The 60948-nt window shown below is 42.5% G+C and overlaps 2 protein-coding genes across 3 annotated transcripts; both read left to right on the forward strand.

Annotated features, from left to right (window-relative positions):
* Positions 1 to 10108: 10108 nt before the first annotated feature.
* On the forward strand, positions 10109 to 20974 carry LOC123492888 (zinc finger protein OZF-like). Its single transcript, XM_045226516.1, has 2 exons — positions 10109 to 10386; positions 19070 to 20974. Exons 1-2 carry the CDS (start codon positions 10221 to 10223, stop codon positions 20365 to 20367), a joined length of 1464 nt encoding a protein of 487 aa, XP_045082451.1. The 5' UTR covers positions 10109 to 10220; the 3' UTR covers positions 20368 to 20974.
* A 5894-nt stretch (positions 20975 to 26868) lies between these two features.
* LOC123492887 (translation initiation factor IF-2, mitochondrial-like) lies at positions 26869 to 47445 on the forward strand. Of its 2 annotated transcripts, none has more exons than XM_045226514.1 (14): positions 26869 to 27086; positions 30387 to 30552; positions 32270 to 32384; positions 32618 to 32789; positions 33127 to 33287; positions 33809 to 33985; positions 37179 to 37318; positions 37802 to 37926; positions 38242 to 38446; positions 40378 to 40630; positions 40890 to 41030; positions 44429 to 44593; positions 45478 to 45618; positions 46787 to 47445. In XM_045226514.1, exons 1-14 carry the CDS (start codon positions 27049 to 27051, stop codon positions 46954 to 46956), a joined length of 2169 nt encoding a protein of 722 aa, XP_045082449.1. In that variant the 5' UTR covers positions 26869 to 27048; the 3' UTR covers positions 46957 to 47445. The 2 variants fall into 2 exon arrangements, with proteins under 2 accessions (XP_045082449.1, XP_045082450.1); XM_045226515.1 differs by lacking the exon at positions 26869 to 27086 and adding an exon at positions 28858 to 28996.
* The last annotated feature ends 13503 nt before the right edge of the window (positions 47446 to 60948 follow it).

Below are 60948 nucleotides of genomic sequence, written 5' to 3' on the forward strand. Positions count from 1 at the left end.
CTCCCCTCTCTCTCCAGATGAAATCTTGCGACTTGTGACGGCCGGCCGCCCAACAACCTGCCCGCTTGACCCTATCCCCTCCTCTCTTCTCCAGACCATTTCCGGAGACCTTCTCCCTTACCTCACCTCGCTCATCAACTCATCAACTCATCCTTGACCGCTGGCTATGTCCCTTCCGTCTTCAAGAGAGCGAGAGTTGCAGCCCTTCTCAAAAAACCTACACTCGATCCCTCCGATGTCAACAACTACAGACCAGTATCCCTTCTTTCTTTTCTCTCCAAAGCTCTTGAGCGTGCCGTCTTTAGCCAACTCTCTTGCTATCTCTTTCAGAATGACCTTCTTGATCCAAACCAGTCAGGTTTCAAGACTGGTCATTCAACTGAGACTGCTCTTCTCTGTGTCACGGAGGCTCTCCGCACTGCTAAAGCTAACTCTCTCTCCTCTGCTCTTGTCCTTCTAGACCTGTATGCTGCCTTTGATACTGTGAACCATCAGATCCTCCTCTCCACCCTCTCCGAGTTGGGCATCTCCGGCGCAGCTCACTCTTGGATTGCGTCCTACCTGACAGGTCGCTCCTACCAAGTGGCGTGGCGAGAAGCTGTCTCCGCACCACGTGCTCTCACCACTGGTGTCCCCCAGGGCTCAGTTCTAGGCCCTCTCCTATTCTCGCTATACACCAAGTTACTTGGCTCTGTCATATCCTCACATGGCCTCTCCTATCATTGCTACGCAGACGACACACAACTAATCTTCTCCTTTCCCCTTCTGATAACCAGGTGGCGAATCGCATCTCTGCATGTTTGGCAGACATATCAGTGTGGATGACGGATCACCACCTCAAGCTGAACCTCGGCAAGACGGAGCTGCTCTTCCTCCCGGGGAAGGACTGCCCGTTCCATGATCTCGCCATCATAGTTGACAACTCCGTTGTGTCCTCCTCCCAGATTGCAAAAAGCCTTGGCGTGACCCTGGACAACATCCTGTCGTTCTCCGCTAACATCAAGGCGGTGACCCGATCCTGTAGGTTCATGCTCTACAACATTCGGAGAGTACGACCCTGCCTTACACAGGAAGCGGCACAGGTCCTAATCCAGGCACTTGTCATCTCCCGTCTGGATTACTGCAACTCGCTGTTGGCTGGGCTCCCTGCCTGTGCCATTAAACCCCTACAACTTATCCAGAATGCCGCAGCCCTACGGAGCTGTGAGGGGAATGGCACCTCCGTACCTTCAGGCTCTGATCAGTCCCTACACCCAAACGAGGGCATTAAGTTCATCCACCTCTGTTCTGCTGGCCCCCCTACCTCTGCGGAAGCACAGTTCCTGCTCAGCCCAGTCAAAACTGTTCGCTGCTCTGGCACACCAATGGTGGAACAAGCTCCCTCACGACGCCAGGACGGCGGAGTCACTCACCACCTTCCGGAGACACTTGAAACCCCACCTCTTTAAGGAATACCTGGGATAGGATGAAGTAATCCTTCTACACCCCCCCCCCTTACCCCATCCCCCCCAAAAAAGAAATAACATATTGTAAAGTGGTTATCCCACTGGCTATAAGGTGAATGCAGCAATTTGTAAGTCGCTCTGGATAAGAGCATCTGCTAAATGACATAAATGTAAATGTAAATGTAAATATTTGAGATTCTTCAAAGTCGCCACCCTTTGCCTTGATGACAGCTTTGCACACTCTTGGCATTCTCTCAGCCAGCTTCACCTGGAATGCTTTTCCAACAGTCTTGAAGGAGTTCCCACATATGCGGAGCACTTGTTGGCTGCTTTTCCTTCACTCTGCTGTCCGACTCATCCCAAACCATCTCAATTTGTTTGAGGTCGGGGGATTGTGGAGGCCAGGTCATCTGATGCAGCACTCCATCACTCTCCTTCTTGGCAAAATAGCCTTTACACAGCCTGGAGGTGTGTTGGGTCATTGTCCTGTTGAAAAACAAATGATAGTCCCACTAAGCCAAAACCAGATGGGATGGGGTATCGCTGCAGAATGCTGTGGTAGCCATGCTGGTTAAGTGTGCCTTGAATTCTAAATAAATCACAGACAGTGTCACCAGCAAAGCACCCCCACACCATAACAACTCTCCTCCATTCTTTACGGTGGGAAATACACATGCGTAGATCATCCATTCACCCACACCGCGTCTCACAAAGACACTGCGGTTAGAACCAAAAATCTCAAATTTGGACTCCAGACCAAAAGACAAATGTCCACCTGTCTAATGTCCATTTTTGCAACTGCACTTAAAGAAACTTTCAAAGTTCTTGAAATGTTCCGTATTGACTGACCTTCATGTCTTAAAGTAATGATGGACCGTGGTTTCTCTTTGCTTATTTGAGCTGTTCTTGCCATAATATGGACTTAGTATTTTACCAAATAGGGCTATCTTCTGTATACCATGTAGATAATAGTAAAAATAAAGAAAAACCCTTGAATGAGTAGGTGTTCTAAAACTTTTGACCGGTAGTGTATGTTGACCTCGCTCCCAGGAAGGATAGAGTTGCTGGCATACTCACTATCAGAAGCATTTGACGCATGTGCATTCTTTGGCTTGATGGTCAGCAAGGTTGCGGGGGAAGCAGCACAGGACCTGTCCGGGCTAGAGAATCCTTCCACTGTAGAAGCCCAACGCGATTGTGTTCGGCACCTCTAACAGCTCTCCTGTCCTTCCCCTCTTCAACTTCACTCTGTACTTTCTCACTCCGTTCCAGATACCATACTTTATAGCTGGCTGTAGAATGGTGCAGTATCTATCAATGACGCGCTCAACATCTTCATCAGCTACCCTTCCCATCCAGAACTTAACCACAAGTTTCTTCTCATCGATGTTCATTGCAGATTCCATGTGCCAGTACTTCCACTTCTCTTCCTGTGACTTGGTTGCATAGACTTCCAGGAAGTGGAGCAAAGGCATCTGTTTTGAAAACAAGTTTGTGTTCATTCCTATTAGGTAAGACTATGAAACTATAGAAGTCACTGGCATTAATCCAATTAGACTAAAATAAAATGTTATCTACTATGTTAGGGGCCTCACTTTCCCCCACATTTCTCAGCAGGGCCCAGAAATGGGAGCCATGATGGTAAGGGTTGGCTGATCACTGTGGGAGATAAGGAAAGTGGACCACAGCTTACTGGCCATGTCCTGACATTGTGTGTTCACTAGTTGAGTTCAAGAGAATGAATTGCCATCCCCAGCCTCTTTGTAGGCTCTGTGGTAACGTACTCCTCAAACATCGTGTAGCACCCACCTGGGTGATGCCGGCTAGGGCGCCAAAGGGTCACTGCACATCAGTTACAAGAAAAGTCGACCTTGGAGTAACCACTCGGGAGATCCGCTCCATTTCAACAAGCTTTTGCCATCTCCAAGCCAATTCTTCTGTTTTTGTTAAAATAAAAACAATAGCTAACTAGCTAGTTAACTAGTTTCTCAGTTGTCTTAGCAAACCAACTGACAAGCCAGTCTATGATATGTTATGATAACCACTGTTTACCTGCATTTAATTAGTTATAGTTTCCTTTTACTACTGATCTGGCTGCTTTGTACATTAGTAAACCCCATCCAACTGGCGGCGCATTTCCGGGTTTGCCAGCCGCTGTTAAACACAAAAGAAGAAGAAAAACACTAAAGTAGAATTAGTTTAGAAGAAGAGAATGGCCAAGGAGAAAAATGTTTTAACTGCCGTTACAAAAAGGTCCTACAGGAATCCTGCAGGGGAAACCTGCAGAATATACAGTGAGGGAAAAAAGTATTTGATCCCTTGCTGATTTTGTACGTTTTCCCACTGAAAAAACGATCAGTCTATAATTTTAATGGTAGGTTTATTTGAACAGTGAGAGATAGAATAACAACAAAAAAATCCAGAAAAACGCATGTCAAAAATGTTAGAAATTGATTTGCATTTTAATGAGGGAAATAAGTATTTGACCCCCTCTCAATCAGAAAGATTTCTGGCTCCCAGGTGTCTTTTATACAGGTTTTTTTGTTTTTTAGTCATTTAGCAGACGCTCTTATCCAGAGCGACTTACAGTTAGTGAATAATTTTTTATTTTTTTTTATACTGGCCCCCGTGGGAATCAAACCCACAACCCTGGCGTTGCAAACGCCATGCTCTATCAACTGAGCTACATCCCTGCCGGCCATTCCCTCCCCTACCCTGGACAACGCTGGGCCAATTGTGCGCCGCCCATGAGTCTCCCGGTCGCGGCCGGCTGCGACAGAGCCTGGATTCGAACCAGGATCTCTAGTGGCACAGTTAGCACTGCGATGCAGTGCCTTAGACCACTGCGCCACTCAGTGCTCCTAATCTCAGCTTGTGCCCTGTATAAAAGACACCTGTCCACAGAAGCAATCAATCAATCAGATTCCAAACTCTCCACCATGGCCAAGACCAAAGAGCTCTCCAAGGATGTCAGGGACAAGATTGTAGACCTACACAAGGCTGGAATGGGCTACAAGACCATCGCCAAGCAGCTTGGTGAGAAGGTGACAACAGTTGGTGCGATTATTCGCAAATGGAAGAAACACAAAAGAACTGTCAATCTCCCTCGGCCTGGGGCTCCATGCAAGATCTCACCTCGTGGAGTTGCAATGATCATGAGAACGGTGAGGAATCAGCCCAGAACTACACGGGAGGATCTTGTCAATGATCTCAAAGCAGCTGGAACCATAGTCACCAAGAAAACAATTGGTAACACACTATGCCGTGAAGGACTGAAATCCTGCAGCGCCTGCAAGGTTCCCCTGCTCAAGAAGGCACATATATATATATATAGTTTGCCAATGAACATCTGAATGATTCAGAGGAGAACTCCTGAGTGGCGCAGTGGTCTAAGGCACTGCATCGCAGTGCTAACTGTGCCACTAGAGATCCTGGTTTGAATCCAGGCTCTGTCGCAGCCGGCCGCGACCGGGAGACTCATGGGCGGCGCACAATTGGTCCAGGGTATGGGAGGGAATGGCCGGCAGGGATGTAGCTCAGTTGATAGAGCATGGCGTTTGCAACGCCAGGATTGTGGGTTCGTTTCCCACGGGGGGCCAGTATAAAAAAAATATGTATTCACTAACTGTAAGTCGCTCTGGATAAGAGCGTCTGCTAAATGACTAAAAATGTAAATGTAAAAACTGGGTGAAAGTGTTGTGGTCAGATGAGACCAAAATGGAGCTCTTTGGCATCAACTCAACTCGCCGTGTTTGGAGGAGGAGGAATGCTGCCTATGACCCCAAGAACACCATCCCCACCGTCAAACATGGAGGTGGAAACATTATGCTTTGGGGGTGTTTTTCTGCTTAGGGGATAGGACAACTTCACCGCATCAAAGGGACGATGGACGGGGCCATGTACCGTCAAATCTTGGGTGAGTACCTCCTTCCCTCAGCCAGGGCATTGAAAATGGGTCGTGGATGGGTATTCCAGTATGACAATGACCCAAAACACACGGCCAAGGCAACAAAGGAGTGTCTCAATAAGAAGCACATTAAGGTCCTGGAATGGCCTAGCCAATCTCCAGACCTTAATCCCATAGAAAATCTGTGGAGGGAGCTGAAGGTTCGAGTTGCCAAACGTCAGGCTCGAAACCTTAATGACTTGGAGAAGATCTGCAAAGAGGAGTGGGACAAAATCCCTCCTGAGATGTGTGCAAACCTGGTGGCCAACTACAAGAAACGTCTGACCTCTGTGATTGCCAACAAGGGTTTTGCCACCAAGTACTAAGTCATGTTTTGCAGAGTGAATGCACCAATTTGTAAGTCGCTCTGGATACAAAATCAGCAGGGGATCAAATACTTTTTTCCCTCACTGTATATCCTGCAGGAATAGGAAGTCTTTTTTTCGGAAGGACTACCTGCAGGAATTGGCCCCAAATTACCATGGGATATCTGGTCCCGAGTGGCGCAGTGGTCTAAGGCACTGCATCGCAGTGCTAGCTGTGCCACTAGAGATCCTGGTTCGAATACAGGCTCTGTCGTAGCCGGCCACGACCGGGAGACCCATGGGGCGGTGCACAATTGGCCCAGGGTAGGGGAGGGAATGGCCAGCAGGGATGTAGCTCAGTTGCAGAGGTGGGTAGAGTAGCCAAAAATTGTACTCAAGTAAAAGTACTGTTACTTCAGAATAATATGACTCAAGTAAAAGTAAAAAGTAGTCATCCAAATAATTACTTGAGTAAGAGTAAAAAAGTACTTGGTGAAAAAACTACTCAAGTACTGAGTAACTGTTGAGTAACGTCTGATTTATTTTTTAACACAAGACAACAATCAGACAGACAAAAATACAAAATAATAATCTTTAATGAATTACAAAATAGCTTAAATTAAAATAATTCAGGTAAATTCAAGTATTAAAAAATAAAATAATAATAAATAAAAAATAAATAAGCACAAGTAACACAAATTTCCAAACCTTTATACTTTTTTTACCAGGCAGAACTAGAACGAGGCAGAACTAGAACGAGGCAGCCCATAAACTCTCATAAACTGTGTGTGTGTCTCCACAGTGACAGAACAACAGAAGGAAACACACAAACATTTCATACCAGGCATGCTGAACAGAAAACTGCACACCAGAAGGAAGCGGTCAACGTAAAATAATCAATAGGTGTTGATTAGGCCTACTCAGTACCTTTGTATTGCATGGCAAGCAACAGCCCTTTTTCTGTGTGCCTAGAAATGAATACTCTGATCTGTGATTAGGCCACACTGCACATCTCACTGAGCAGAGGAAAAGAGCAGCAGTACACATCAACTGAAAAAGAACCAGTCCATGATAGATGGCCAAATAAAAAAATATTGCAGGCCTAGTATCCCAGAACACAAATTAAGCTGAATGCATGTTCTCTAAAAGTCATTAGAGGAGAGTGATGTAGTTGTAGATCGGGCATTATGTTTACTTCCAGTTCCAATATCTAACAAGAAAAGTCAGCAAAAAAAAGTCACACTAACTATATTGCCACCCTGTGGTTTGTCACTGACACACTATAATCCTAAATTACAGTAATATTATACAGAGTTATATAGGTCAATGTCTACTGGTTCACATTTGAATTGATAAACAATTATATTTACCAGCATTTAAGATGTTCTCCTCTGTAGTCCAGGATGTTCTGAATCTTGGTAGGAGTATTGCTGCTGCAATCAGCTCAGGCTCTTTCATGACGTCTCCAAAACGTTTCTGGATCCCTTGCTGCAGGGCGTGAACAAGAGGTGTACACATTTTGCAAGTTGACTCCAACTTCTTCAGCTTGTCCCGCAACTGGTAAAGTGTTGGCAGCAGGAGGCCCATATGCACAGATGATTCCCCTTGGAGGATATTAAGGACCATGGCAACAGGCTTCATCACAGCAGCATACTCGACCAAAAACCCATTTTCAGCTGGATTGAACCTATAAAAGATGTAACGATAAAACAATTACTTATAGCTATTTCTGGTACAATGTCTTTATTATGCATTGTACATGTTAAATACAATATATATATATATATATATATATATATATATATATTTCATTCAAGTCATCCACAATTGTCACACCACCATGCAAAGAAAACTTAGTTACTTGAGACAAGTGGATTCACCCATTAATCAGCAAGGCTTATTTACTTTTATTATTCTTTAAAAACAAAATATACATTTTGTCAACTTACATCTTTATCTTTAATGCTGTGCAGACATTGCGAATTGCTTGTTCTCCTTGCTCTCGGTGAATGCGCACAGTCCTTTCTACAGCGAGGAACAGGGAGCTCCAGCGTGTCTGATTGGGTCGGAGAAACAGCAGCTTGCATTCACGTTCCACTGTTTCATGAGCCATGGTTGACCTGCTGGTTTTATTCCAAAGAGCATGACACTTTGCAAAAGCAGACCGAGACAGCCTCTTGTAGGTTTCGTTTGCAGCTCCTCCTGCAGCAGTGGCATCAACTGTGGATATAAGATTGAGGAGATGGCATGCACACTTTTGGTGCCTTGGAAGTTGGTACTCAAGGCCTGTGTTGTCATCTAGAATTGCAGACATCTTGATACTCCACCTCTGACTCACTCTGATCTTCTGTTGCATCATCAAGGGTGGAGTCACTCTCCTCTTGTACATTGATGGCTTCCTCCTCTTTCTCCTCACCATATAATCGAAAGGAAGTTTGAGCCACTGTCTGTTGTCGTCCTGGTCACTTTTTTCCCTGATGTGGTACTCAGAATGTATTTCCTCTAATGCAGCAGCAAGGACATCAAACGTGTGCGAGCCTTTGACAGGTCTACAAGCCAATGTGGAGTGCCTCTCCAGTGAGGTGTTGTCTATCCAGTGACAGGTGACACCTAAGTAGCTACGTTAGCAACATAGTTCACAGCACTCAGCTTTTTGATGATTATGCTCTTCTTGTGTTTTGCAGCTTCTTGTATTCTTGTGCATAACGTTTTCCTTGTCATTACTGTATGAGGTTGCAAGGTTTCTATCAAAGTATTGAAGGATGGCGTCTCAACCACAGAAAATGGTTGGTTGGCCTCACATACAAAATTTAGCATCAGCTTGTCAAGCGTTGCTTGTGTTACCCGCCCTGGGGCAGCAAAGGCTGTGATTTTTGCATTTTTCACAAGAGTATCACTGGAAGAGGAGGACTTACGCTTTCTGTGGTTCTCTAGTAAGTCTGTGTACTTTGCCAGTTTGTTGGGGTGAATCCTCTGTGGACAAAAAAAAAATCTGTGAGGCTACAGGGAGATCAAGACATTAAAAGAGACTTATTCTCACATCAAATGTGGATATATATATATATATATATATATATATATATATATATATATATAGAAAATGTTTAAAACATATGTAACCTAAAATACAAACATTCGCCTATCCACAGCAAAAATAAACGAATTTAGGAAACTTACCGCTACATGTTTCCTCAAGTTAGATGTTGAGTTCTTGAATGCTGAAATGTCCGTTTGTTTTGGTAGACACAGAAGACACCGCATAATGTAGCTGTTCTTTCGCACTTTTACTAACGTAAACATGCTTTCAATATGAGGCCAGGGGTGCGGGTGTTCCTCCTCGTCTGTGTCTGCATTGCCGACGGCTAATTCTGACATTTTTGTGTTGCTATGACTGTAAAGCCAACCCGTCCCGCCACTGAGATTGTGTATGGTAAAGTGACGAGACTGCACAACTACGTTTGATTGGTGAAACACAGTCACGTGGTAGAGCCTTAGCGGAAGTCTCTCTCTCTATGTCAAAATAAAACATTAAAATAAGGCATATGCGGGGGGATAAAGACAATGACGCGTAGAATATCAAAGAGGTAAAAAGAAAAGTAACGACCTCATTGTAGCCTAATGTAGCGGAGTAAGAGTACAGTTTCTTCTTCACAAATCTACTCAAGTAAAAGTAAAAAGTATAGTGATTTAAAACTACTCCTAGAAGTATAATTTTTTCAAAAACTTACTCAAGTAAATGTAACGGAGTAAATGTAACTCGTTACTACCCACCTCTGCTCAGTTGGTAGAGCATGGCGTTTGCAACGCCAGGTTTGTGGGTTCGTTTCCCCCGGGGGGCCAGTATGAAAAATAAAAAAAGAATGTATGCACTCACTAACTGTAAGTCACTCTGGATAAGAGTGTCTGCTAATTGACTAAAATGTAATATCCTGTAGGTAAGTTTCCTGCAGGTAATTCCACAAGATTTTCAGGGCCATTTTCCTCTAGGACAACCTGCAGGATCCCTCCTCATCCTTCAGAGAGAATTTCCTGTATGATAATCCACTTTCTTTCAAAAGAATGGACAGGAAGCACAAGATATCAGATTGCATGGCAATTTTATTATTCAAAGCAGCAACAGCGGACGTGTTTGATTATCCATTTCACTTGCGCTGCATAAAAGATGAGCTTTTGAATAAATATGGTCTTGTGCAGGTCCCAGAGCCTGAGCAGGGTATTTGAGTTTTCGAATGACTGAAGGAGTGGGAATGTATATATTTTTTGTTAATACTTTTTTTGTAGTTTGTGTGGATTAATCTGAAATGTTCCCTTCCCCTATGGAATTTACTTATATTTTGTAAATGTTTTCACCCCCGTCCAGTTGGTGGCGACAATACACCTTTTGCGTGTAGTTCGCCATGAAACCCAAAGAAGAAGAAAAAGGAAGTAGAATTAGAGACTAGTTTATTTTCGTTATGAACAATCCTTGCGGACTGAAGACCCACTGACTGAACAGAATAGGCCGGCTACCCACCTCAGTCGAAAATGTCTAAACTACAGTCGTTTCGTCTGTTTTTAAATGAGCGTTTAACGGCAGCTGCCCTGGAGATTTTCGCAGCATTTGAGAAAACGGTGGCAGAGTACCAGGAGGAGAATGATCAGCTACGGAGACTGCTGCGGATCACCCCGAAGATAAAACTATGTAGAATTGGTTCGTATGTAGCTAGCTAGTAGAGATCTACTGGGGGAGATAGGGTTACGTAATTATGTAAGGGATAAACGCAGACAATTTTTCCAAGGTAATGTATAGAACTCAGGCCTTTATCCTGCTTATACCACAGTTGCCAAATAAAACAATACTAAAGTACACTTACCGGTTTAAGAAAAACGTTAAATTTTTTAAAAATTAATTAATTAATACTTTCTCATCTTTTAGTTGCTAGACGCGACCCAGTCGTTCGTTCGATATTTATGGACGCTGCCCAATAGGCCCTTTTCACGATGACGTCATCTAACTTCCGCCTTTCCGCGTAGCAGGTTAACTTCACTTCCGTTCGCCCGTAACCTGAGACTTCTCAACGAAAATACAACTGTTGACCACTAACTAGCAAGCTAGCTACTTGAAGAAATTCCAAAAGGTACGTTTAAGTTAAATTAGTAAAGTTAAGAGTAATAATGTTTACGTATATGCAATGGTTTGTAACTTGCTAACGTTATTGTTAATTCATAATTGTTCACTGCCTTAGTTACTTAAAAGTGGGCTAACGTTAGCTAACAACAACTTAGTACCAGATACCGATAACGTTAAAAGGTAGCGTTACATTGCTGCCTGGCTGTAATGTAACAAGTTTACTTAGCTAGCTATCTAACCCTTTGTTAGGCAGTTAGTTTATTCATGAATGTATAGTAACTCACCTATTCAAATACTGTTGTGCATGATAGCTAGATAAATATTGATTCCTGGTCAAAGCTGAATGTTAATTTAGCTGTTTCTTTTCTCTCGGTGTCTGTATCGCAACAGTATCCCATCCAACACCGAAGCATGGCACAATCTTCGAGAAGATGCTATTGCAGTGTACCATTTTGTTCAAACAACAAACAGAAATTCCCGTATCTGAGTTTTCACGATTTCCCTGTTGATGGAGAAATACGTGCCCGTTGGGTGAGGGCGATCAGGAGAGATGAGGGACCAAGTTTTAAGATTCTTCGTGGGAGCACCTTTGTTTGCAGTCAGCACTTTCCCCCTGAGGATAGATACACATCGTATTAAGTTTAATGATACAAAATCAGAGCTCAGACTGAGAAACAAACTGATCCACAGTGGAACTTTGTGGAATCATTCTTATTAAATCTGCAACCGCAGCAAAACACAACAAAAGAAAACTTATCTATCTTAACCTATCTTATCATAATGTTAGAGAACTGTTTATCTGAGAAACCTGAAGCCGATGAGCCTCCTCATTTTTCTTCATGGACCTGTAACATCGCCCTCTCACTGTCACCTCACCGTTAACTACACTTGAGACTGTTTCAATACAGTGATTGGGAGAAAGGGCGCAGCATTAGCCATTAATACATTACTGACTCTTATCTTACGGTCGATACAAACAGCAGTAATATTAAAAAGAGGCTGCAAAACAGAAACTCGTCAGCTCATAACCTTCGCTAGCATAGGGCTAATTTAAGCTAAATAAAGATAAACACGTACCTTCATAATCAAACAGGTAACCTTCAACGAAGAACTTGTAGCCTTTATCAAGCTTCGATCTTGAAGTAAGGGACCACTTGTCAGCAAGTCGTTCTACGTCGTTAAGTCGTATTGGTGGCAGATGTGAAAGGGACTGGGTGAACTCCATAATGATGTGCTACTAGCTAAGCGTTCCTAAGCGACACCGGATGTAAACATAACCTGCATCGCGGCAGAACGGAAGTTGTCTGACGTCACGTGAAAAGGGCCTATTGTTCGTTGTATAGCTATGTTCCATGGTCGCTGGCAACGTTCTTGCCCCTTGCTTGCTTCTAGCTCTGCAGCCAGAATAACAGCAAAGTACCTACATTTGCGTTTGTTTAAGCTGCTTTCTATTGACATTCATTTGGATACATCCATAACTTGCGGATTATGCCCGATTTTGCCTGGCATAGCTAGAAAAGTTTGCTTTGTCAGGGCTGCCAACTTTTGAAAAAAACTTGTAGTGAGATTTGCTATGTGAATTTCATTGCCCCCTGGCACAACCCCTAGGTGGGGGACTGGGGGTCCTCCCCTAGGAATATTTAACTTTTTCAAAGCGAATTTCCTGCAATTATACGTATTCTGACATCGTTTTTTACCAGGACTGCCCAACCTTGTTCCTGGAGAGCTACCGTCCTGTAGGTCTTTGCTCCAACCCTAATAATCTAGCACACCTGATTCTAATAATTAGCAGGTTGATAAGATTAATCAGGTTAGTAACACCTGGGGTTGGAGCGAAAACCTACAGGAGGGTAGCTCTCCAGGAACAGGGCTGGGCAATCCTGGTTTAGGCCTATGACCAGGGTGGGGGAAAAAAAACCACAGGTCAGGTGTATTCAAGATGCTTGGAACATTAAATTAACACTAAAAATTTGACGACTTTGTTACTTGGAGATTTTGGGGGGATGAAATTGACACTTTTAGGTTCACAATCTCTTTGACAAAATGATTTTCATAGTTACAAATCAGGTCACCCTACCAGACTTCCCTGCTAAAACATACTGTAGGTCTGTCTCCTGCTTTTAAGTTGTTACAGCCTAAATGACAATCACCAAACGAGGGGACTAATGTGATTAAATCGACTTTAGTACATGCTGTGAAAAGGCTGCATTCTGCAATAGGGACGAGAGTAACTGCAACCTCATTTTGTTGACAACATTGTACATAGAACAGCGCTACCGTGCTGCTCTTTTTAGTTTAATAAACTCAGCGGAGAACGTTCTCTCTCCATTCAGCTCCACTCTAATCTTGAGGTGTGTTTCTTTAAAACATGCATCCAATCCTGTTGATCCCTTACATAACTAGACCAATCAATGTGCCGCAGTTCACAGTGCTGTGGCAAGACAGGACAATGATAGAGGTTTCGCTCGTGATGTTAAATTGCAGGCGCAGATGTTCCGATTTCAAAACGATTTGGAGCACAGTTGAAAAATGTACGTGCGTGAGAGTTGGCAGCTCTTCTTTGTCGTCAGGACATGAGACACTGTTCATTATGAGGAGATCGCATTGCATATCAAACACTAGGTTAGAAGCTAGCTAAATACACTACATATACAAAGTATGTGGACACCCCTTCAAATTAGTGGATTCGGCTATTTCAGTCACACCCGTTGCTAACAGGTGTATAAAATCGAGCACACAGCCATGCAATCTCCATAGACAAACATTGGAAGTAGAATGGCCTTACTGAAGAGCACAGTGACTTTCAACGTGGCACCGTCATAGGATGCCTTTCCAACAAGTCAGTTCGTCAAATTTCTGCCCTGCTAGAGCTGACCCGGTCAACTGTAAGTGCTGTTATTGTGAAGTGGAAATGTCTAGGTGCAACAACGGCTCAACTGCGAAGTGGTAGGTCACACAAGCTCACAGAACGGGATCACCGAGTGCTGAAGCGCATAAAAATGGTCTGTCCTCGGTTGCAACACTCACTACCGAGTTCCAAACTCCCTCTGGAAGCAACGTCAGCACAATAACTGTTAGTCGGAAGCTTCATGAAATGGGTTTCCATGGCTGAGCAGCCGCACACAAGCCTAAGATGGAGCAGTGGAAACCCGTTCTCTGGAGTGATGAATCACGCTTCACCATCTGGCAGTCCGACGGACTAATCTGGTTTTGGCGGATGCCAGGAGAACGCTACATGCCCCAATGCATAGTGCCAACTGTAAAGTTTGGTGGAGGAGGAATAATGGTCTGGGTCAGTTCTTTATGGTTCGGGCTAGGCCCCTTAGTTCCAGTGAAGGGAAATCTTAACGCTGCAGCATACAATGACATTCTAGACGATTCTGTGCTTCCAACTTTGTGGCAACAGTTTGGGGAAAGTCCTTTCCTGTTTCAGCATGACAATGCCCCCATGCACAAAGCGAGTTCCATACAGAAATGCTTTGTCGAGATCGGTGTGGAAGAACTTGACTGGCCTGCACAGAGCCCTGACCTCAACCCCATCGAACACCTTTGGGATGAATTGGAATGCCGACTGCGAACCAGGCCTAATAGCCCAACATCAGTGCCCAACCTCACTAATGCTATTGTGGCTGAATGGAAGCAAGTCCCCGCAGCAATGTTCCAACATCTAGTGGAAAGCCTTCCCAGAAGAGTGGAGGCTGTTATAGCTATTCTATAATTCAAAGGGGGGACCAACTCCATATTAATGCCCATGATTTCATTCCAAAATGAGATGACACACAGGTCTCCACATACTTTTGGTCATGTAGTGTAGTTTGTTGCTAGCAAATCTGCCAATATGACAACCGAATTCAAAACTACCAGCTTAATCAAATACAACCACTGACTGTTTGCTCATTGCTGTTGCTCTAAGATGGCAACTCAGCGCTAAACGCATGTGCCAATTGATTCAACAGTCGGTGGTTGTATTTGATTAACCTTTATTGAAAAAGTATGTATTTAAGCAAAGAAAGGCACACAACTACAGAGGACAAACATAAGTACAAGGTAGGCGTTTCATAATTATAACATTTTGAAGTATTGACCTTGGGCGAATTGATGTAGTATGAGTTAGATTCCACAAAGCCTGGTCTCTGCTCCACTCTGTTGGTGGAGTCATCTGAAACTTCCTTCCCCCTTTGAGTGGAGTTTAGTCTGTCCGCTATGTAGGCCTAATTACGTGCACAAGCACAAATCGCCACATCCGTAATTTAATTAAATGTATCAACTTTCACAGTGAATGCTTTTGTTTAAACATTTTGTGCCAATGAATTGAACATTGGCAAATGCTTCAGTAAAAAAAATTGCGTCTATTTAATGCAACCCTTGCTGTTAATAGATCGCAAAGCAGCATTCCAACTGAGCTAAACTTTTGGAAATGACATGTTCACTTTCTCATACATAGGGGAAGGCAACTAGATCCAGCTGCGGGACGATTTCTGTCGGAGCGAATGGTCGGGGGGATGGAAAAATTATGAATTTGTACACTGCAAATTGACCAACTAAGCCCAAAAAGAGATTGTTATTTTTAAATACAATCATTTCATACCTTGATTACATTGAGACACGATCTCAAATGTGAGAATGCTGCCGGAGGGGATGGCCGCCGTTTTACGGGCTCCTGACCAATTGTGATATGTATATGTAATAATTGTTTTACATAATGTTTCCGCCATCGTTTTCTATGACCAGAAGCTCTTTTCGGTCATAAGAGATGGTAGCAGAAACATTATGTACAAAATAAGTTACAAACAATGTGAAAAAACACACAAAATAGCACAATTGGTTAGGAGCCTGTAAAACGGCAGCCATTCCCTCTGCCACCATTTTAATACAATGGAGCGATTTGATTTTGATCAGACTTTTTAGCTGAATTCCTGGGGAATTTACAGTCTCAAGTCTCAAATCAAATCCTTTATATCTTTTTCAAACCGCGTTCTTAACTCCGATCCTTAATTAAGAATGTGCTGTAAGCTCACTCTGCAGCTAGCTTGAAATGTCGCGGATGGAGCCATCCAAAGGTACCTTTTGACTGGCTCAACCCGTTGGAATGTTGTCAAGGAGGGCGGTCACGTGTTGCGAAGCAGAGGTTCACTGGTTCGAGCCAAGTATGAGGCAGTTGGACAGTGGAGGAAACTAAGCTGTTAGCAGCACACTGACCCCCGTTAAAGTGGTGCCTGTGACCCGGATCGTCAGTTGGGCTCAGATCAACGGCCGGGGTAGCTCGCTGTGAAGTGAGTTTAGAAGGGGTTAGTGTAATGGAGTTAAGCTCACTCCACAGCTAGCTTGAAATATCATGGATGGAGCCATCCAATAGGTACCTTTTGGGTGGCTCAACCCGTTGCAACATTGTCAAGTTACATAGTTAGCCACTAACACTCTTGATAACATGAAAACACTCTAACCAGCTTTGCTAGGATGAGTAAAATGGTCAGTGAGGTAATCTCTCATTTGTGCCTGGAAGTAGCTGTTAGCTTGGGTGCTTGACTGCCGTTTTGAGGTCAGAACGCTCTGATCAATCCTACTCCACAGCCAGAGCGTCCAGTGTGCATTCTGAACACTGAGACCGAAACGTTCAGAATTTACGAACTGACAATCTGACAACGCTCTGATTTACTGATGGCCCAGAGCACACTCTGAAAGCAATCTGAACGCACTCTGACAATCTAGAGTGAATTTACGACCGCACTCAGTCGATGTTGGTCACGCAACCATTGGTTGATGCATGCTATGTCTGAGCAGGGGAACACAACCGAAGGTTTCTATACTGTCTCTGGCTGGTGGTGGCACGAAAGGGCTGGGTTTTGATGAATAAATAAGTTGTAGGTGTGACGAGGGCTTGATCACTCACTGGCCAATCAACGTTCTCCATGGCTTAGTACTGCATGCTGTTGTCTCAAGTTGTGTAGGTTTTTGATGGTCTTTGCGTTATCATCCACTCCAATTCGGCTGGAGGACACGGAATATTCTCTTCCTAGTCCATTGTGAATTGATAGCGTTTATTAAATAGCATGCAGTAACGAATAATAGCAACAGTTAAATTAATCCAGTTTTGCTTAATATGTTTGGCGTGTTTGCAGTTTACAATGTTCTAGTTGGCTTCAACATGTAGGCCTAAATGGCTTTAGCATCACATTCGCACTCTAGAAATTTGGTACGTTTTCAATAGCAAAGATATATTTGCCGTTGATATGGAATTATAGGACTGAATAATTTAAATACGTTTGGAGGAGGGCTTCTTTGGTAATCAGACGGGACGCACTCTTTGAAAATGGGGATGGATACTTGAATAAGCAAAATTAAGAATGCAGGTAACTGTGATTTGTGAATTATGCAAAAGCATGAGGGCAAAAATCTCAAATATTTCAAGGCATTCTTACGAGTACACCATTTAAAATCCTTCCGTTGATGGGCTACTTGGCTAATGCATGGCCAGGATAAAAGACACACTGACGCATTGCTGTTGAACCAGACTTCGTTATAGTAGGGTATATATACAGTGCATTCGGAAAGCGTAACATTTTATGTTACAGCCTTATTCTAAAATGGATTAAATAGTTTTTTTCCCTCATCAATATATACACAATACCCCATAATGACAATACCCCTTTAACTCAGTACTTTGCTGAAGCACCTTTGGCAGCGATTACAGCCTCGAGTCTTCTTGGGTATGACGCTACAACCTTGGCACACCTGTATTTGTGGAGTTCCACCCATTCTTCTCTGTCAGGTTGGATGGGGAGCGTCGCTGCACAGCTATTTTCAGGTCTCTCCAGAGATGTTAGATCGGGTTAAATTCCGGGCTCTGGCTGGACCACTCAAAGACATTGAGACTTGTCCCAAAGCCACTCCTGCGTTGTCTTGGCTGTGTGCTTAGGGTCATTGTCCTGTTGGAAGGTGAACCTTCACCCCAGTCTGAGGTCCTGAGCGCTCTGGAGCAGATTTTCATCAAGGATCTCTATGTACTTTGCTCTGTTCATCTTTCCCTCAACCCTGACTAGTCTCCCAGTCCCTGCCACTGAAAAACATCCCCACAGCATGATGCTGCCACCACGAGCTTCACCGTAGGGATGGTGCCAGGTTTCCTCCAGATGTGATGCTTGGCATTCAGGCCAAAGAGTTCAATCTTGGTTTCATCAGACCAGAGAATCTTGTTTCTCATGGTCTGATTCTTTAGTTGCCTTTTGGCAATCTCCAAGCAGGCTGTCATGTGCCTTTTACTGAGGAGTGGCTTCCGTCTAGCCACTCTACCATAAAGGCCTAATTGGTGGAGTGCTCCAGAGATGGTTGTCCTTCTGGAAGGTTCTCCCATCTCCAGAGAGGAACTCTAGAGCTCTGTCAGAGTGACCATCGGGTTCTTCGTCACCTCCCTGACCAAGGGCCTTCTCCCCCGATTGCTCAGTTTAGCCGGGCGGCCAGCTCTAGGAAGAGTCTTCCAAACTTCTTCCATTTAAGAATGATGGAGGCCACTATGTTCTTGGGGACCTTCAATGCAGCAGACATTTTTTGGTACCCTTCCCCAGATCTGTGCCTCGACACGGTCCTGTCTCAGAGCTCTACCGACAATTTCTTTGACCTCATGGCTTGGTTTTTGCTCTGACATGCACTGTCAACTGTGGGACCTTTTTATATAGACACGTGTGTGCCTTTCGAAATCATGTTCAATCAATTGAATTTACCACAGGTGGACTCTAATCAAGTTGTAGAAACAACTCAAGGATGATCAATAGAAACAGGATGCACCTGAGCTCAATTTCGAGTCTCATAGCAAAGTGTCTGAATACTTATAGAAGTAAGGTATTTCTGTTTTTTATTTGTAAGAAATTTGCTAAAATTTCTAAAAACCTGATTTCGCTTTGTCATTATGTATTGTGTATAGATTGAGGAAAAACATTAATTTTATCAATTTTAGAATAATGCTGTAATGTAACAAAATGTGGAAAAAGTGAAGGGGTCTGAATACTTTCCGAATACAAGTATCTTGTGATTTTTGAAGTTGTGTTGAGGGGAGATTTGGTGGTACGTGTATGACTAAGAAGAGATGCAAAGAATCCAGCTTTTTTCTAAAGTTTATTGAGAAGGAATTGAAAATGGATTCAAATTTTTTTTTTTTTTTTGAATTTCTGTATACTTCCTGAATTGACTGACTTCAATTAGAATTGACCTCAACCCTGATGTCTAAAGGCTGTGTAGATAATATCTGCTCCTTTCTCCTTCCCTCCAGACTCCTTGCAGCTCTCTCTCGCTGTCTCTGAAGAGGATGTTCCCTTTGAGCAGCAGGAGTGGAGCACCAGACTGGGGCCAGAGGATCCAGAGCCCACACAGATTAAAGAGGAACAGGAGGAACTCTGGACCAGTCAGGAGAAAGAGAAGCTTCAAGGGATGGAGGCTGATATCATAGAGTTCAAATTCACTCCTCCTTGTGTGAAAAGTGAATTTGATCAGGAGGACCCACTTCAGTCCTTGACTCTTCTCGAAACCCAGACTGTGGAGAACAGAGAGAGTGACTCTAAACCAGTGGATCTCAAACCTTTTGGCAATGTGACCCACCTAAATAATCAAAACAATGACTCCAGCCACACCACATCTAAAAAAACTAAACGCTGCCGTGACTGTGGTGAAACATTTGCTCTGAAAGCTGACCTGCAGAGGCATTTGACTCTCACCAAGATGAGACCCAGGGAATGTCGATTATGCAAAAAACACTACAATTCCACCTGTAAACTGAAGGCCCATGTCCGACTCTGTCACGTGGAGAAACCCTGCCCCATTTGTGGCAAGACCTTCAAATACAAAGGGGTTCTGTCCAGGCACATAAGGACTCACACAGGAGAGAAACCATTTAGCTGTGGTGACTGTGGGAAGAGCTTCAAACGAAAGCAGCACCTAACCAACCATGTACGGACTCACACAGGAGAAAAACCATTTAGCTGTGGAGACTGCGGGAAACGCTTCATTCAGAAGGGACATCTAACCGAACATATTCGAACCCACACAGGAGAGAAACCATTTAGTTGTGTTGACTGTGGGAAAAAAAGCTTTAATCAGAAGTGGCTCCTAACCGAACATATACGGACTCACACAGGAGAGAAACCATTTAACTGTAGTGACTGCGGGAAAAGCTTTAGTTACAAGGGGGACCTAAGGAGGCATATACTGACTCACACAGGAGAGAAACCATTTAGCTGTGGTGACTGCGGGAGATGTTTCAATCATAAGGGGCACCTAAGGAAGCATATATTGACTCACACAGGAGTGAAACCATTTAGCTGTGGTGACTGTGGGAAAAGCTTCAATCAGAAGGCAGCCCTAAAGACACATATACTGACTCACACAGGAGTGAAACCATTTAGCTGTGGTGACTGCGGGAAAAGCTTCTATCAGAAGGGACACCTAAATGAACATATTCGGACTCACACAGGAGAGAAACAACATGTCTGCTCAGTATGTGGTAAAGGATTCACTCAGAAGGCTCATTTGGTGAGGCATGTAAATAACGTCCACAAAGACAAAACTGGATGAAAATGAGAAATAATAAAGAAAGTTCTGTCAGAAGATGGGAATAAACAGGCAGGATGTAGACAGGACAACACTCCTAGGAAAACACGAAGGAAAGCAAAATAAGTGTGGGTCATTCATGCTGTAGGTTTCAGATAAATACAGTGGCTTGCGAAAGTATTCAGTCCCCTTGGCATTTTTCCTATTTTGTTGCCTTACAACCTGGAATTAAAATTGATTTTTTGGGGGGTTTGTATAATTTGATTTACACAACATGCCTACCACCCCAACAGGGTGAGAGTTGTCCGACTTTTAAAAACAGAATGGCCGTTTATTACTTGCCACATCAGGCTTGTTGTTTGGGGGGTTACAGTAGGTCTCCAAATTCTGTAAAATTACTATGTGACAATGTCTTTTTTTTTTTTATGGAGCCTGCCATGTAGCCTGCCAGTAATTGCATTGAATCGAATTAGTCAGATCCATGATTAGTTGAGTCCAGGGTTCAAAGTAATAACTCAAAATGTACCTTTTTAATTTATCTAAGGGAACATTAGATGGTCAGTTATCATGGTCAAGTCATAAAGATATGTTCTGTGTTTTTGACACAAAGATCAACTGTACTAGATGTTCAGGCTCTGATCTTGTCCCATCTTGATTACTGTCTGGTAATATGGTCAGGTGCAGCAAAGAAAGACCCAGCGAAGCTGCAGCTGGCTCAAAACCAACCAGCACACCTTGCCCTTGACTGCACACACAGAACTAACATCAACAACATGCATGATAGTCTTTCATGGTTGAGGAGAAATTGACTACTTCTCTTTGAGTCTTTTTAGTTCTAACCACTTGTATAATCTTCAAACAGACATACATACCCCACCAGACATGCCCCTATGGGTTTCTTCACTGTACCCAAACCAAAAACGGATTTAATGCGTCGCTCAGTTATCGTGGAATGCTCTGCCACCAGAGGTTACTCAGGCAAAAAGCAAGTTTAGCTTTAAAAAACATTTTTTTTAAACATTGTGTCAAAGCGCCTCTCCTCTTTCTAATGATGTAATTTAACTGTATTGTATATAAGAATGTATATATGAAGTGTGTAAATAGTATTTTTGTTGTCTCTTGGTGTCTTTCCTATATATAACTCTTATTTTAATTTTGAATTTAAATGTAATGTCTTATTTTGTTCTTATCTATTACTGTTCTGTACTTTGTCATGTATTTGTACGTTTTATGTGGACCCCGGGAAGAGTACTGCATGTGCAGTAGCTAATGGGAATCCTAATAAACTAAACTAAACCCCTGCTTGTGTGTGAATGTGCAGTAAAAAGGTTGGTCCGTTGTCATGACGATGGTACTATGATGCCTCAGTTCTAAATGGCAAGGCATCATTATTCAGAAAATTCTGTCATCCTGTTGCATCATAGTGCCATTGTCAAGACATCAGACCAACAATCTCATTGTTGCAGAAATGAATTGTCTCTCAGTCTGTTGGACACTTTGAGCAGAGCAACATAAATGTACTCATCAGCAACCTTTTCTGCAGTTTTGTTTTCACATTATCTTTTTGTTGACAATTTATTCAATAGATATGATTTATTTTCTATTACCCTCAAGTGGGGATTTTGTTTTTCACAAGATCAACCCTGAATCATTTAGACAAGTTGGACTATGTCTTTACTCTGTGAGTTTGCCATATGTTTCTTTCTATCGTGAAGCTGTAATAATTTGATTCATTTTGCTAACGTTAAATCTGTTTTGGAATTCCGCTGAGCAATGCGTGTAACACCTCAAATGTGTAGACAGTCCATGTCATCCATGACATGTTAACATATTTGGAAGCTTTTATAAGTAGGGCACTGTGTTTTGGTTAAGCATCTCACATTACCTTTTCCAGAAATGGGAATTAGACCAAAAATGTAAGCAATTGTCTGAGGATGGTGCTGGACCATCTGACATAAAAAGAAAAGGAGACCGTTTGATGAAAAAGCTTTAAATAAAGGTAAAAATCCGGGTCATGTGACATGATTAACCGAAACAGGGCCCTATATACAATCACCAGCCAGTTTATTAGGTACACCACCTGATTCACGAAAATGGATCGCTCCTACTGACAGTGAGTCACGTGGCCGTGGCTTGTTATATAAAGCAGGCATCAAGGGATTCAGTTACTGTTTAATTGAATGTTAGAATGGGCAAAACGAGTGACCTAAGCATCATGCCAGGCGCGCTGGATCCAGTATCTCAGAAACAGCCGCCCTCCTGGGCTTTTCACGCACGACAGTGTCTAGGGTTTACAGAGACTGGTACGACAAACAAAAAACATCCAATTAGCGGCAGTCCTGTGGGTGAAAACAGCTAGTTGATGAGAGAGGTCGAAGGAGAATGGAAAGAATTGTTCAAGCTAACAGGCGGACCACAAACAGACAAATAATGGCGCAGTACGACCACACCGGGTTCCACTCGCTCTGGATAAGAGCGTCTGCTAAATGACGTAAATGTAATGTAAATGTACTTTAGCAACCGTTACTAACCATCAAGGCCTCGGTCAAGACTCTTACAAATGCCTGGACAAAACGACTTGGGAAGCATGCAATTTTTAAATGGAACTGGCTATAATTTGATTGAACATTCCATTTTATGTTGTATGTTGTTAATAAAGCTTTATTGCTCATGGTACGATTAATGGTTACCCGTGGCGTGCACAAACAGAGTGATAGCAGGTCGGGTGACAGGCTTCAAGATTCTCTGGTTACAAAGACATCCGCTGTCACACATGCAGCTAACAGAAATATATACTCTATCCAAAATTACAACCGACTGATTGCAGCATTACCACAAAAATGGAAGAGGCAAGTGGAAGGGGGAGAAGGTAAGGAGCTTGTCTGTCGCCCTACCTTAAAGACCAAAATTGGTTAAAGAAAATGGTGATGAATAAAAAAGTATACCAGTTTCATTTAAGGATAAAAAAATTGACAGTTGCGCCACACAGGTTGCAAAATAGTTGGGAAGAGATTTTCGATGTGCTGATTCCATGGCACATGATTTATAAACTGATACACAAAACAACGACGGATTCAAAACTTTTCTATTTAAATTATTATACAAAATTCTTGCAACCAATATAATGTTATGTATATGTGGGACACAACCATCCCAGCTCTGCAGATTTTGCTGCGAAGACAGAATCATTAGATCACTTACTTGTTTTGGTACTGCCCATGTGTAGCTTGTTTTTGGTTGCAGGTTCAGGAATGGCTGAAGAATTGCAACATTAATCTGGAGCTAACTCTGCAAATAGCACTGCTGGGTGACTTGAAAAGCCATAGTCAATCAATCAATAATATAATAATACTTAATTTACAACCTGTAGAAACTATGAGAATAGAAAGGTTCAGAACTTTTGTGAAACATTACGAGACGGTTGAAAAATATATGGCAATTAGAAATCAAAACTGGGTGGTTTTCAGATATAGAAGGGAAGGTTTGTGGGTAGCTGAAGGGTGGGACTAAAAACAAATAAAAAAAGATAACTAATGTAAAAAATACTGTGTCCGTAAAATGTATATAGGCCAATTGTGCGCCATCCTATGGGACTCCTGGCCACGGCCGATTGTGGCACAGCCCGGGAATGAACCCGGGTCTGTAGTAACGCCTCTAGCCTTAGACCGTTGTGCCACTCGAAAGGCCCAGTGGGCCTAATCTGATATTTTCTTTGTGTGTGTAATTTGTACTGTGTGTGTGTGTGTGTGTGTGTATGTGACAGGATGTCCTGGTTAGTGGAGTCAAAATCAGGAAGGTGAGCAGAATAGCCAGGGCCATGGATAGAGTGGAAAGAGAAAGTAAGGCAAAGAGAGAAGACATGGAGAGAGAGAGGAAAGCAGAGAGAGAGGGTTGGAAGAGAGAGATGGAGAGAGCGATAGAGAGAGCCAAGACCAGTGTAGCTGCAGAGGTGAAGAATAAGACCTGCAAGATGTGATGAGGTAGAACAGAAGATAAATCATTTGGAAATGAGAGAGAAAGAGTTGGAGGAGAGAGAAATGGTGCACAGAAACGAGATGAAGACTGCAAACGAGACATTGTGTAATAGGAAAGAGGAGGTAGAGAGGAAAGAGGAGGTGGTGAGGGGGAGAGAGAAGGTGGAGGAGGAGAGAGTTTGAGAAGAAAAAAAAGATGCTGAAGAAAAAGAGTAAGGATTTGGAAATGAAGGAGAAAGAGCTTCAAAAGGAGAGAGAGAAAAGGTGAAATGGAAGATGAACAGAGCGAGGAGTGTGACCAAAGCCAAGGTGAGGTAGGAGGCAGCTGTCCCACAGTCAGCCCACACCACCCAACAACCAAAGATCAGCAGAATGGTCAGGGCCATGGAAAAAACTATACATACCTCGGCCTAAACATCAGCGCCACAGGTAACTTCCACAAAGCTGTGAACGATCTGAGAGACAAGGCAAGAAGGGGCTTCGATGCCATCAAAAGGAACATAAAATTTGACATACCAATTAGGATCTGGCTAAAAATACTTGAATCAGTTATAGAACCCATTGCCCTTTATGGTTGTGAGGTCTGGGGTCCGCTCAACAACCAAGAATTCACAAAATGGGACAATCACCAAATTGAGACTGCATGCAAAAATATCCTCAGTGTACAACGAAAAAGACCAAATAATGCATGCAGAGCATAATTAGGCCGATACCCGCTAATTATCAAAATCCAGAAAAGAGCCGTTAAATTATATAAACACTTAAAAGGAAGCGATTCCCAAACCTTCCATAACAAAGCTATCACCTACAGAGAGATTAACCTACAGAGAGATGAACTCTAACTTGGAGAAGAGTCCACAAAGTAAGCTGGTCCTGGGGCTCTGTTCACAAACACAAACAGACCCCACAGAGCCCCAGGCCAACAACAACAACACAATTAGACCCAGCCAAATCATGAGAAAACAAAAAGAGAATTACTTGACACATTGGAAAGAATTAACAAAAAAACAGAGCAAACTAGAATGCTATTTGGCCCTAAACAGAGAGTACACTGTGACTGACCCAAACTTAAGGAAAGCTTTGACTATGTACAGACTCAATGAGCATAGCCTTGCTATTGAGAAAGGCTGCCGTAGCCAGACCTGTCTCTCAAGAGAAGACAGGCTATGTGCACACTGCCCACAATATGAGGTGGAAACTGAGCTGCACTTCCTAACCTCCTGCCAAATGTTTCCCTCAGATTACAGAGATCCACAAAGATTTCGAAAACAAACCCAATTTTAATAAACTCCCTTATCTACTGGGTGAAATACCACAGTGTGCCATCACAGCAGCAAGATTTGTGACCTGTTGCCACAAGAAAAGGGCAACCAGTGAAGAACAAACACCATTGTAAATACAACCCATATTTATGTTTATTTATTTTCCCATTTTTACTGTAACTATTTGCACATTGTTACAACACCTTATATATACATAATATGACATTTGAAATGTCTTTATTCTTTTGGAACTTCTGAGTGTAATGTTTACTGTTAATATTTATTGTTTATTTCACTTTTGTTTACTATCTACTTCACTTGCTTTGGCAATGTTAACATACATTTCCCATGCAAATAAAGCCCTTAAATTGAAATTGAATTGAATAGAAAGAGAGAGAGAGGAAGACAGAAAGAGAGGAGTGGAAAAGAGAGATGGAGAGAGAGTCAAGGACAACATAACTGCAGAGATGGAGGACAAACACGTGAAGACTCAAGAGGGAGAAAGGAAATTGTACATCAACGGAAAGAGAGGTTGTATTTTCTTTCTCTGTACTTTACTTTATTTTTCTACAGTAATTGTCATTATTTATCACATTTGTCTGACAGTGTTTTGATTGGTCTGTGGTTGACCAACTACAGGGTTCTCAAACCTCTCCTCAGGGACCCCCAGCCGTTCCATGTATTTGATCTATTCTAGAGCTGATTCAACTTGTCAACTAATTATCAAGCCCTTGATTAGGTGAATCAGGTGAGCTAGTTCAGGGCTACAACAAAATTGTAAAATGTCTGGGGGTCCCCTAGGAGGGGTTTGAGAACCACTGATCAGGAGCAAAAGCCTATCATCATTCATGGTATCTTGGTATATTTAGTATGAGACTTGTGAGCAAAGTGATAGCAAGTAAGAAAGTGAACCTTGCAGTGGGCCTTTTCTGAAGAGAGAGAGAGAGAGAGAGAGAGAGAGAGAGAGAGAGAGAGAGAGAGAGAGAGAGAGAGAGAGAGAGAGAGAGAGAGAGAGAGAGAGAGAGAGAGAGAGAGAGAGAGAGAGAGAGAGAGAGAGAGAGAGAGAGAGAGAGAGAGAGAGAGAGAGAGAGAGAGAGAGAGAGAGAGAGAGAGAGAGAGAGAGAGAGAGAGAGAGAGAGTGTGTGTGTGTGTGTGGTGTATGTGCATGTCCATTGTAACTCTGTGTCCACAGGAGATGAAGATGGCGAACAAGGAATTGGATAAGAAGGAGGAGCTAGATAAGAAAGAGAAGGAGGTGGTGAGGGAGAGAGAGAGAGAGAGGTGGATAAGGAAAGGTTTGAACAAAAGGATAGTTGAACAAGAAGATAGAGGCAGTGGAGATAAAAACAACAGCCTTCAGAAAGAGATGCTGGAGAAGAAGAGGGATAATTTGGACATAAAGGAGAAAGAGTTGGAGGAGAGAAAAATGGTGGTCAGAAAGGAGATGAAGACGGCGAACCAGGAAATGGATGAGAGAAAGGAGGAAATGGACAGGAAAGAAATGGAGGTGAGTGAGAAAATGGAGGAGGAGAGACAACGGTTGGGGGAAAAGGATAAAGAGTTGGAGAAGAAGATAGTCAGTGGTGAAGAAACACAACAGTCTTGAGAAAGAGATGCTGGAGAAGAAGAGGGATCCTTTTGGAAACAAGAGAGAAAGATGTGGAAAAGAAGGTGGAGAAAATCTTTAAAATATTCTGACGTCAGAACAAATACAGGGCGTACATCCCTGACCTGAGAAAGAAAGAGGATGAGTAAAGTGTGGGATAGAGAAGAAATGAGTCCCATCATTCAACAGTAAATGCAATCAAAGGCAAACTTGTTGTTTACTGGTCCTTGGTGTTTTGTTGTCCCTGATGGTATTATAACACTAGTGGATGTTGCAATGCACTGAGGGGGGGTGCTATTACACAAATATTCTGATAACCATTCAACATACTGTACTTGTGCTAGCTATGGGTTTGTACCGTACTTGTGTTACCTATGGGGTTTCCTCTGCAATGCTTTTGTACATTTCTATGTAAAATGTGTATAGTCTTCAAATGGTTAAGGTTTTGTTTGGGGCTGAAATGTAGACTTTATTGCTGAATAAGTAAATAAGTAAAATATGCTGAGGATTACCAATCAATTTCCCAAATCTCAACATAGAGGCATCACTAAGGCCAACTGGAGGCCAAGAGCCTCTGATTATTGTCATGACTAGAGTTGCAAAATGCTGGTAGCTTTCCCAAAATTCTCAGGTTTTCCAAAAATCCTGGTTGGAGGATTTCCTGCTTATTTCCTCCTGATTCCTCTGGGAATCTTCCACATTTTGGGAAGGTCACTGTAATTTTATGACCCTACTCATGACAGATTACTCTGATGACGAAGTAGTGGATGTAGGCTAACAGCACCAGATTGCCCCTTTCAATGTCACTTACAGGTCTTTGTGCTGATAATTTTGACTTATGAGTCACTTGACTGACATTTACAATTGTAATTGTAAACATGGTAATTGCTTAATTTAAAAAAATCTGAAAATATGTCTATATATAAAATGTACAAACACTCAAATCCAACTCATAAAAATATACTTTTCTGACATGTTGCAGACTGTAGTTGTAATAACACAACTGAAGAAAAAAAAAGACGAATTGCAGACCCTTCCCATTGGAACACAACCATTGACCTGACACTACCGAGAAGAGCGATACCAAAGATTATCTATATATTTATATATTGACAAGATATTGGACTGTCTGCTCTAACAATGGGAATAAATGTCCGCAAAGGCAGAAGGCAGAAGGGAACCTTCTAGCCAATGAGAGGGCATATACGCATGTGAACAATAGGCACACCTTTTTCTCCAAGTTGCCGGGATGCCACTTATATCTGTACATTTGTAACAACCTGAACATTACGAAACTTCTATTCGATCAAATACGCCTCACATAGAAAATTAGCAATTACATTTTATATTGACCAAGTTCGACACTATACAAAAAATCCCCACTTGGTCTGCTTCTAGCGCGGAAAGATTTAGGGGCGGAGTCAGCCTCTTGCTTCGCCCATTCCGCTCGTCGATACCATAGAGAATTATAGAGGCCTCTAGTGTCCAAAATGCTATTTTAGCATGGGCGGCCACCTTGCTTCCGCCATTTTAAAGTAGTAAAAAAGTAGTCAACTGGGTGGGAATTCCTATGGGTTGTAGGCTCAATGGCGCTGCCCATGTTGTTAAAGACACTATAATAGCGCAGATATAACGGTGCGTCCTCTATTTATCTCTATGGTCAATACACTGTCGAAATGCTTGCTGGGATACCTGTCATGGCAGCGGCCTGTGAGGGGTTGAAATGGATGTTTGATATCGCTGAACGTATAATGCTTATAGCACTGAAAACTACATTCACAATGAGGTGAAACGGGGTTGCCTAAATCACAGTGAGTTCCTCGGATTTTTGGTGATATTGCTAGTAGGTAGCTAGCTACACAAGAGCATGGCATCTAGCTAGCTAACTCCCCCCAAATGACTCCAGTTAGGGTTAACTAATTTACCATGAAGTCGAGTGCAGTGAACTGTAGTGTATTGGATACTGTCGCCACAGAGTTTGACAACCATCTTTGCCGTCTCTGTTGGACACAGTAACTGCAGTGGAACAGCACAATTCTGTAAGGGCGAGGCCGAGGGGCGTCAATCAAGGTTTGATTTGCCAGATAACCCGGTCCAAGTTTCCCATTTCCATTTTCTTTGAAGTGGGTGCAACAACACAACCTGTGCTAAGGTCAACCACGTCTTGCGTTCCAGGTTGTCTTTTTTGCTGGTGTCTTCAGGCGTTCTGATGATCTCTGCAGCCTGACTGTAATAAAGACAACCTGGAACTCGATTTTATAATCCTAACTACATTTTTTCAGATGTTATTTATTTCTTGAAAACTAAATGAGCTAATGCTGAACCCAATCATGGTTACATTAAGACAATGGAGGCAGTGCGAGATATGGGTCGGGAAACATACCTCAATGCAGGGATGGGATATGCCACTATACTTCAAATTTGACCTTTATCCACACTGCTCCATCGAAGTTTGAAATACTGCACATTTTCCCGGAAAACTGCCCCTTTCGTCCTCATGTTAGCCAACAGTAGCCACTGCTGCCATTATGGAATGGCAGTGTCAGCCTGTATGCCCAGTTGATATTCATGTAATAATAAAGAATTCCCTTTGACAACAAGTTGGAGAAAACAAACATTATTTCCAATTATAAACTGGGTGGTTTGAGCCCTGAATGCTGAATGGCAAAACATGTATTTTTACTGCTCTAATTATGTTGGTAACCAGTTTATAATAGCAATAAGGCACCTCGGGGGTTTGTGTTATATGGCTAAGGGCTGTATCCCGGCACTCCGCGTTGCGTCGTGCTTAAGAACAGCCCTTAGTCGTGGTATATTGGCCATATACCACACCCCCTCGGGCCTTATTGCTTAAATCACCCCATTGTAAAATAACCAACTTCGTGTTTATTTTTATCTTATACGGAAATAACAAAACATGGCCAAAAAAATGCTGTGTTTTTCAATGTACATGTAACCAGGTAAAAAGTCCCGACCTACGGTTCGCAATGCTCCCACGTAGGGAAATGGAGGCTGCGAGAAGAGCCCTGTGGCTTCAGGCTATTCGGTGTGGGAAATGTGGGGACCCTCATGCCCCTTTTCATGACATTGCTAGCAAACCGCATAGCAAACGGTGGTCGCAGAGCCCCGTAGTCAACATACTGTACAGCACGAATGCAGATGCCAATGTGAAATGAAAATAACAATTCTGTTTTTTTTTAGCACTGAGATGAATCGGGCAACGTCCCTGGTAAGGAGGGTGAGACTGATAACCCATACCGACCCTACACTTGTTGCCAATTACCTCCCTTTCCCCATATTTGCTTCAGCTTGCACTCCTGCACCTCCACTGACCTGCCACCATGCCAGATTCCTTGCTACTAAGCAGGTAAGACGCAGGGGCATGCTTTGAGTTTAAGATAAATGAAAAGTATTCAGAAAGTATTCAGACCCCTTGACTTTTTCCATATTTTGTTACGTTAAAGCCTTATTCTAAAATGGATTAAATAAATAAAAACATTTCATCAATGTACACACAATACCCCATAATGACAAAGTGAAAACAGGTTTTTAGAAATGTTTGCAAATGTATTAAAGATAAAAAACAGATACCTTATTTACGTAAGTATTCAGACCCTTTGCTATGAGACTCGAAATAGAGCTCAGGTGCATCCTGTTTCCATTGATCATCCTTGATGTTTCTACAACTTGATTGGAGTCCACCTATAGTAAATTAAATTGCTTGGACATGATTTGGAAAGGCACACACCTGTCTATATACGGTCCCACAGTTGACAGTGCATGTCAGAGCAAAACCAAGCCATGAGGTCGAAGGAATTGTCCGTAGAGCTCCAAGACAGGATTGTGTTGAGACATAGATCTGGGGAAGGGTACCAAAAAATGTCTGCAGTATTGAAGGTCCCCAAGAACACAGTGGCCTGCATCATTCTTAAATGGAATAAGTTTGGAACCACCAAGACTCTTCCTAGAGCTGGCCGCCCGGCCATACTGAGCAATCGTGGGAGAAGGGTCTTGGTCAGGGAGGTGACCAAGAACCCAATGGTCACTTTGACAGAGCTCCAGAGTTCCTCTGTGGAGATGGGAGAACCTTCCAGAAGGACAACCATCTCTGCAGCACTCAACCAATCAGGCCTTTATGGTAGAGTGGCCAGACGGAAGCCACTCCTCAGTAAAAGGCATATGGCAGCCCACTTGGAGTTTGCCAAAAGGCACATAAAGGACTCTCAAACCATGAGAAACAAGATTCTCTGGTCTGATGAAACCAAGATTGAACTCTTTGGCCTGAATGCCAAGCGTCACATCTGGAGGAAACCTGGCACCATCCCTACGGTGAAGCATGGTGGTGGCAGCATCGTGCTGTGGGGATGTTTTTTAGCGGCAGGGAGACTAGTCCGGATCGATGGAAAGATGAATGGAGCAAAGTACAGAGATAACCTTGATGAAAACCTGCTCCAGAGTGCTCAGGACCTCAGACTGGGGCAAAGGTTCACCTTCCAACAGGACCACAACCCTAAGCACACAGCCAAGACAACGCAGGAGTGGCTTCGGGACAAGTCTCTGAATGTCCTTGAGTGGCCCAGCCAGAACCCAGACTTGAACCCAATCGAACATCTCTGGAGAGACCTGAAATTAGCTGTGCAGCGACGCTCCCCATCCAACCTGACAGAGCTCGAGAGGATCTGCAGAGAATGGGAGAAACTCCCCAAATACAGGTGTGCCAAGCTTGTAGCGTCATACACAAGAAGACTTGAGGCTGCCACAGGGTCTGAATACTTATGTAAATGTATTATTTAAGTTTGATTTTTAATACATTTGCAACATTTTCTAAAAACCTGTTTTTGCTTTGTCATTATGGGGAATTGTGTGTAGAATATAATCCATTTTAGAATAAGGCTGTAATGTAACAACATTTGGAAAAAGTCAAGGGGTCTGAATACTTTTCGAATGCACTGTAAATGCAAATAATAAAAAATGGAATAGGCCTTGATCTTAATTGAAAATAGAGATCATGTGGCCTGCGGTGGTTTAGTGGTCTTTGCTTTTAGATCGATTTAAGGTTTTCTTAATCGTGTCTTTTTTTCTAGGGTAAAGGCCCTGGTAAAGTTCAGAAAGTCAAACCGAAGCAGGTGAAACAGGAAGTAGAAATAATGCAGAGGATGACAGTGTCTGCACTGGCTCAAGCCATGAACAAAGACTTTGGTAAGGCTGATTCATTTAATGTAGAATAATTCCATATTCTTTAAAGTCGTTATTTATTTTACTGAATTATGGTATGAAGTATTGAGTATGTTCCAAGATGATTCAACTTGTCTAATAAGAAATGCTTGTTTTCGTTTTCCATTCCAAAACGTTTCGCTACGGTGTGTACTAATGAATACAACCCAGGTCTGATGTGTAGGACTGATTTGAACAGCGTACCATTTATTCCATAGATCATGTTTTTGAGGCTCTGCTCAACACCTCAGTGGACCTGGATTCCATAGAGCCCCACTCTGTTCTGGAGGAGCAGTGGATCAAGGAGGTTGTGAAGAGGTCTGGGATGAAGTACAAGTGGGCCAAGCTGGTGGAGTCCAAAGAGCGTGTGAACAAAGACACTCAGAGAAGGTAGAGGACCTCTTCTCTTGTCTTGTCACCTGACTGTTAGACTTTGAAATTATACCTGTAAAAAAGTGTGGTTAATAAAGTATTTTGGTTGACAGAGGCCCCGACGCCATCTGCAAAATGTTGGACATTTCAAAACAAAACCCCTTTAAAATTGGTTTGTGGCCCTCTGTAGGCGTTAGGTATTGACATTCCCATTTAAGCTCAAACTCAAACCCAAGTTATACCACCTGAATATGAACTTAAAAAAAATATATTTATAGTTTTTTATTTTCACATTAATGAACATACAAAGTAGAAACAGAAGTTGAATCTGAATGTAAATCAATGTTCATTCTAGAGCTCCACCAGATCCAGCCGTCCTGGTGTCTCGTCCTCCTGTCGTCACCATTATGGGCCACGTAGATCACGGGAAGACCACTCTGCTGGACAGCCTTAGGAAGAGCCAGGTGGCTGCAGGGGAAGCAGGGGGCATCACCCAGCACATTGGGGCCTTCCTGGGTAGGGAAACACCTAGACTCCACAAGAAGTGTTGTTTTGTCATCCATGCAAATTTGCTTGAGGTTTGATTAAACGTTTTATGAAACTGCACATTTTAGTGAAATGTTTAGTGATCGTAAAACTAGCTGCTAGCAGTAGTGAATCTTACAGAATCTAGCTGAATGAATCATATTAATATTGTATGAAAACGTTGATTAACACCGGCAGCTCCCCTCAGACCTGTCCCCATATCCACTTTGCTTGAGGCTTGAAACCACCTGTCGATGCAGATCATTAAAGGCTGGACCTACATTATCAGCTTTATACCAGTGCTATGATCGAGAACAAAACCATTTGAACATTGTTAATGGGTATCTTCTCACGTCCTAAGTGTCCTGTTTCTATTTTACATCAAAGTTGTTTCTCAACCTGGTGCCATGATGCCCCATAGCAATACATATTTTGAATACACCACATTTCTCAGTGAGGTTCGATTTAGCTTCACAGATTTCAGAAGGTTCCATCCTGATTTCTCTCTGCAGTTAAACTTCCTTCAGGAGAAAAGATCACGTTCTTGGACACCCCAGGGCACGCAGCCTTCTCCGCCATGAGGGCCCGTGGAGCTTTGGCCACAGACATTGTCATCCTGGTTGTTGCTGCAGATGACGGGGTCATGAAGCAGACGATTGAATCCATCCTACATGCCAAAAAAGCCCAAGGTACTGTCGTATTTCATGTTGGCATTTCTCTGCGGCTATAACACATTTTGGGCGACATCTTTGAGGGACATGCCCTCGCAGTGCACAATCTGTTTTTATAGATTAAATAACCCTAACTGTAACTTGATGGCATTCAATCCAAACTGTGGCTGGCGATAGCATCATGTACAACACATTTTCCCGCAGTTCACTTTAAATCTACAGTATCTCACAAAAGTGAGTACACCCCTCACATTTTTGTAAATATTTGAGTATATCTTTTCATGTGACAACACTGAAGAAATGACACTTTGCTACAATGTAAAGTAGTGAGTGTACAGCTTGTATATAATTTGCTGTCCCCTCAAAATAACTCAACACAGAGCCATAAATGTCTAAACTGCTGGCAACAAAAGTGAGTACATCCCTAAGTGAAAATGTCCAAATTGGGCCCAAAGTGTCAATATTTTGTGTGGCCACCATCATTTTCCAGCACTGCCTTAACCCTCTTGGGCATGGAGTTCACCAGAGCTTCACAGGTTGCCACTGGAGTCCTCTTCCACTCCTCCATGACGACATCACAGAGCTGGTGGATGTTAGAGACCTTGCACTCCTCCACCTTCCGTTTGAGGATGCCCCACAGATGCTCAATAGGGTTTAGGTCTGGCGACATGCTTGGCCAGTCCATCACCTTTACCCTCAGCTTCTTTAGCAAGGCAGTGGTTGTCTTGGAGGTGTGTTTGGGGTCGTTATCATGTTGGAATACTGCCCTGCGGCCCAGTCTCCGAAGGGAGGGGATCATGCTCTGCTTTAGTATGTCACAGTACATGGTGGCATTCATGGTTCCCTCAATGAACTGTAGCTCCCCAGTGCCGGCAGCACTCATGCAGCCCCAGACTATGACACTCCCACCACCATGCTTGACTGTAGGCAAGACACACTTGTCTTTGTACTCCTCACCTGGTTGCTGCCACACACGCTTGACACCATCTGAACCAAATAAGTTTATCTTGGTCTCATCAGACCACAGGACATGGTGCCAGTAATCCATGTCCTTAGTCTGCTTGTCTTCAGCAAACTTTTTGCGGGCTTTCTTGTGCATCATCTTTAGAAGAGGCTTCCTTCTGGGACGACAGCCATGCAGACCAATTTGATGCAGTGTGCGGCGTATGGTCTGAGCACTGACAGGCTGACCCCCCACCCCTTCAACCTCTGCAGCAATGCTGGCAGCACTCATACGTCTATTTCCCAAAGACAACCTCTGGATATGACGCTGAGCATGTGCACTCAACTTCTTTGGTCGACCATGGCGAGGCCTGTTCTGAGTGGAATCTGTCCTGTTAAACCGCTGTATGGTCTTGGCCACCGTGCTGCAGCTCAGTTTCAGGGTCTTGGCAATCTTCTTATAGCCCAGGCCATCTTCATGTAGAGCAACAATTATTTTTTTCAGATCCTCAGAGAGTTCTTTGCCATGAGGTGCCATGTTGAACTTCCAGTGACCAGTATGAGGGAGTGTGAGAGCGATGACACCAAATTTAACACACCTGCTCCCCATTCACACCTGAGACCTTGTAACACTAACAAGTCACATGACACCGGGGAGGGAAAATGGCTAATTGGGCCCAATTTGGACATTTTCACTTAGGGGTGTACTCACTTTTGTTGCCAGTGGTTTAGACATTAATGGCTGTGTGTTGAGTTATTTTGAGGGGACAGAAAGTTTACACTGTTATACAAGCTGTACACTCACTACTTTACATTGTAGCAAAGTGTCATTTCTTCAGTGTTGTCACATGAAAATATATACTCAAATATTTACAAAAATGTGAGGGGTGTACTCACTTTTATGAGATACCGTATATACACTGAACAAAAATATAACCGCAACATGTTAAGTTTGTCCCATGTTTCATGAGCTGAAATAAAAGATCCCAGAAATTTTCCATACGCACAAAAAACATGATTCTCTCAAATTTTGTACACAAATTTGTTTACATCCCTGTTAGTGAGCATTTCTTCTTTGCCAAGATAATCCATCCACCTGACAGGTGTGGCATATCAAGAATCTGATTAAACAGCATGTTCATTACACAGGTGCACCTTGTGCTGGGGACAATAAAAGGCTACTCTAAAATGTGCCGTTTTGTCACACAACACAATGTCACAAATGTCTCAAGTTTTGAGGGAGTGTGCAATTGGCATGCTGACTGCAGGAATGTCCATCAGAGCTGTTACCAGATAATTGAATGTGCATTTCTCTACCATAAGCCGCCTCCAACATCGTTTTAGAGAATTTGGCAGTACATCCGACCGGCCTCACAAGCGCAGACCACGTGTATGGGGTCGTGTGGGCGAGCGGTTTGCTGATGTCAACGTTGTGAATAGTGTCCCATGGTGGCGGTGGGGTTATGTTATGGGCAGGCATAAGCTACGGACAATGAACACAATTGCATTTTATCGATGGCAATTTGAATGCACAGAGATACCGTGACGATATCCTGAGGCCCATTGTCGTCCCATTCATCCGCCACTATTACCTCATGTTTCAGTATGATAATGCACATCCCCATGTCCCAAGGATCTGTACACAATACCTGGAAGCTGAAAATGTCCCAGTTCTTCCATGGCCTGCATACTCACCAGATATGTCACCCATTGAGCATGTTTGGGATGCTCTTGATCGACGTGTACGACAGCGTGTTCCAGTTCCCGCCAATATCCAGCAATTTCACACAGCCATTGAAGAGGAGTGGGACAATATTCCACACGCCACAATCAACAGCCTGATCAACTCTATGCGAAGGAGATGTTGCGCTGCATGAGGCAAATGGTGGTCACACCAGATACTGAATGGTTTTCTGATCCACACCCCTACCTTTTTTTAAAGGTATCTGTGACCAACAGCTGCATATCTTTATTTCCAGTCATGTAAAATCCATAGATTAGGGCCTAATGAATTAATTTCAATTGTCTGATTTCCTTATATGAACTGTAACTCGGTAAAATCTTTGAAATTGATGCATATTGCGTTTTTATATTTTTGTTCAGTATAAATAATCACTGCCTTTTCATGGATAACGAGACGTTTCAAGAGATATAACATTGTTGATCTCAACAAGGCCCCCAATGAGCTCATTTAATGACAGTTCATTATTATATGCCTTTTATGTACCTGAATAGGAAAATTGTTGGGGGGGTTTTGGTGTATCTGCAGTGCCAATCATTGTGGCAGTGAACAAGTGTGACAAGCATCAAGCTGACCCAGCGCGTGTAAAGCAGGAACTACTATCCCATGATGTGGTATGCGAGGAGTATGGAGGAGAGGTTCAGGCTATCCACGTGTCTGCCCTGAAGGTGAGTTCCTCATCCATAGGAAGGAGGTTTACTTTTTAATATATTATGACGTCATCAATATGTCATTGAGTATATACAATTTTGACTCATTTCCATTGTTGTCCTCATTTATTACCAGGTGGGAAACAAAATGTCAGACATTTAGCAAGCCTAATATATGTATATATTTTGTTTGTTAATTGGATTCCTCCCCTTGTTTAAACTTGGTGGTTGGGATAGTCCCACAAACATGGTCCAGCCTTAATACAAGTACTACTGCCCACTTAAGTCGTTCCTGTAATATGCATATTATGCATTTGTCACTGTCTGTTTTTGTCCATCAATAGTTGTCTAAAGTTGGTAAATGAGGATAAAAACTGGCGGATAAAAACTCTCTGGCCCCGGCCTAATTCATCTATTTGTGCAAGTCGCTGTAGGCAAGTGCAAGTCAGGGCAGCATGCCAAAGCCTTGAAATTAAACACAACAACAATATGATTCCATAGGGGGACAATCTGCTGGAGCTGGCAGAGGCCACGGTGACCCTGGCGGAGGTGATGGAGCTAAAGGGCGACCCGACAGGCCTAGTGGAAGGCACCATTATCGAGAGCCGTTCCGATAAGGGCAAGGGGTGGGTCTCCCCATGGCACAGCCACGGATGAGAGCACGATCTTAGAATTTGGTTGTAGGAATGTTGGCACCAAGCCTTCTAGCTTGATTTAATCGGGTTACAAAACTGCCAAGATTCACACAAAATCACTATCTAAAAGCATTATATTGTCAAATGTAAATAGTCCATTAGAATATGAGTGAAATTATTGTACTAACAGAAATGAAAAATAGCCTTGGTAAACATTTTTAAAATGTTTAAACTCTTTAAATGAATGTCAGTTCAATAAGATGCTGCTTACAAATTTGTTTTTATAAATGATGTCCTGTTTTGCAGGCCAGTTACGACAGCAATTGTCCAGCGAGGCACGTTAAAAAAGGGCTGCACTCTGGTGGCAGGGAAGACATGGGCCAAGGTGCGCTTCTTGTTTGACGAGAACAACTGCACAGTGAAGGAAGCTGGGCCGAGCACTGCTGTGGAGATAGTGGGGTGGAAGGAGCTCCCCTCTGCCGGTGAGGAGATCCTGGAAGTCGAGTCTGAGGTAATCTCTCGTGGACAGACATAAAATAAATGTAACGTCTGTCCCAGGACTGTGAGGTGCGAGGTTTAAGATATGTCGCGTAACTACTTTGTCTTTTTGCCTTAGTCAGTGCATTCAACTAAGTTTAGTTTATCACTGTGTAATGTTGATGTTTCTTCTGCACACAGTAGCATGACTAGCCATCATACTCTGATACAACATTGTCTTTCCTTACTGATTACTGGTAATTGATTTACAAGTTTTGCATGCATATCTTGGCCCATAGTCACTGTTGGGCTCTGAGTTACGCTACCATTCAAAAGTTTGGACACACCTACTCATTCAAAGGTTTTTCTTTATTTTTACTATTTTTTACATTGTAGAATAATAGTGAAGACATCACAACTATGGAATAACACATATGGAATCATGTAGTCACCAAAAAAGTGTTAAACAAATCAAAATATATTTTATATTTGAGATTCTTCAAATAGCCACCCTTTGCCTTGATGACAGCATTCTCTCAACCAGCTTCATGAGGTAGTCACCTGGAATGCATTTCAATTAACAGGTGTGCCTTCTTAAAAGTTAATTTGTGGAATTTCTTTCCTTCTTAATGCGTTTGAGCCAATCAGTTGTGTTGTGACAAGGTAGGGTGCGTATACAGAAGATAGCCCTATTTGGTAAAAGACCATGTCCATATTATGGCAAGAACAGCTAAAATAAGCAAAGAGAAACGACAGTCCATCATTACTTTAAGACATGAAAGGTCAGTCAATACGGAACATTTCAAGAACTTTTAAAGTTTCTTCAAGTACAATCACAAAAACCATCAAGCGCTATGATGAAACTGGCTCTCATGAGGACCGCCACAGGAATGGAAGACCCATAGTTACCTATGCTGCAGAGGATAAGTTCATTAGAGTTACCAGCCTCAGAAATTGCAGCCCAAATAAACACTTCATAGAGTTCAAGTAACAGACACATCTCAACATCAACCGTTCAGAGGAGACTGTGTGAATCAGGCCTTCATGGTCGAATTGCTGCAAAGAAAACACCACTAAAGGACTCCAATAATAAGAAGAGACTTGCTTGGGCCAAGAAACACAAGCAATGGACATTAGACCGGTGGAATTTGTCCTTTGGTCTGGAGTCCAAATTGGAGATTTTTGGTTCCAACCGCCGTGGCTTTGTGAGACGCGGTGTGGGTGAACGGATGATCTCCGCATGTGTATTTCCCACCATAAAGCATGGAGGAGTTGTTATGGTGTGGGGGTGCTTTGCTGGTGACACTGTCTGTGATTTATTTAGAATTCAAGGCACACTTAACCAGCATGGCTACCACAGCATTCTGCAGCGATACGTCATCCCTTCTGGTTTGGGCTTAGTGGGACTATCATTTGTTTTTCAACAGGACAATGACCCAACATACCTCCAGGCTGTGTAAGGGCTATTTTACCAAGAAGGAGAGTGATGGAGTGCTGCATCAGATGACCTGGCTTCCACAATCCCCCGACCTCAACCAAATTTGAGATGGTTTGGGATGAGTTGGACCGCAGAGTGAAGGAAAAGCAGCCAACAAGTGCTCAGCATGTGGGAACTCCTTCAAGACTGTTGGAAAAGCATTCCAGGTGAAGCTGGTTGAGAGAATGCCAAGAGTGTGCAAAGCAAAGGGTGGCTATTTGAAGAATCTCAAATATAAAATATATTTTGATTTGTTTAACACTTTTTTGGTTACTACATGATTCCATATGTGTTATTTCATAGTGTTGAAGTCTTCACTATTATTCTACAATGTGGAAAATAGTAAAAAATAAAGAAAAACCCTGGAATGAGTAGGTGTGTCCAAACTTTTGACTGGTACTGTACATTTTTGTCTTGTCTGTTTACTTGTTTCTGTTGTGTAACACCATATTACCCCATTCTTTCTATCTTTATCCACTCAAATATAGAAAAGAGCAAGGGAGGTGGTGGACTGGCGGTGCTACCAGGAGGAACAGGACAAACTGAAGGAGGACATGCAAGCCATTGAGGTAAAGCAACGGGAGCACCAAGAGAGCTACAAGAAGGAGCGAGAGCCCTTGGCCCACCTCAGCTGGAGGCAAAGGAAGTCTGCTCTGTATAAGGCCAACAAAAAGCTCATGGCCATGCGGCCCAGCGAGAAGTTGGAGTCCCAAGAGCTCTCCCTACCACTCATTGTCAAAGGTGGAGTACCACAGACTAATAGATAAATGAATAGGGAAATGAATTAATACCTCTGAATAACTCAATGACATGGCTAGACAATTCAATTACAGAATAGTTCGATCTTGAAATAAATACTCCTAATTAAATTCATATTTCAATATTTATGTTCAATAAATCATGAAATAACTCAATTTATCTCAAACATAGCAAAATGATGCCATGAATAATATAATAAAGTATATGCCATTTCATGCCGACTTGTCTGTTGTCATTGCAGGTGATGTGGATGGCTCTGTCGAGGCCATCCTGAACATCTTAGAGAGCTACGATGCGCATGACCAGTGCCAGATGGAGGTGGTCCACTTTGGCATCGGAGATGTCTCCGAGAACGATCTCAACCTGGCCGAGACCTTCTCAGGTGCATCCTCTACACATCACACCATATCACTGAAAAGGGAGATGTTTGGTCTCAATAGAGGAATACAATGCCAGCATCAATGCTATAGTAGTATGCCCCATGAGTACATTCTAACTAAGCATTATTGTCATCAACTTTTTCCAAAACTCAAAACTTAAAACACATCTGGTTTACTTTCACTTCAGCGAACTTTCTTTGTAATGATTTTAACCCTTTACACTTGTGGGAATTAACCTATATGGATAGGGCTAAATTGAAGTGTTTCTTATAGAATACATATGAATGGTATAAGCATGGTAGCAATTGAAAGGGAACAGTTTGGCGATTATGGGGAAATTATTAGACCAAAGTTGAGGACATAACAGTTCACCTGACTAAAGACTAAATCCAAACATTACACTGTTGATTGTATGTGTATTTTACATTTGCTGTATTTTTCACAGCATTTGCCAATAACGAAAGCAGAAAATACTCAGGATACATTCAGTAACATAATAAGAATATTCATTGAAATTGTGGAGTAGGTGCAACATAAGACAATAAAATGACAAAGGTTAGAGTGAGAGGTCTAACTGGTGTTTCCAAGTGGCCACACACTTCTCCAAAGTGTGCAGAGTTCCTAAGTAATTTCAATGCACTTTCATGAGTATTCAGCTAGAAGGTGCTTTTTTGAGCTCTTCTAGCTGTGCCGTTGAAGAACTAGAGCAAGCATACTTTTTGTTTTGTTTGGAACACAACCCTGCATCCCTGCCGTCACACAATTTACTGTTTACACAATCCAAAAACGTACCATTTTTTAAATCACCGAAAGCAAACCTGACTAGCTAAGTTATAAAATACGATCTTACAGTATTATGCTTTCACAAGGCAATTCAGAGAAACAGATCCTAATTTTGGTGCGCATAGATATGCATTCAGGTGTGTGTTCCGCAGCAAATTTCCTTCACAATAGACAAACCGGCTCATTCTTTTCAGAACAACCCAGGGTATGACGCCATGTAAACTTGTAACTGTACATCAAACATAGTGATCATACATACAGTGGGGAGAACAAGTATTTGATACACTGCCGATTTTGCAGGTTTTCCTACTTACAAAGCATGTAGAGGTCTGTAATTTTTATCATAGGTACACTTCAACTGTGAGAGACGGAATCTAAAACAAAAATCCAGAAAATCACATTGTATGATTTTTAAGTAATTAATTTGCATTTTATTGCATGACATAAGTATTTGATACATCAGAAAAGCAGAACTTAATATTTGGTACAGAAACCTTTGTTTGTAATTACAGAGATCATACGTTTCCTGTAGGTCTTGACCAGGTTTGCACACACTGCAGCAGGGATTTTGGCCCACTCCTCCATACAGACCTTCTCCAGATCCTTCAGGTTTTCGGGGCTGTCGCTGGGCATTATGGACTTTCAGCTCCCTCCAAAGATTTTCTATTGGGTTCAGGTCTGGAGACTGGCTAGGCCACTCCAGGACCTTGAGATGCTTCTACGGAGCCACGCCTTAGTTGCCCTGGCTGTGTGTTTCGGGTCGTTGTCATGCTGGAAGACCTAGCCTCGACCCATCTTCAATGCTCTTACTGATGGAAGGAGGTTGTTGGCCAAGATCTCGCGATACATGGCCCTATCCATCCTCCCCTCAATACGGTGCAGTCGTCCTGTCCCCTTTGCAGAAAAGCATCCCCAAAGAATGATGTTTCCACCTCCATGCTTCACGGTTGGGATGGTGTTCTTGGGGTTGTACTCATCCTTCTTCTTCCTCCAAACATGGCGAGTGGAGTTTAGACCAAAAAGCTCTTTTTTGTCTCATCATACCACATGACCTTCTCCCATTCCTCCTCTGGATCATCCAGATGGTCATTGGCAAACTTCAGACGGGCCTGGACATGCGCTGGCTTGAGCAGGGGGACCTTGCATGCGCTGCAGGATTTTAATCCATGACGGCGTAGTGTGTTACTAATGGTTTTCTTTGAGACTGTGGTCCCAGCTCTCTTCAGGTCATTGACCAGGTCCTGCCGTGTAGTTCTGGGCTGATCCCTCACCTTCCTCATGATCATTGATGCCCCACAAGGTGAGATCTTGCATGGAGCCCCAGACCGAGGGTGATTGACCGTCATCTTGAACTTCTTCCATTTTCTAATAATTGCGCCAACAGTTGTTGCCTTCTCACCAAGCTGTGGTCCTCTGTAGCTCAGCTGGTAGAGCACGGCGCTTGTAACGCCAAGGTAGTGGGTTCGATCCCCGGGACCACCCATACACAAAAAATGTATGCACGCATGACTGTAAGTCGCTTTGGATAAAAGCGTCTGCTAAATGGCATATTATTATTTATTATAAGCTGCTTGCCTATTGTCCTGTAGCCCATCCCAGCCTTGTGCAGGTCTACAATTGTATCCCTGATGTCCTTACACAGCTCTCTGGTCTTGGCCATTGTGGAGAGGTTGGAGTCTGTTTGATTGAGTGTGTGGACAGGTGTCTTTTATACAGGTAATGAGTTCAAACAGGTGCAGTTAATACAGGTAATGAGTGGAGAACAGGAGGGCTTCTTAAAGAAAAACTAACAGGTCTGTGAGAGCCGGAATTCTTACTGATTGGTAGGTGATCAAATACTTATGCCATGCAATAAAATGCAAATTAATTACTTAAAAATCATACAATGTGATTTTCTGGATTTTTGTTTTAGATTCCGTCTCTCACAGTTGAAGTGTACCTATGATAAAAATTACAGACCTCTACATGCTTTGTAAGTAGGAAAACCTGCAAAATCGGCAGTGTATCAAATACTTGTTCTCCCCACTGTATATATGATATGGAAATGTGAAGTGCGCATTCGGACTCACGGATGTTTGGCTTGCTTGTATGACATCAGTGGTAATATTTGTTTTCCAAAAGTTGCCCAATTAGCGGGAGGGATGGGGCAACTTCTTGTCAGGTGAAGTGCTCATGTTCAGAATGGCTGTCAGTCAAAACCAATACAGCTGTGAAGCGGAGCCTGAGCTCTGACATCATTTATAATATTTTACTGTACAGCCACTGCGTTCCAATTTAGGCGCTTATCAGTGCCCAAATGTGCCATTTTCAACCCGTCTACGGGTACAAGTGTAAAGGGCTATGTTTTAACCAGTTAAATATAATCTAAATACTATTTCCCTCAAGTTTCCTCACGTTGTTCCATTGTTTAATGTCCCTTCAAGCACGTGCTCTTGTGTCCCCTTGATCTGTCTGCTTTACTGTTATTCTACTGTTTTATAATATCCCCAATATATACACTTTTGAAAATGAAAATAAGTCTTACTATTATTATTATTAGTAAACCTTTTTTTATTTTAAGTTTACAAATGTTTTGTTTATTGTTATAGTAACACTTGCTATTTCTTCCAATGACCAGGCACCATATACGGCTTCAATGTGGGTGTCAATAAGTCCATTCAGCAGATGGCCACTAAGAAAGGCATTATACTAAAGATGCACAAAGTTATCTACAAACTCATCGATGACCTAAAGGACGAGCTGAGCAGTAAACTCCCTCCTTCTGTAAAGGAGAATGTGATCGGTGTGTGTGGTATTTTCATTTAATTATTTTAATAAATCAGGATAGTCCACTCGGTAACAATTGCCTGTGTTTTCTTGGGAGTCCTGGGATACATCGAAACAATAAACACACGACATAGTCATTGTCAAAAATGACATACAGTAGTGGTCAAATATATTGGCACTTTTGCAATGGAGCAGAATGTTCTGTTTTCTCTTTCAAAACTTGTTAAATGGCTATTTTTGCCGTGTAGGCACCTGCGACTTACACAGGTGAGGTAAATTATACAGTTAACAAGAATCACTTGTCTCCAACCAGATTAATTTAATTCTGAATAATTCAGTTCAGGCCATTTTTATTTTTTATTTTCTTTGAATTGAAAAATCTAATTTTCTGTTATTTTTTGGGATCCTGTGCAGTTGTAAATCGAGTTTTTCCCATTTCAACTTATTTAGAAGAAATAGTGAATCATGCAAGGATGTCTATTTGACCGCAATCATTTGGAAAATTCATACCTGTATATCGGTGGTGTTAGTTGCTTTGTTTGCTGGTTTGCATGCTGTTTAAAAACAAACTGGATAACTTATTTTCACAAAAACTGGGAATAGACTGTGCAAGAAACCCTAATGTATTGTTTGCATCTCACACCGTTTGGGTTACTGTTTTGAATCCCAGTGCTGACGGGAGGAAAGAAAATCTGGTGGTAGTGATCTCGGGTGCCTTCCTTGAGCAAGGAACTTAACCCCCTAAACTGCTCATTGGGCACTGCATTGTGGCTGTCCTCTGCTCCAGCCTCTCCAACCTAATGTGTGTTTGTGTATTTTGGAGGGTTTAGGTACAGCAGAAGACCAATTTCCATCCCGTATGGATTAATAAAGTATTCTACTCTTTACTTCTCTTTCCAGGAGAGGCGTCTGTCCTGGCCATGTTTGACGTGACTGTGGGGAAGAAGAAGGTGTCCGTCGCCGGCTGTAGAGTTCAGAAGGGTCAGCTAGATAGAAAGATGAAGTTCCGACTGGTCCGAGGCCGAGACGTCATCTGGGAGGGTAAGCAAGATGGTGTGAAGACCTACTACCATGCCAAATAGCTAAATGGCATGTCACTCATCAGGGATTCTTACTGAGGTTCAAGATTTAGCTGATACTTTTGAATAGATAAAAAAAGAAAAGATGCCAACACCTCCGGTTCCATGGTTGCCATGGCACTGTAGCCTAGGCAGAGAGCTCTGTAAATATTGTACATCTTTGTATTATTTTGAAGTGTTTTTTTGTTGCATTTTGTTGTCTTTTGGGGGTTTTGGCTGTTCTAGGGTTTGATCACTATATCCTGTGGACTCTCAGACTTGCAGGATCGTGATGAAAAGTCAATATTTTGGCTCGTTAGGTGTAATACTTCCAAACAGATGAAACAAAAAGCCACAAGTCGATCTTTTGGCTTGTTAGGTGTAGTACTTCCAAACAGATGAAACAAAAAGCCACATTATTGGAATCCAAACAACTGTTTGTATTACACCAAGGAGTGCATGCTATTTCCAGAGGTAGCTGAGGAAGTTCAGGGACTTTCAGTCTCATTTCTATTTTTTGTCTGTTTTACTTTTTATGCGCTTTGAGATTCTATTAAAAGCGCTATACAAGTTCCAAAATGTATTAATTATTATTAGATCTGTAACCCAAGTATGCCTAGTAGGCTAGGTCTACTGTGTAGCCTATGTTATGTTTGTACATTTTTTGAGCCATTTATTTAAGAGGACAACGATGGTAATACGTTTTCCAAAATTGTTTTGTCATCAATGACTTTAAAAGCATTATCCACATGTGTGGTTGTATTGTGTTTTAAATTATCAAATACATCTAACTATCAAACCTTTTCTTTTATGAAATAGGATTTTACCTAAATGAGCACCTCATTCCATAGAAGCCTTTTAGGCGCATCAGCATATCTAAACTATACTTTCAAATACATATTTTTTTAAAGTATGTGAAATGCTATATTTACAATCAATACCGCATACTGGTAATTGGTCAAACCGGTCGCTTAGTGTATACAGATAATGTCATGTGATAAACCTGTGGCTTATTTTGTATGTACTCTGACGACGGGTCACCCTTATTCTTGAGTCGATCACAAATACCTTTGGTGAAAATTGGTATCTTATTCTTGATTCAGTGAAAAATGTGTTCCGTATGGTGAAGTGGTGTCTTGTATTTCCTGCAGGCTCCTTGACAGCACTGAAGCACCACAAAGATGATGTCCAGATGGTGAAGACAGGGATGGAGTGTGGCCTCTCTGTGGATCAGGACATAGAGTTCAGACCGGGAGATGAAATGGTGTGCTACGAAGACACTGAGACTCGGCAAACAATTTCCTGGGATCCAGGATTTTAGGACATGTTATGGATATTGGCCTCATCAGGTGAAAAATCCATGATCTGAATTTAAAGAGTATTATTTATACTAGAGCCGGTTGAGCATTCCAATACTTTGTATTTACATGTAAAATTGTGAATGACATGACTAATTGAATTTGAGGTATTGTACTGCTCTACTGGATGTAATAAAATTGTTTCCAGGATTATTTATTGTCATAAAGCCGCTGCAGGAATAGATATGTGTTCTACAATTTTACAGATTTTCTTTGTTTTGGGCTCACTGATTTTGAGCTAATATTCTATAAGAGGAACAGGAGCTCAAGCAGTAGAATATGTGAGGTGATGGTACTCAGCTCCGGTGAGCTCCTGCCCAAGCCAAGCACTGCATATAGAGCACATCATTTTATATTCCAAGAGACAAGTGTAATGCTGTATTACAATCAATTTTGTATTAATAATTATGTGCATATCATTTTCAAGCTAATAAATATGCTCTTACGTTGAACAGTTATGCACACACTACCTGGAGTAGGGCCCCACTCCAATCCCATCTCTCACTCATCTGTGCATTGCCCTGATGCCTTTAGTTCCTGGCCAGTTTTTTAGCTCCTAAAAGAAATACACAACTGTGGAGTCAACATGGGCCAGCATCCCTGTGGAACGCTTTAGACATCTTGTAGAGTCCATGCCCTGACAAATTAAGGCTGTTCTGAGGGCAAAAGGGGGTACGATTCAATATTAGGAAGGTGTTCCTAATTTTTGGTATACTCAGTGTATGTACACGTTTTAAATGAGAAATGTTTCTGATTTGTGTACTGCACTTATGACCTGTACACAAGATTATGTTAGGAATCCAATTTGCCCACTATATACACTCAACCTTTGTCTGGTTACATAAAAAGGCAGCAGAATACTTGGCATGGCAACACAAAGTATTCCAAGTCACAAGCCACTTTGATTTGATTTATTAGGATCCCCATTAGCCAACACCTTTTATATATATTTTTTATTTATTTATTTAACCTTTATTTAACTAGGCAAGTCAGTTAAGAACAAATTCTTATTTACAATGATGGCCTACCAAAAGGCAAAAGACCTCCTGCGGGAACGGGGGCTGGGATTAAAAATAAAATACAAATATAGGACAAAACACACATCATGACAAGAGAGACAACACTACATAAAGAGAGACCTAAGATGACAACATAGCATGGCAGCAACACATGACAATACAGCATGGTAGCAGCTCAACATGGTACAAACATTACTAGGCACAGACAACAGCAAGAAGGTAGAGACAACAATACATCACGTGAAGCAGCCACAACTGTCAGTAAGAGTGTCCATGATTGAGTCTTTGAATGAAGAGATGGAGATAAAACTGTCCAGTTTGAGTGTTTTTTGCAGCTTGTTCCAGTGGCTAGCTGCAGGGAACTGAAAAGAGGAGTGACCCATGGATGTGTGTGCTTTGGGGACCTTTAACAGAATGTGACTGGCAGAACGGGTGTTGTATGTGGAGGATGAGGGCTGCAGTAGGTATCTCAGATAGGGGGGAGTGAGGCCTAAGAGGGTTTTATAAATAAGCATCAATCAGTGGGTCTTGCAACGGGTATACAGAGATTACCGGTTTACAGAGGATTATAGAGTGAATGATGTGTCCAATAAGGAGCATTGGTGGCAAATCTGATGGCCGAATGGTAAAGAACATCTAGCCGCTCGAGAGCACCCTTACTTGCCTATAAATTACGTCTCCGTAATCTAGCATGGGTAGGATGGTCATCTGAATCAGGGTTAGTTTGGCAGCTGGGGTGAAAGAGGAAACCAAGTCTAGATTTAACCATAGCCTGCAGCTTTGATATGTGCTGAGAGAAGGACAGTGTACCGTTTAGCCATACTCCCAAGTACTTGTATGAGGTGACTACCTCAAGCTCCAAACCCTCAGAGGTAGTAATCACACCGGTGGGGAGAGGGGCATTCTTCTTACCAAACCACATTACCTTTGTTTTGGAGGTGTTCAGAACAAGGTTAAGGGCAGAGAAAGCTTGTTGGACATTAAGAAAGCTTTGTTGTAGAGCGTTTAACACAAAATCCAGGGAGGGGCCAGCTGAGTATAGGACTATCATCTGTATATAAATGGATGAGAGAGCTTCCTACTGCCTGAGCTATGTTGTTGATGTAAATTGAGAAGAGCGTGGGGCCTAGGATCAAGCCTTGTGGTACTCCCTTGGTGACAGGCAGTGGCTGAGACAGCAGATGTTCTGACTTTATACACTGCACTCTTTGAGAGAGGTAGTTAGCAAACCAGGCCAAAGACCCTTCAGAGACACCAATACTCCTTAGCCGGCACACAAGAATGGAATGGTCTACCGTATCAAAAGCTTTTGCAAAATCAAAAAAATTAGCAGCACAACATTGCTTAGAATCAAGGGCAATGGTGACATTATTTAGGACCTTTAAGGTTGCAGTGACACATCCATAACCTGAGCGGAAACCAGATTGCATACCAGAGAGAATACTATAGACATCAAGAAAGCCAGTCAGTTGATTATTGACAAGTTTTTCCAACACTTTTGATTAACAGGGCAAAATAGAAATTGGCCTATAACAGGATCAGCTTGATCTCCACACGCCGTGGGTGCCTTCCAAGCAATGGGAACCTCCCCAGAGAGGAGAGACAGGGTAAAAAGGTCAGATAGGCTTGGCGATGATAGGGGCAGCAACCTTAAAGAAGAAAGGGTCCAAACAATCTGAACCAGATGGTTTTTTGGGGTCAAGTTTAAGGAGCTCCTTTAGCACCTCGGACTCAGTGACCGCCTGCAGGGAGAAACTTTGTAGCCGGGCAGGGGAAAAAGAGGGAGGCGCATCGGGGCTAGTCGCATTAGAAGGGGTGGGAGATGAGGAAATGTTGGACGGGCAAGGAGGCATGGCTGAGTCAAATAGGAATGCTGACTTAATGAAGTGGTGATTAAAGAGCTCAGCCGTGTGCTCCTTGTCAGAAACAACCACATCATCAACATTAAGGGACATGGGCAGCTGTGAGGAGGAGGGTTTATTCTCCAGGTCTTTAACCGTTTTCCAGAACTTCTTGGGGTTAGACCAACTGAGAGAGAACTGCTCCTTAAAGTAACTAACTTTGGACTTCCGGATAGCCTGAGTGCACTTATTTCTCATTTGCCTGAACGAGAGCCAGTCAGCCTGAGTATGCGTGTGCCAATTCTTTCGCCAAATAGAATTATTGAGGTGGAGTAACTCTGCCAGATCACTGTCGAACCAGGGGCTGAACCTGTTTTTAATTCTCATTTTCTTTATGGGGGCGTGTTTGTTAACCATACCACTAAAAATATAAAAAAAGAAGGTCCAAGCGTCTTCGACAGAGGGATCAAGCTGATTCTATACCAATTTACAGAGGCCAGGTCATGAAGGAAGGCTTGCTCATTAAAGTTTTTTAGCAAGTGTCTGACAAATCAGGACAGGTCATTTCACTGAGCAGCCATTACTGTAAAACAGTGATCACTAAGGTCATTGCAGAAAATGGCGACAGCTAGTCTTACTGGGGTCCGACACATTACGAAAAAGACATTACAGACAAAATGCTTTACAATTTACATACATTTAAAAAAACATGTATTTCAGGGTGTTTTGGGTTTGATTAATGTTGCAGTTTTACATTGAAGGCATTGGCATCAGTACTTTTATTTATTTATCAGTTACACATACATGTCAGTACATACACACAACAAGTAGGTCACATGGGGGAGAGTCGTGCTGTGAGGTGTTGCTTTATTTGTTTTTTAAAACCAGGTTTGCTGTTTACTTAAGCTATATGAGATGGAGTTCCATGCACTCATGGGTCTGTATAATACTGTACGTTTCCTTGAATTTGTGTTGGACCTGGGGACTGTGAAAAGAAGAAGTGATGCAGTCAGTCTTCCTCAACTCTTAGCCAAGAGAGACTGGTATGCTTAGTATGAATATTAGCCCTCTGATTACAATGAAGAGCAAGACGTATCGCTTTGTTCTGGGCCAGCTGCATCTTAACTAGGTCTTTCTTTACAGCACTTGACCAAATGACTGGACAATAATCAAGATACAATTAAATTAGAGCCTGTAGGACTTGCTTTGAGGATCAATGAGGCATCTGGGTGGCTCCAACAAAGGGAACATAATCCAACCCTGGGTTTTGACACCCTCTCCCAAGCTTTACAACTTGCCCCTACTGTGGTATAACTTGCCCCTCCACGATTGGGATCTTAAGTCACCTCCTTATCATTAAGAAGTGAGCTTTGATTCATTGCTAGTCCAATACGTCTGCGTGAATCCAACATGACCTTCCACTGGCTCACTGCATTTGTGATGCACATTGGGATGTTCCGGTTCACTCTTATCCTGTTCGGGTTGAGCTGGCACATTGCTTCTTCCAGACAAACATGCCCACCATCCTGGCTGTCTGCCCTGGAGTTGCCGTATATGTTGACCTGGTGACAGTATGGAGAGGATGCAACCACACATGACAAGCACATAAGGCAGGTGTTCACTACAATGAACCAACACAACCTGACAAGAAATGCCATCAACTTAGTGGGCCTTCACATGTCATTCGAATTGCATCTCTCCAATGTCAATGCCTTCCTGAATCTCCTAGAACTGTCCTTGATAAGCTCACTTCACCATCAGTCCTCCCATCAGGCAGTTACTAGAGACAGAGACACCATGGAACTGGACTGCCACATGTCAGGAGGCCTGCTCCTAGATACCACCAAGATGTCATCCATATAATGCAAACATGTACTGGCTATCCTTCTGCACTCTAACAGAGAAAAACGCACTACAGAGATCTATTACAGAAAATAATTCTGTCTCCGGGTGAACTGATGACAGGATGGTAACTGGGTTGGGTACCACGGGATAAACTGGGATTACCACATAATTTACAGCTCTCAGGTCCTGAACCAGGCGCCACTCATTTCTCTCCGGTTTCTTAACAGGAAAAATGGGTGCATTGCAAACAGTTTACCCACTGCCAGCAGTGATTGAATAATCGGTCAAATCCCTTCTGTTGCCTCTGGCTTAATAGGAGTTTATTTTTGTGATCAACATTAATTACAACTGGGCTGGCACTATCAGTCCATTGCCATTGGAATATTCTGTCCATAAGATTTCTGGCACCTGAGACAGAATAGACTGGGAGGCAGTGTCAGAACCTCACTCCTGGGGGAGTGGTTCAATTTGCCTACTTACACATTGGTTCAAGACCTCATCATTTGGGATGTCAACGAAAACTCCATCAGCGGTACAATAAATTGTAGCATTAAGTTTAGTCAACAAGTCTCTACCTAACAAGTTAAACGGTTGAGTAGGTGAATACAGAAAATCATGTTCAACATTCAGTGGTCCTATTGAACAGGGCATGGGTTTTGTTTCAAAATGTATTACTGGAGAGGAGGAAATACCATAAGCATTTCTAGTTTTATTAGTTAGAGGTAGGTCAAGTCCAGTTCCACCAAAAGTGGATGCAGTGGCTCCCGTATCTACCAACATAGGAATTTATTTTCCCTGTATTTTTACCATAATGTTTGGGTCAGATTGGTCTACTTTAACCTGTGGATATTGTTGTGTTAAGGATGTTGTTTCCCCTGAGGGGCATCCCTATTGTGGCTGGTCATTCCTTTAATTCTTGACGAAGGCTCTGATTAACGTGTCGATTATATTGAGTAGGTGAATACAGAAAATCATGTTCACCGGTAGGCCTTCTTGGGGTTAGACCAACTGAGAGAGAACTGCTCCTTAAAGTAACTAACTGCGTGGCAGTTGGAAGCTGTTTTAAAAGCATAGATCTTAAAATGCACCAATCTTTGTCTGAGACTTTATTTACATGCAGGCTATCCAATTCCTGTTAATATACTGTTCCAACAGTATTTTTCACGTGATTGTAGGTAAACCAATCAAATCAAATCAAATTGTATTTGCCACATGCGCCGAATACAACAGGTGTAGACCTTACAGTGAAATGCTTACAAGCCCTTAACCAACAATGCAGTTTTAAGAAAAATAAGTGTTAAGTAAAAAATAGATCAGTAAAAAATAAAAAAAAAGAGCAGCAGTAAAATAAAATAACAGTAGGGAGGCTATATACGGGGGGTACCGGCACAGAGCCAATGGGCGGGGGCACAGGCCAGTCGAGGCAACTGAGGCAATATGCACATGTGGGTAGAGTTAAAGTGACCATGCATAGATAATAAACAGAGAGTAGCAGCAGCGTAAAAGAGGGGGTGGAGTGGGGTGGGGTGGGGGGGACAATACAAATAGTCCGGGTAGCCATGATTAGCTGTTCAGGAGTCTTATGGCTTGGGGGTAGAAGCTGTTAAGAAGCCTTTTCGACCTAGACTTGGCGCTCCGGTACTACTTGCCGTGCGGTAGCAGAGAGAACAGTCTATGATTAGGGTGGCTGGAGTCTTTGACAATTTGTAGGGCCTTCCTCTGACACCGCCTGGTATAGAGGTCCTGGATGGCAGGAAGCTTGGCCCCAAAGATGCACTGGGCTGTACGCACTACCCTCTGTAGTGCCTTGCGGTCGGACGCCAAGCAGTTGCCATACCAGGCGGTGATGCAACCAGTCAGGATGCTCTCGATGGTGCATCTGTAGAACTTTATGAGGATCTGAGGACCCATGCCAAATCTTTTCAGTCTCCTGAGGGGGAATAGGCTTTATCGTGCCCTCTTCACGACTGTCTTGGTGTGTTTGGACCATGATAGTTTGTTGGTGATGTGGACACCAAGGAACTTGAAGCTCTCAACCTGTTCCACTACAGCCCCGTCGATGAGAATGGGGGCGTGCTCAGTCCTCTTTTTTCTGTAGTCCACAATCATCTCCTTTGTCTTGATCACGTTGAGGGAGAGGTTGTTATCCTGGCACCACACGGCCAGGTCTCTGACCTCCTCCCTATAGGCTGTCTCATCGTTGTCGGTGATCAGGCCTACCACTGTTGTGTCGTCGGCAAACTTAATGATGGTGTTGGAGTCGTGCCTGGCAATGCAGTCATGGGTGAACAGGGAGTACAGGAGGAGACTGAGCATGCACCCCTGAGGGGCCCCCGTATTGAGGATCAGCGTGGCAGATGTGTTGTTACCTACCCTTACCACCTGGGGCGGCCCGTCAGGAAGTCCAGGATCCAGTTGCAGAGGGAGGTGTTTAGTCCCTGGGTCCTCAGCTTAGTGATGAGCTTTGAGGGCACTATGGTGTTGAACTCTGAGCTGTAGTCAATGAATAGCATTCTCACGTAGGTGTTCCTCTTATCCAGGTGGGAAAGGGCAGTGTGGAGTGCAATAGAGATTGCATCATCTGTGGATCTGTTGGGGCGGTATGCAAATTGGAGTGGGTCTAGGGTTTCTGGGATAATGGTAATCTTAGAGTTCTTGGGCACAGGGACTATGGTGGTCTGCTTGAAACATGTTGGTATTACAGACTCAGTCAGGAACATGTTGAAAATGTCAGTGAAGACACTTGCCATTTGGTCAGCGCATGCTCGCAGTACACGTCCTGGTAACCCATCTAGCCCTGCGGCCTTGAGAATTTTGACCTGCTTAAAATTCTTACTCACATCTGCTACGGAGAGCGTGATCACATAGTCATCCAGAACAGCTGATGCTCTCATGCATGCTTCAGTGTTGCTTGCCTCGAAGCGAGCATAGAAGTGATTTAGCTCGTCTCTGCTCGTGTCACTGGGCAGCTCGCGGCTGTGCTTCCCTTTGTAGTCTTTAATAGTTTGCAAGCCCTGCCACATCCGACGAGCATCGGAGCCGCTGTAGTACAATTCAATATAAGTCCTGTATTGACTCTTTGCCTGTTTGATGGTTCGTCGGAGGGATTTCTTATAATCGTCCGGGTAAAAGTCCCGCTCCTTGAAAGCGGCAGCTCTACCCTTTAGCTCAGTGCGGATGTTGCCTGTAATCCATGGCTTCTGGTTGGGGTATGTACGTACGGCCACTGTGGGGACGACGTCATCTATGCACTTATTGATGAAGCCAGTGACTGATGTGGTGTACTCCTCAATGCCATCGGAAGAATCCCGGAACATATTCCAGTCTGTGCTAGCAAAACAGTCCTGTAGCTTAGCATCTGCGTCATCTGACCACTTCCTTATTAACCAAGTCACTGGTGCTTCCTGCTTTAGTTTTTGCTCATTAGCAGGAATCAGGAGGATATAATTATGGTCAGATTTGCCAAATGGAGGGCGAGGGAGAGCTTTGTATGCGTCTCTGTGTGTGGAGTAAAGGTGGTCTAGAGTTTTTTTCCTTTGGTTGCACATTTAACATAGATGCAAAATCTATTGGACCCCAAATCTTTTTATTTTAATGTCTGAGCCCACTTGATTTCCTTAGAGCCAATTACAATAGCCACAACATAAAAACACTTGTAACTGGTGGTCCTCTGTAGCTCAGCTGGTAGAGAACAGTGCTTGTAATGCCAGGGTAGTGGGTTTGATCCCCGGGACCACCCATACACAAAAATGTATGCACGCATGACTGTAAGTCGCTTTGGATAAAAGCGTCTGCTAAATGGCATATTATTTATTATATTATAACTGTATTCATTTTTGTCAGGCAGGACCATACAGCACTGAAAGAGAGCACATTTGACTTGGGAAGTTGTCTATTGAACAGCTGTCAAAAAGTTAAGTTTACATTCATCATACATATTCATAGTTGATATTTCCGCATATTGTATCTTTGTGTTTACAGGTCTATATATCCATGCTTTAAGATATACTTTTTTTGTGATTAAATGTTTATTGAGTTCACACAACAACAACAACAAATAATTTATAAAAAATAAAAAAGAACATCAACAAAACAAAAGAGACATAACACACAGCCAACACCACACAATGTTATACATGCAGCTCCAGGCCATGAAAAATCACAGAAGTAAAATACAATTGAATGTACAAATCTGGTCAAGCCTCCCACCCACCTCCTGCCAACAGCCCGTAGCAAACTTCTCAAATAGTAGAGATAGTCAAAAACAAACAAAAAAAGGGAAGAAAATAGAGGTAAGTAAGCCTACCAGTGGTCCCTTATGACGGAGGATATCTCTGCCCAAGCCTGCACTGTGGACGGCCTCGTCCGATTAAGTTTTGCTGTTGTGCATTCCAAATTAACATTATTCTGCAAAACATTAGTCCAGTAAATTTCAAGAGCCAGCCCCGAATTCCACCATACTGCAAAATGGTTTTCTTTGAATAAGTGTCAAAGATAAAGATGAAGCATCATTCTGCAGGCACAGACAAGGACCTGGGATCACCAATCTGGACAGCACCGAGCATATGTCACTCCAAAATGTGTGTATAATTGAACAATCTCAGAACATATGCGTAACAGTACCCACATTATTGTTCGTACAGAGTGTGCAGTATGGATTTGTTATTATTTTAATCAGAAAACGTTTATATGGAGTTGCATATGCTCTGTGAATGAATTTGAAGTGAATGAGCTGATGGCTAAAATTCTTAGATGCCTTGCTCAGATTTGACCATGTCCTATCCCAATCAGGGGTTGATCCCATCCTCTCCAACTCTGTCTCCCATACAACCTCCAGGGGTCATTTCTTATAAGTCTTCCCTGTAAGTGTGCCGTTTATCTCTGCTGCTAGCCCTCTAGAACTCCTATCTGGACCTATCCAGCCTGCCATTGGTGTTCTGACAATGGCAAATTCCAGGGTACACCATAAGCTTTCATTGCTGACCTTAACTGCAGATACAGAAAGTATGAGGATCCTGGCAGGGAATAGTCGTCTTTAATATCCTGAAATGTGCGCAAGCCAATCTCACTATAAATGTCCTTCAAAACATAAACACCCTTTGAAGACAATGAGGCATGTGTGAAAGGATGTCCACCTGTCAATAAATGGAAATGTTTCCATATTGGATATAACTGACGGAATTTTGTCTGATGACCTATGATCTATCAACCCCAGCAAATACTAACTCTTCTAGTCTATGGGGTTTAACCAGAGCAGATTCAATAGCTCTCCAAGGTAAAACTGATTGACGATCCATCCACACTCGTAATGCTCTTGTTTGAAAAGCCCAATAATAGAAATTGAGATTCGGAATCCTCCTGTGCATTTAGCACGCAGCGTAGTGAGTTTGACAACAAAAGGATCATAAAGAATAAAAAGATAACCCGGGGCAAGATATTCATTTTCACTGTGGTAACTCTGCCCTGTAACGATATAGTTAGATTAGACCACCTCTGCAAATCCTCCTTCATTTTTTGCAAAAGGCCACAGAAGTTGTCCCTAACAATTTTCTGCAGAGTAGGATGTATTTTAACCCCCAAATAAGTAAAGCTGGTGCTTATTGGTACTAAGGCACTGCATCGCAGTGCTAACTGTGCCACTAGAGATCCTGGTTCGAATCCAGGCTCTGTCGCAGCCGGCCGCGACCGGGAGACTCATGGGCGGCGCATAATTGGCCCAGCATCGTCCAGGGTAGGGGAGGGAATGGCCGGCAGGGATGTAGCTCAGTTGATAGAGCATGGCGTTTGCAACGCCAGGGTTGTGGGTTTGATTCAATAATTGCTCAATACCCTTGAGCAAGGCACTTAACCCTAATTGCTCCTGTAAGTCGCTCTGGATAAGAGCGTCTGCTAAATGACTAAAATGTAAATGTAAATGATTCCCACGGGGGGCCAGTATAAAAATAAAAAAAATGTATTCACTAACTGTAAGTCGCTCTGGATAAGAGCGTCTGCTAAATGACTAAAATGTCAATGTAAATGTAAAGAAGGTAACTGAGCATTCTTAGCTGCTTAATTTAGAGGAAATAACATAGATTTTGGTCAACAACAAAAAGAATCCACCCAGCTCTTTAGACTCATCAAACAACTCATGTACATGAGAGAGAGAGGACCCAACATTGAAGAGGAACAGAAGGATGTCGTCTGCATAAAGTGAGATATAGTGTGTAGACTCATGAATTGCAATTGGAGAGATAGTCATACTTTCTCTGACAGCCTGTGCAAGGGGCTCTAGTGACAGAGCAAAAAGCAGTGGGGACATAGGACAACCTTGTTTAGATTGGCGTTGTAATGGAAATGGGGACAATTGACAGGTGCCAGTTGTCACTGAAGCAGTAGGGCTGTTATATGTTTTTATCATAGTGATGAAATTAGGGCCGAACCCAAACTGCTCCAAAACCACCCATAAATATCCCCATTCTAACCGATCAAATGCCTTTTCAGCATCAAGTGACAAAACAGCGCAGTCATGAGGTAAATTGTCAGCAATGTCAATAACATGCAGTAACCTGCGTACATTATCTGCAGGCAATCTCCCTTTAACAAAGCCAATTTGGTCATGGTGTATTAACTTACACACCAAGAGATCAATACGCATGGCCAATACTGTTGCATACAACTTTGCATCAAGGCAGTAACTACAACATTCAATCAGGTCTTTTCCCTTCTTCAGTAACGGAGTAATTCATGCAATGTTCTGGTCTCTATAGAGTGATATTTAGCGTATATTTTGTACAGTGTGTGAGTGCAGAGTTGGATGGTGAGCCGTGCATTGCATGACGTGCAATTTTGTTATGTTTTTATCAGAATATATCTCCATGACTGGTGCTACAAGTTGGAGTCCATGTCGATGATTGTACACAGCGCAAGAAGAGTACTGTTACACAAGCAAGGTCTACTAGGTCTGTCCCCATTAAAAATAATTGTTCTGTTTAGTTCAGTGCATAATAAATTCAGCTTTGTTTACATTGAATTCCCCTCTCAATGCTAGTTTATTTTACCTCTCTTCTGAGAATACATTAATCTGCTCTTTCTCCAACGAGTCAACCTCCTCCTTAATCTTTGTGTATCGCTTATTTGTGGCAGAGTTTAATGTAGAAGAAAATACATTTAGTTGCTTCCCATAATGTCTGGGGACTCTCACACTGCTCCCTATTGATTACCAAAAATTCCTCCAGCTGTTGATTAATCTGCATAGTAAATCCTGGGTTAAACAACAAAGAATGATTGAAAATCCATCTATGAACTCAAGGATACTAATTAAAAAGGGGTTATTATGCACATCACAGGAGAGTGATCAGATATAAAAATGGGCAACATCTCCTATGTTGATATATTTTTTATCAGTGTAGGTGTGACAAAAATATATTCAATTCTAGAATATGATCTATGTCGAGCAGAGTAAAACGAGTAAGCTTTCACCTGGTCATTAGGACTCCGCCATAGGTCTATTAAATTCAGTTCTGTAATAAATGTTCTCAGGACAAGGGAAGACGCAGGAAGAGAATCCTGACTACTTGAGGATCTTTCTGACGTTGGGTTAATCGTTGCATTAAAATCTCCCCCCACAATGAGATGACCATCATGGTACTGTAGCAAAGAGTCGCTGATGGAAGCCAAGAACATGTTATCATATTCACTTGGGCCGTAAATTGAAACTAAAATAAGTTTTGCATGATTCACGGTCACCTATACGTAAACAAATCGCCCACAAGAATCATTCCCTGAGAGCTCGACAGAGATCTGGAGTTTTCTATCCATCAAATTCAGTACTGCCTTTTGACTTATTTGCAGCACATGAATGGGCAATTACTTCATAGCGTATGTTTTGGAATCTGTGCACATCTTTATCCAGCAAATGAGTTTCCTGAATCAATGCAATGGATACTTGCTTGCGGTGTAGATATTCGAAACATCATGTTTGATTGGTGCATTCAAACCCATTCAATTAAAGCTCATCACATTCAAATCAGTCATTGGGATATGTACAGTAGATTGACATCAGTGAGTAGCGGGCATGGCTGTGAAAGTGGAACAGTAGCTGACCAAAAAGATATCAAAACAAAAATACGCATGAACTGTAATGACTAACATAGGCATGAAGTGTTGACAAAAACAACTATATACAACAAAAAGTGCAAACTGCCAGGGTAGGTTCCCAAAGGTTAGCAAAACGCAAAATGAACTCAGAGTTGTGGCTTTTCTTTAAGATATCCTAATGTTGTTTGTTTCTGTATGTAGGGCAGACAATTGGCTACATGTATTCAACATTTTCGCAATATCAGAGCTTGCAAAATTGGGTTACATGAGCTTATGTGGCCCACCCCCCTCCAGCCAGGCATTATTCTGCACTGTTAGAGTTAAGGGTGTGTGTCACAATATCTATCAATTTAACCACATTTGCAGTAAAATATTTTGCAGTAAAGTATGTTGAGTTTTGGCCACGAGAGAAGAATGCAATAATTCGCACAATCATCCTAAAATCTCATAAGAAATGAAGTGATGTTTATTTTTTATAGTACCCTAATGTTATACTATGCTATTATATTTTGGTTCTGTTATGTTGAACACTCATTATGTGATCATGCTTTGATCTAACTTTATTAAACGAGCACAATTCACCAGAGTAGCCTGTTCTCTATGAGTAGAGCAGACTGTGCGTAAAGTAGAGAATCCCACACGTGCAGAAGATTCGGGCCCTTTAGTTATGGGGAAGAAAGGTCTGGAAGCCACTCCAAACAGAAAAAGAGGCAATTTCAATTTCACTTTGCTTAAACCTTTTTTACTATCATTTTCAATTAGCCATTTTCCCTTTACAATTACCTTTATTAATTTCCACTTAATTCATTGTGGTGCAAATCATGCACACTGTTCTGAAAATATTAAAGCATTGATCATTTTCGCATTTACATTGAGCATTTAAGCATTGCATTTTCGATCTGGCACTTATCATCCTCTATAGAAATGTGTCTTAAAATAAAAAAATTATAATACTCAATTATTGTTCAATTCCAGTGTACAGGTCATGCACAGATTATTATGCTGTTGAAAGATAACACAAGTAAAGGCAACAAATACAAACAGGAAAAAACAACAACATAGACTGACAAAAGCAAAACACAACACACACAAAATGGGTAAGATGTACAGTTTCATTCCAGTTGACCTTCAAGGGTTCTCTCCATGAAGAGGAAGAGGTCATTGATCAGAC

The sequence above is a fragment of the Coregonus clupeaformis genome, chromosome 17 (assembly GCF_020615455.1).
Source record: "Coregonus clupeaformis isolate EN_2021a chromosome 17, ASM2061545v1, whole genome shotgun sequence".
Lineage (NCBI taxonomy): Eukaryota > Metazoa > Chordata > Actinopteri > Salmoniformes > Salmonidae > Coregonus > Coregonus clupeaformis.

Bases quoted from the DNA above. Each gene is read 5' to 3' on its own strand.
- LOC123492887 (XM_045226514.1), top strand. From the start codon at position 27,049: ATGAGAGAAAGGAGGAAATGGACAGGAAAGAAATGGAG. The intron at 27,087-30,386 runs GTGAGTGAGAAA...GTTTTTTTTTAG, and splicing joins TGGACAGGAAAGAAATGGAG to CACTGAGATGAATCGGGCAA. The intron at 37,927-38,241 runs GTGGGTCTCCCC...CCTGTTTTGCAG, and splicing joins CGTTCCGATAAGGGCAAGGG to GCCAGTTACGACAGCAATTG.
- LOC123492888 (XM_045226516.1), top strand. From the start codon at position 10,221: ATGTCTAAACTACAGTCGTTTCGTCTGTTTTTAAATGAGCGTTTAACG. The intron at 10,387-19,069 runs GTTCGTATGTAG...CCTTCCCTCCAG, and splicing joins GATAAAACTATGTAGAATTG to ACTCCTTGCAGCTCTCTCTC.